The sequence below is a fragment of the Impatiens glandulifera genome, chromosome 3 (assembly GCF_907164915.1).
Source record: "Impatiens glandulifera chromosome 3, dImpGla2.1, whole genome shotgun sequence".
In the NCBI taxonomy this organism is placed as follows: Eukaryota; Viridiplantae; Streptophyta; class Magnoliopsida; order Ericales; family Balsaminaceae; genus Impatiens; species Impatiens glandulifera.
Genome location: NC_061864.1, coordinates 61123965 through 61196053, shown reverse-complemented (window position 1 = coordinate 61196053; position 72089 = coordinate 61123965). Strand labels below are relative to the sequence as shown.

The window sequence follows — 72089 nt, the reverse complement described above, 5'->3', positions numbered from 1 at the left end:
AAGCCCCCTAAAGAAATTTATGGAACTCAAACGAGTTCGTGTTTGAAGTCATCCTAAAAATATTTCAAAACTTTAAGATTTTCTCCAATGAAATTTTAATTTTTCAAATTTATTATACTATTTAATGTTTAAATTCTCATTAGATTGTTTTGATTTTGTAGATGTTATTTTTGTATTATTTATAAATTTTTTTTTATATATATAACTCCTCATTTGAATTAATTTATAATAAAAAAATAAAATATTTTATGAACTCCAAATCATCTCTCTAAATTTTATTTTATTTTAAAAAAAAATCATCCAATTCTATGACCAATTTTTTAAATATAATTGATAAAAAATTAACAAATATATATAAATATATATATATATATATATATAATAAACCAAATAAACATTCTTATAAATAAAATTTTAATAAGTTATGTAAATTTTTAACATTATGGTAAGTTTTTCTTAATAACTTACGAGCTCGATAAGAGTTTTTCCCATTTTAGGTTTAAGAAAATGGCTTTTATAATAAAAGTATATTTTTTTTTGCTTGTTTGCTATCTTCCGTTTCGGTCTAAACATCCAATTGATTTGGATGGGGTATAGCTCTGATGGTCAAAGCTAGTTGTCATAAGCGAACTGCCCGGGAAGGAGAAAAAACATGAGCGCGCCCTGTCAATCAAACTAAAGCAACAAGCGAGAAACTCGTTTTTTATTTTTCTTTATTTTTTATGTAATGTTTTATCGTTGTGTGATTAAATAATTTTTATCATTTTTAATATGCATGTACTTTAAAAAAAAGTTATGTAAATTATTTTTAAATCACTAAAATTTAAAACATCTATTTAACTTTTAAAATATAATAAATCAAAATATAAAAAAAAAAACATTAAATACATATCAATCAATTTTATTATCTAAACCTACCCAAAAACTTCTACTTTTGATTTGTTAAGCTATTAGACTCCAAATGAATCAAGTCGCTCGGTCTAAGCTTAACTTTGACTAAATTCGAATTGAGTTCGAACTCATATAATACTTGTTCGATGACTTGTCGACTTTTTTTTTTAACTCATAATATATAATATATATTTTTAATATTAAAATCTAAAATAAATATTTTTTCTTCACTCTATTTTTTCAAAATTCATATGGCCACCTATCTAATTCATCATTATTAGGGAATGTCAAAAGTCAAAACCCTAATTCCTAATGCATCACCATATCCTAAACTCTTCCTCTCCGGTCTTCACCATTTCTCTTATTTATTTACAAATGATCGCTTCATTTCTTTTTCTTCACCATTTTCTCACTTATTCACCAATGATATATTTATTTATTCATATATATTTTTTTTTTTAGAATCAGTAAACTCAAGTTACTCAACCATCTTTCATGTCGCAAGTGGAGTATTCTCTTGGAGTGGTTTCAAACAACCTATAGGTAAACTAAAATTCATTTTCACTCCTCTTATTGCTATTGTTTTTACTTTTAGATAACTATGATGATCTCATGAACCTAGATTTTTATAGGGTGTGGTTTCGTTTCACTATAGAAGGATCAAATGTTTAAATTCAATGTCTCTACATCACGATACATAATCTATTTTACTACGTTTACTCTTAGATAACTATTGTTAAGAAATTCAACGACGAAAAATGAAAGAAAATATTTTGTCGATTATATTTGTTAAATAATAATCAATATTCTCATGTCTCAACCCTCAATAAATAATTAAATATCTATATTTGTACATTAAACTTAAATTAATATGGGTGATAGCATATCACATTCTCACGATCCATTTTCCAAACTAACCTGGTTTATCGTTCAATTTTATAAACTAACTTACTTTTGTTCATTCATTCTCAAACTAACATAATTTACCGTTCAAATTCAATTTTTTTTAAAACTTTTTATTTATTTATTATATCTAAATTCATTATATATATATATATATATTTTTTTTTTTTTAAAAATTATTATTTTTATAAATTTGATATATTTAAATTATTATTTGTACAAACTAAATTATTTATATTTTTTTATATATTTTAAATTATTATTTTTATAAATTTGATTATTTATATTTTGATATATATTTAAATTATTATTTTTTATAATTTGATTATTTATATTTTAATATATATATATATATATATTTACATTTCAATTATTATTTATATGATGTAATAAATATTCTCTTAGCATTCTAATAAATAATTGAAAATACTAATAAATTTAAAATATCTAAACCATAACAATATAATAATTAATCATTCATAAAAACGATTACAATCATCATTTATATAAATTATTGACGATTTTGCTTAGGACATCGTTAGCTACGTCTCGTATGACCTTCTTGGCCACACCTCCCACAAATGATGGTCCTTCGTGAGTTATCTATTTCGGTTTGAATATGTGGGCTTTGACCTCGTTGGTTTTTCTTCTTTCTCAAATTTTTATTAGGAACAATATTACCATATTTCTCTTAAACACGTGCTATTGGGAACGTCCAATATGATTCGTTAGGTGTGGGTGAACATCATACTGTCACATCTTAGAAAGTGTTGTTAGATTGTGATATGTATCAATGTATTGAACCCAATCGAGATTGCACACTATATAATCAACAACTATATATGAACATAGAGAGTGATATCGACACCATTTTCCACAAGAACAAAAACTTTTACATAGGTCAACGATATGTTTGTTGTCACCTTTCCAAGAATCTTACATAGGTCAACGTTATTTGTTCTGTAACGTGTAATAGTCACCTCAAAGATTCCACTTTGCTCATTGTATGGAATAATTGTGTGTGTTGATGCCTTGCTTTCGATATTTTCAAATAATTTTCTTGATACTTTTCAATAAGTATGCCCATTTTGAAGATCATTCAAAGTTTGAGTACGCCTTTCTGAAACAAGTTTTACAAATCGATAATATATATATGAAATATATATATATATATATTCCACCATTGACGTGGTCGGAAGAAAACGAGCAGACCTCGAGATATCATAATTAAAATATTCGACCATATTTGTTGTTGCTTGACCGTAACGATATCCTCCATCTGTGAGACATAGTCCACATCTTTAATGGAATATTTCATAACCAATTTTTAGCATTGGGATTAAGCTCTTTTATTTGTCTCATCGCATCTTCAAATTTTCTCACTTGACTATTATTTTTGGCCACCCATCATAACATCTTCAAATGTGATCCAGGATAAGCTGAACTAAAATTACTACATACATGGTAGAGACAAAAACGATGTATACCCATGTCTTTAGTAAAGCCATTTTTTTCTTCATTACTTCAATGATTCTGGCATGATGGTCTAAAATTATGCACACTCTCATCCTACTTCGACATGACGTAGAAACCAGAACCAGTTGGTAGTTGTTTCTTCATTGACTAAAGCATAAACAAGTGAGTATTGATGGTTATTGGAATCAGATCCCATTGTAATTAATAACTTCCCGTTATACATTCCTTTCAAGAATGTACCATCAATATTGATAGTTGGTCGAGCATGTTGTCACCCATCAGATGTCGGTTTGAATGCTCGCCATACAAGCTTAAACACTAACGTGTGGAGTTTTTTGTAACATCAACCACAACTTCAATCGAAGCACGCGTGCCTGGATTAAAATGCATCAAAGAACTTAAAATTTTAGGAAGTTTAGAATAAGAGGTCGTCCAATCACCATACACCTCTAATATTGCCTTTTGTTTTGCTAACCAATTGCATTCTTGTAACTAACATAATATTTATACATTGTTAATATTTGATTCCTTATGTTATTCACTTTTAAGTATGGACACTCCATTACCTAAATATGTAAATTTAAAATAATAAATAACAACTCAAAAATATGTAAAAGATCAACAATATTCAATACTAAAAATATTCTTACTTGTTGCTTTATAACACTTTCAATCACTTTTGAACTAAATTTCTTGTGGTATCATTGGACTGTTCTCAAAAGACAATTATGTTGAGTAGGAAGTTTAGTGATTTGAAGGTATCCAGATCAATTACTTTTTATAGTTCGAATTTTCCACGGACATGCAACTACAGTACATTTTGCCTTATAAAGTACCGTAGTGCTCTTTAAAACATGATAATTTCTTGATTCTCTCATGTGGCTTGATCTTATTGCATCTATTGCACTTGGCTTATCTACAAAATATTGACCTTCAAACAGATCATTGTTAGGCGGATTAAAATTAGGAAAATTACCTGAATTATTCATGACATCGTTGTTGAGAATCTCCTTTGTTGTAAACCATAGTACATTAGAAATATGTCCATCCATATTTATTGGGTCATTTGTTTGAATATTCTCTTTTTCATCGTCACTATTACTTGTTGAATCTGAGTTATCTGCATTGTAATCACTATCATTTTCATTGCTTTTCATCTTCGATTTGAATTAAATACATCAGCTTCACTTAAATTATAAAGTGCATTAGATCTTGTCACTCCATCATTAACAATTTTTTCCATCTGAAATTGTTGTGACTCATGAAAACATGACGAGAAGTCAATTATTGTTTCATTAGTTTGACTAGGACCAGCATTAGTATACTGTGTTTGGAAAAGATTATAATCACCAATATTAAAGTAATTGTCTCCTTTGTTTGAATTTTCCACCTACAAAAATATAATAATAATCATTATTAGTAATAAGTATTAAATAAATTTAAAAACACCAAAACAACTAAAAATATATAAACGAACCTCTTTGTTTGTTTGCTTTCTTTCTTGCTTTCTCTTGCTCCATAATATATATATATATATATATATATATATATATATATATATATATATATATATATATATATATATATATATATATATATATATATATATATATATATATAATCTCACACATTATTTTCATTATTTATAAAAAAACACAATAAAAAGTTGTACAAAACTTTTCATTATTGTAAAAAGACAAAACATTGAATATTTTTTACTAAACTGTTCATGATAAAAATTATTATGAAAAGACAAAACAATGAAAAGGTTGACAAAATTACTCTATAATAAAAGACAATACATTACAAAGTTGATAAAAAAAATTGTTGTGAAAAGATATCACAATGAATAATAAAAGACAATACATTACAAAGTTGATAAAAAAAATTGTTGTGAAAAGATATCACAATGAAAAATTGACAAAACTAGTCATAATAAAAGACAACACATATCAAAGTGATAAAAAATTGTTGTGAAAAAATATAACAATAAAAAAGTTGACAAAACTACTCAATAAAAGACAACACATTAAAAGTTGATAAAAATTTGATGTGAAAAGATATCACAATAAAAAAGTTGACAAAACTACTCTAATAAAAGACAACACATTAAAATTCCGGTAGCAAATTCTCTCATCACGAATATACGATCGACACGAACGACATGATTTGTATGGTATCAAAGTCGCGGTTCACTTATTGTGATCACGTTGTTAGTTTCTTAGAGTCGCTTGTCAAACGTGCGCACGATCGGCACAATCGGTATAATCGGCATAATCGGCACAATCGACACAATCGACACAAATGACACGATATTAGCTCTAATTTCTAGGTCGGTCATTCATCTACAAAACTTGGTTGGAAGGTTAGGGTTTCTAGTTTACCCTATTTTGTATAACTAAGGTTTCTGGTGTACCCTATCATGTAATTGTTCTTCTTTGTTACTTTGTTGCTTTGTTCTGTTTTTTATTAAAATGGGAAGATTGATTGGAATAAGTATAACGAAGTTAAAGAATTTGTGATGGAAGGTTTAAGGGAGGTAGCTGAAAAGAAAATTGATTGGATTGCTGAAGAAATAATCCAAGAAAAACAGGAATATAGCAAAGGTAAGGAACCAATTGCTATTAAAATTTTTGAAAAAATGCTGTAGGAAAACAGGGGAAGAAAGAAGAAATTTGGAAGGTTGGTTATAATGAAAGAGCCAACCTATTTGGTCTTAAAAATTAGATTATCAAACTCCTAATGCATGCTAAAAAGGGATAAATCACAATCAATAAAGAGAAAGCTCAGCAAATAACAGTCCAACTCAATATTCATTATCTCCAGGACTGGAATTTACTAAAGAAAATAGAATATGAGAAGATAGTTAAATGGTTAGTTGATGCAATGAAGGAGTTGATGAAAGCTCTCAAAACCAAGACCTACACTATTAGGAGTAATTCAACATGAAAAGTCAATGAGGTATGGAAGAATAAAGCATAAAAGAAATATGAAGATCATGCCTACAAAGGAAATATCTACTTGGGGGATATCCAAATAAAGGTAGAGGTACTCAACTCTCCTTTTGAATTCAAACTACCTTCTAAAGTATATGAGAAATTTATTAAAAACTGGGAGTTTGTGGCGGTTAAAAACTTTATTGGGAAAAACAAAGTATATTCCTAACTACCAAAGATGCTCTAATTAAATAGTGGGGAAAAAAGGGCTTGAAAAAGTTTCTGCAAACATACATGACCTCCACTTCCTGCAGTTCAAAATGGGCTTAAATCTGAAAGAAATCTTAGAGAATGGGCATACTTACATAGGATCAAATTGCATGAAGCTGGAAAAGTGGTCAAAAGAGATAAATCTACAGAGCAGACCAAAGGAAATTGCACAGATTTGGTTCAGGCTCTAGAACATTCCAGTCCACATGTACAATGCTGAAGCGATTAGTCACTTTGCAAGTACAATTGGGAAACCATTATATATGGACCCAATAACTAAAGAAGAAGAGTACTTTTCCATTGCTACAATTAACATTGAAGTGCATCCTAGGAGTATCTTGCCGATGACAATGACATTTGTTGACTGAAAAGGAAAGCACAATGTCATGGAGATCTCTTATGAATGGAAATAAAAAAGGTGTGCTTTCTGTAACACTTTTCTGCACAATAAATGTGATAAAGCTAAAGAAGAAGAGCCAAAAAGCCAAGAAACAGAAAATAAAAAAAAAATAAAACAGAGGAGGCTAAACTCAAAGATCAAACATTTGTAGAAGAAAGCAAGAAGGATTCTGAGAAAAAGGAAAACAGCGAAAGAAATAAAATAAAATAAATTAAAGTGAAGAGGAAAAGAAAATTTTCTATAATGTAAAGGATTATGCCTAAAATGAAAGATGAACCTCAAGTTTTTGTTAAGGAAACTCAATATGAAAACACCAAGAATTTCAAAGTTGAAACAGAGAATTCTAAAGCTGATAAAGAAGATTCCAAAACTGATGTGGAGTCTGAAGCTGAAGATAAGGAAGACAAAAATACATAAGTTCAAGTTTAAGATAACAAAGGTAAAAGCCCTAAAATTCTCAGAAACAATTTTTTATCAAATCAGAACGGACTCGTACAAAAAGAGAATTCAAAATGAGAAACAACAATACTCATCATCATCTTCAATACAATCTATTTTTATCGTTAGAAGAAGGGGAATAAAGTCTCTCAATAAAGATAGATGGCATGCGAAAATCCCAGGTTGGGATGGTTATGTTTGAATGTAGTCTTTTTTGTTTGTAATCTCTGTTTTTTTAGAATGTATGAATGTTATTAATCAGTTTTTTTAAGGTTTTTTTATTGTCATCCTTAATTATAGCTAGAGTTTGTCTAGTTTTGATTTATGATCCTTCCACTTTTGGGATTTTAATGAATGGTTTTTAACCGTTTTCCAAAAAAAAAGACAACACATTAAAAGTTGATAAAAAATTGTTGTGAAAATATATCACAATGAAAAAGTTGACAAAACTACTATAATAAAAAACAACACATTAAAAATTGATAAAAATAATTATTGTGAAAAGATATCACATGATAAAGTTGAAAAAATTTCAATAATAATTAAAATGTAAATATATATATATATTAAAATATAAATAATTAAATTTATAAAAAAATAATAATTAAAATTATATATCAAAATATAAATAATTAAATTTATAAAAATAATAATTTAAAATATATATTAAAATATAAATAATTTAGTTTATAAAAATAATAATTTAAAAATATATATTTATATATATAATGAATTTAAATGTAATAAAAAAAATTAAAAAAAACTTAGTTTTAACCCTAAATTAGGTTAATTTTGGAATAAATAAACAAAGTACGTTAGATTGAGAAGTTGAACAACAAATCATGCTAGTTTGGGAAATAGTTCCATTTTCACCATTATTACTGAACCAATTCTCAATATAACATTGTAAATTACTTATATTCTGATATATATTTTAAATTATTATTTTTATAAATTTAATTATTTATATTTTAATATATATATCAATTATTAATTTATATAACTTTTTAATAAGAAAATTAATAAGTTCACACTTTCATCGATTTTTAAAAAATATATATTTTTTATTGCTATATCTAAGGATGAAAATTTGAAACCGCCCCACGATAATCAAACTGAATTATCCTGTTTGTGGCGGGTTTTCCTCGAAACCGAACGGGGATGGAGCGAGAATGATATTTGTGTCTCTCGCCCCGCCCCGATCTTACATCGATTCTACCCCGAACACTAGAAATACAATTAAATATATAAATACTATCATATTTATTTATTCATAATATTTTATAGGAGTGGTAAGTTTATTTCTTTATAATAATATAAAATTTTATTGTATAATTTTTTTAAAATATTTTATAAACACTGCTCTGCGAAGATTTCCAGAAAATTAAACGGGACGGGGATGATAATAAAAAAATCCCTAAAATAAAAACGAGGCGATGATAGTAAATGCATTTCCTGCCCCCGAACGTCATATTGTCATCCCTAGACATAACAATATATTTAAATTATTATTTTTCATAAATATTTATTAAATACCATTTTTTATTATGAGCAATCTAATTTAATTTTTTTATTGTGTTATTATCCATAATAAATTTAGTACGAGTATTCTAGTTAATTATTTTTTTTTGTTATATTTTATCTTTGCAACAAATTTTTATTAGTATTTATTCTAACTTTTTATAAAATAATAATTTAAAATATATATCTAAATATAAATAATTAAATTTATTAAAATAATAATTTAAAATATATATCAAAATATAAATAATTTAATTTATATAAATAATAATTTAAATATATCAAATTTATAAAAAATAATAATTTAAATATATATATAATAATAAGTTTAAATGTAAATTAATTAATTAATTAAAAAAAACAGAGTTTGAAGAATAATTTAAATTAATTTGGAAAAGAATAAACAAATAAATTAATTTAAAAAATTATGCGAGTAATGAGAATTGGTTCATTATTACTACTTAAATAGTACCTACCACCGTCATTACTTTGATTTTGACTTGTCTAATAATAAGTTAATAACAATCAAATATTCAATCACTTTTATATCTTTTTATTACGCTTAAACATTAAATATTAAATTTATTTTTAGTTTTAATTAGAGTTTGAGTTTGAAAATTTATTTTTAGTTAAGTTTTTTTAATCGAACCAAGTTTGTAGTTAATTAGTTAAGTCGAGCTCGAACTCAAATTTATAAACTCGTTTCGAACTATGCTAATAAACAATAAATCAAGTCGAGCTTAATCACTTGTCTTAACTCATCTGCGAGCTTAATCACTTGTCTTGACTGTATGTAGCAATAAGATATATGAATCCCAAAAACTTCATTTCTTTCCTTTTAATGTTACATTTTTTCACAGGAAAAAATTTAGTGAAAATGAAATATTTATTTTATAAGTAAAATTTTCTTTCACTTAAATTATTTTAATAAATTTTTTAATATCACTTACATTAATATTTAATTTAATTTTCTTATCTCAAACAAATATTCAATTATAAAAACAAAAACAAGTTTTGCTACTGTAATTGTCAACTCAATTATAAAAACAAAAACAAGTTTTGCTACTGTAATTTTCAAATAAGTCAATATTTATTATATGTCACTTCAATCATTTAAATAATACCTTATTCTATTTAAATTTAATATCAAATAACTATGGCCTTGGTCGATTTGGTTATTTAAATAACCTAACCCACTCAAACATCTTTTCACTCCCCTTTCATTAATTATATCACTCAATTCATTATTAAATATACTAAAATACATTTTATCTTAAATTATTATTTATTATTTTATTATTATATATCAATATCCTTTAAGTAATTTTATAAAAAATATTATCATTTTCTCAAAATTATCACCAATCATTACTCATTTTTCCTCTTTTAAGTTATTACAATAACCCCAGAACAAACCTATTATTCAATTATACATTCATTCATCAATTATATTATTCAAATAATTAATTAAAATATCATATAAATATATATTTTAAAAAATATATTATATAATTATATAGATTTGTTATCCAATAAATCCATTTGAATATAGGCATAAATTCAAAATTTTAAATTAAAAATAAGAAAAAAAAAACTAATTTTATTAAAACATTTTATTTTTATGATTTAAAATATATAATTTATTTATTTTTTTGAAAAATAAAAATATATCCTTAGGTTGTTGTTGTCTTTATAAGCATTTGCTAAAATGACAGCTAGTCAGTTAAACATATCCATGCCTAGCTCGAACTGTGTGCCTGTCATCTCATCCGTAATTTGGTTGACAATGACAATATATTTTTCTTAACAAAAATTACCTATTATCTAATAATTGCAAAAATAAAGTAATTCATTTAAAAATTATATAATCTATTTATATTAATATTTATATTAATGCATGTCAAAGTGCCAACATACTTTACATGTTTGAATTATATTCGGTTTTACTATATAATATCAAATAAAAAAATTGATTATATAAAAATTAACATTAGTGGTAGGACCTTCAATTAAGTACAATTAATAGTTTAAATGTTCTTTACTAATTATTTTTTCTTTACAAGAATTAGTTTACCAAATAAAATTATATATATATATATATATATATAAATTAATTAGTAAATATAATAGATTAAATTATTAAATTTGAACTATTTTATAAAAAAAAAATTATTATTATTATGTGGTTAAAATACCAAATTGAGACTTATTTTTTAAAATTACAAAGAACTAATATAACACTCAAATTGAATTAGTAATTTTTTGGTTTTATATCAAATTGAGACTATTTATTGAAAGCCGATTGACATATCAAATATTTTCCTTCTTCAAACCTAATAGTTTGAGATTCCTTATAATTAAAATAATAAAAACAAGATTTCGTTTTTACAATTTTAAATACCTTATAATTTGATACTCTTTATAACTAAAAAAATAAAATATATATACGAGTTTTTGTCAACGTTTCAAATTTTTGTTAACTTATTATATACGTTATATAAATAAATAAATAGAAGATTAATATCATTAATTTAATTATCAAATTTTAAAAAATTAATAATACAATTAAAATCCTTTGTTCCGGAAATTCAGTAATTAAATTATTAATATTAATTTTTTATTTATTTATAAATATTACATAAATAATAAATTAACCACGTTTGAAATCGTTAAACCAATTTTTACCTAATAAGTATTATAGATTTATTTTTAAATGAAGGAAATTACAAACTTTTAAACAAATAAAATAGATTTATTAATTTATGGGATGTCGGTCCATATGATATGAAGTTTCAGACACCTATCTATCAACTGTTTGTCATTCTAATCCCATACCTCCCCCTGTCATTTTAAACAAACTCTATCTCTCTATATATATTTAAAGAGACGACTACTGTGACGTTAACAGAAGCCCAACAAAAAAAAATAAAAAGTATACGGTGAGGAAACTGAAAACCGGGAACGGCGTAGTTTAGCGTTAAAATTATAAAAAGGCTACAATGCACCCACAGTTACCGTCATTCGACGCAGCCCATAGTTCCGCCATTGATCGGAGAATAAATTCTCTTCTCAAACATCTCGATCCTTCTTCATCTTCTCAATCTGCTGCTGCGGCTATGGACTCATTATCTGCTTCTCCAACTTCCTCATTTCAATCCAACTCTGTCTTTTCTCACGTCGATCAAGCTCCTGAAGATCCTATCCTTGGGGTATTTACGTTCAACTTTTCATTTTCATTGTTATTTCTTTCGTTTTTCTCATCTTGTTGATATTTCTAGCGGTTTACTCTGTTCGGTAGATCGAATTAGTTAACCTCTGACGTCGATCGACTATATTTTTACATTCGTTGAGTTTTAGCGGTTGTTTCTGTTCGGTGGAGTGAGTTTTTTCATGGATCTCGGTTTTTGAGGTTTTATCGCTTCAATTTATGGAGTTATGAGTTCGTGTATTGCTATTTCATGTATTATTTCTATATGATATGTTTTGATGATAGAAATAAATATTTTCTTGATCTAGTTTTGGTTAACTGAAAATAGGATTCTCTGAATGCAGAATTTGATCATATCTTTTTACATTCGTTAAGTTTTAGCGGTTTCTTCTGTTCGGTGGAGTGATTTTTTTATGGATCTTGATTTTTGAGGTTTTATAGCTTCAGTTTATAGAGTTATGAGTTCATGTATTGTTATTCCGTATAGTATTTTTATATGATATGTTTTGATCTGGTTTTGGTAAACTGGAGTTAGGATTCTCTTCAATGGAGAGAAATGAATGAAGAATTTGATTGTATCTTTGTACATTCGTTAAGTTTTAGAGGTTGTTTATGTTTGGTGGAGTGATTTCTTCATGGATCTCGGTTTTTGAGGTTTTATCGCTTCAATTTATAGAGTTATGAGTTCGTGTATTGTTATTCCGTATATTGTTTCGATATGATATGTTTTGATCTGGTTTTGGTGAACTGAAATTAGGATTCTCTTCAATGAAGAGAAATGGAATGCAGAATTTGATCATATCTTTTTACATTCGTTAAGTTTACAGGTTGTTTCTGTTCGGTGGAGTAATTATTTTATGGATCTTGATTTTTGAGATTTTATAGCTTCAATTTATAGTGTTATTAGTTCATGTATTGTTATTTCATATATTATTTCTATATGATATGTTTTGATGATAGAAATTGACATTAATTTGATCTGGTTTTGGTAAACTGAAGTTAGGATTCTCTTCAATGAAGAGAAATGAATGCAAAATTTGTTTTTGATTACTTCTTAGCTTACATATCATTATTTTGATCTAGTTTTGGTAAACTGGTGTTTGATTTTTGTTGTGTTTATCTTATCCTGAAAAACAGGTTACTGTTGCCTATAACAAAGATCCCAGTCCGGTTAAGCTGAACTTAGGTGTTGGTGCTTATAGAACAGAGGTAATCCATTGCTTGTGGTAAAATAATTCTGAAAAAAACTTTGTTTGAGTTGCGCCAAACAAATTGAAAATGTTTATGTGAAAACCCTCTTGGTTAATTGAAGTATATATGGGAAATATCTCAATTGCTACTATAGAGAGGGTCCAAGTCTATTTTTTCAATGGACTTAATCACACTGATTCTTAATATAAAGAGTTGATTGTTATTTGATGTTCTCAAGGGAAAAGAAAAGATTACTTTGTCTGATACATACAGTTTGATGGTAAAAAAGGTGTTTAAAGAATTTGAGTATTGTAAGGATCTAATTGTAATTGTTTAGGATGGTTTATCCTGAAATATAAGAACTATTTGACTTATCATGCATCTTGATATCAATAACCCATAGGCCTTATAAATAAATAACTCATGACAGTGCTTAATTCTGATTTTTTTAGTTGTAAATGGTGGGAATGGTTGCATGAATCAGCATGTTGAGCATTCTTTATTGCTGCACATAAATGGGTCAATTCCAAATCTTGTGTTTTCTTGATGACTTAAAAATGAGGAATTGAAATTGGAATTATAATTCCAATGGAATTGTGAGTTACATGATTTTTTTAAGCTTCAATTCCATCCTTCCTACTTTGAATTGCAATTTTATGATTTCTCAAACATGAGAATTGGAATCTAATTCAATTTTATTTTTTATAAAATTGGAATTCTAATTCTATTTACTATTATACACATCCAAACATAGTCTAAAAAGAAGTTTACATCAAAGACCATCAGGCTGAATGCCATTTTCCTAAGGTTCAACATGATTATTAATCTATTACTTTGATCATCACGGTTAAGTTTATTTTTATTTTTTTGGACTAACAGGAAGGAAAACCTTTAATCCTTAATGTTGTCCGAAAAGCAGAGCAGATACTTGTTAATGACAGGTTATGTAACACATCTTCTATGGCTGATCTATTTACTTACAAACCTATATTTGTATTTACTGACTAGTTGTTTGGTATACAGTACCCGGGTAAAGGAATATATTCCTATTGTTGGAATAGCTGATTTCAACAAATTGAGTGCAAAGCTCATTTTTGGTTCTGACAGGTATAACATCTTCATGTTTTGTGATAACCTTGGCCTGATTTGATGAAGGGTTAATTATCAATTACTTCATTAATCAAATTGTTTTTTTGTTGCAAAATAGCCCTGCTATCCAAGAGAGCAGAGTGACCACTGTTCAGTGCTTATCTGGAACTGGCTCATTGAGAGTTGGGGCTGAGTTCTTGGCTAGACACTATGCCCAGGTACATTGATTAGTCAAGTATTTTACTATCTTGTTTTCCAATGCTAGTGTGGAATACTCAATACCATTGAACTGCTTGTAGCGCACTATATATGTTCCTGTACCAACATGGGGAAACCACCTGAAAATTTTCGCACTGGGAGGCTTAGCTGTGAAAACTTATCGTTACTATGATCCCTCAACACGTGGATTGCATTTCCAAGGTGTGGACAGAAGAATTCTCTTCTTTACATCTTGTTTTTACATAATCGTGTGTGATCTTATAGTCAGTTTTTTTAGTTTTCTCCAAGAGAATTAAATCCCTTTGTTGCCTATAAGGAGGATTGACTAACTTATACAAATGTTGAAAGTTCTAGAACTACCAGCTTTGATAACAAAAAAAAAAAAAAATCATTTTCTATGTTTCATCGTTTTTTTCCTTTTGTGGGATTAGGTTTACTAGAAGACCTCGGTTCTGCTGAGATGGGATCCGTTGTGCTTCTTCATGCATGTGCTCATAATCCTACTGGAGTTGATCCAACATTGGAGCAGTGGGAGCAGATCAGGCAATTGATTAGGTCGAAGGGGCTGTTGCCATTTTTTGACAGTGCTTATCAGGTATGAATGTATGATGCTTAGGGCCTTGTTCGGATTGGGTTACAATCTTTTCATCCATCCTCTCATGAATCACATAATTCAAATCAACAATCAAACTACCATCTATTTCTTTTTTAAAAAAAATATTTTTTCATTATATATCAATACTCTTCAAGTCTTTTTACTCAAATAACCCATTATTTCATAATCTCAGTATGAACAATGAACAAGGCTATTTAAATAACCCTAATCCGAACAAGGCCTAGGTTGTTATATTTGAAAAATAAGTTATGTATGATCGGAAATGCTCAGCCTTCCAACATGACTAATGCTTTTTCGCAATAGGGTTTTGCTAGTGGAAGTTTGGATGCTGATGCCCAACCTGTTCGCATTTTTGTGGCTGATGGAGGCGAATGTCTTGTAGCTCAGAGTTATGCAAAGAACATGGGACTTTATGGAGAACGTGTTGGAGCCCTGAGCATTGTAAGGATTTCTAACATATTAAAGTTCTTAATAGGCATATGCTTTTTTTGTTTCCTTTTTAGGAAAATGACTTGTGTCATTACATAAATATTCCCACAAGGGAAAAAAGTGGTAGAAAGCAAAACAAACCATTGCTTCTACGAGAGTGAAACAAAGGAAGACAATAAAATATGCCAACAATTTTTCAAACAAGGGAGCAAGTGCAAAATAAAAAACACGAGAAGACTATCTCGCTTGTAGTATTGTAGCTTGGGTGATAAGATTGACATCAATGCCCCAATAATGGAAAATGATCCAATTGTTGAAGGTGCTGGGAACCCTTCTCCAATTGTCCTGCATTTCTTTCCCTCCATAGGCATATGCTTGTTGTGTTACATTTCTCTTTAATCTTGATGAGGGTTTTCCTTTTGTTATTGATGAGTCATTTGTGAGATCTTTGTTGCATTTTGATAGGTTTTATTATGTCTAAACATCAACTTCAACCTCAAAATTAAGTGTCATTTTTTTTGTTTTGGTTAGGTTTGCAAGAAGGCTGATGTTGCTAGCAGAGTGGAGAGTCAATTGAAACTTGTCATCAGGCCTATGTATTCAAGTCCTCCCATTCATGGCGCATCTATAGTGGCTACCATTCTCAAGGATAGGTATATATAACACAATCAGTTTCAAATTCAAATCTTTCGAAGATTAAAAATCTGAAAACCATAATCATTTGCAGTGAAATGTATCATGAATGGACTATTGAGTTGAAGGCAATGGCTGATCGTATTATCAGCATGCGTCAAGAACTCCACGAGGCCTTGCTAGCCAAAGGTAACTACTTTAAAGGGATTTTGGGGAATAATAATCTGAAATTAGATCTTGGCCTTGTTTGATCATAATTTATTTGAAATTAGATCTTGGCCTTGTTTGATCATAATTTATTTGAAAAATAAAAAAAATATTTGTTTGATTTTTGGATTCAGGTACACCTGGTGATTGGAGTCACATTATCAAGCAGATTGGAATGTTTACTTTTACTGGTCTCAACAAAGATCAAGTAGCTTTCATGACGAAAGAATTTCATATTTACATGACGTCTGATGGGTAATTTATTCTCTTTCCATTACTTTGCATTTCGGGTAAATTTAATAAGTAACTAAAATAAATTGAATTCGTTTTCAGGAGAATAAGTATGGCGGGTCTAAGCTCAAGGACAGTTCCACATCTTGCTGATGCTATAGATGCAGCTGTTAAACTAGCGGGTTAAGTAACATATTCAGTTTCTTCTTCTTCGTATACTAAGTAATGCTGGTAATTTCGCGAGGATGTTGTTTTGTTAGTAATAATTATTCACCTCGACGAAGGTGAAATATGAATGGTTGAAAATGTGGTATTCTTTTAGGATGCTGCTGAAACTGTGCTATTGAAAATGAGTTTTATTTATTTTTCTGTGTTCATCAATTTTTGTTTCAAGCTTTTTTTTATTAAACTAGTTGCTCATATTATTTGAGAACACATAAATAAATGGAAAAACTGATATATTAAGATTTGGTTTTAATATAATAAGAAAATTGGTTTGAAATTGATATTTTTGTAGTTAATTTTATTTGATCCATATTAAATATATATATAATTAATTAATTATGCTTAATATAACTTATGGAGTGCGATGATTTTGGAGTTCAATTAATCTGATTATCTTTCCTACTATAATTATTAATTTATTTTTTTGATATATAAAATATTATCGGTTTTAGTTTGTAAAAATTAAGTTTAGTTTTAAATTTAATATTAACATACATTTTATCTTTTTTTGGTATTCTATTTAACCCATTAATTGATTATCATTTTGTGACTTACATTTTTTCGTATGCATTTTTTATTCCCTCGACAAATTACTCATCAATCTTAGTGGACCTTAATTGATGACACATCTCTTATCAAACTTAACAAATAATCTCTAATTGACCATCATACTGTGACTCACACTTTTTTATTTCATGTCTCTCTATCCTTCAGCAAATTATCCACTAACCTTAATCTTGTGACTTACACTTTTTCATATGTCTCTTTATCCTTTGACAAATTACTCATTAATCTTAGTTGACCTCTCTTTTACTACAATTTTAACAAATCAACAATCAATCACAATTGATCATAGACCTCTTATTCAACGTCAAACTAATCACTAACCACTACCCGACATTCATTTCGTGACCTCACACTTTCAAATACTGGTCAAACTAGTCATTAATTTCGACTTTACACTCGATAAAACACCTACCACCCGATCTCAATCTCGTGACATCACACTTTCAAATTTCAAATGTTTGCTAAACTAAATATTAATTCTGACATCACACTCGACAAACCACCCACCCGACTTCCATCTCGTGACCTCACATTTTCAAATATTCTCCAAACCCAACCAACTAATTCCGACATCATACTCGACAAACCACCCACCATCCGACCTCCATCTCGCGACCTTACACTTTCAAATCCTCGCTAAACCAACCACTAATTTCAACCTCACACTCGATAAACCACCCACCACCCGACCTTCATTTCGTGACTTTATACTTTCAAATACTCGTCAAACCAACAGCTAATTCCAACCTCATGCTTTCAAATGCCTCGTATCCTTTGTTTAAAAGTTGCATCACCATATATTATAGTCAAGAATTGAAAATCTAAATTTGCATGTTTTGAGATTCAAACTCTAGTCTTAAACATTAAATGTAAAAATTGTAACCGTTAAATCACTTTGAGATTGATGAAATAATTTTATTATTTTGTGTATTTATATATATTTTGTATTTAATATATATTACTAATTAGTTAATTTTTATATTAATTAAAAAATTATTTATACTAATAAAAAAATATTATATATATAAATTATTGATAAAAAAATATATTTTATATGATTAGTGAGAATATATATATATATATATATATATATATATATATATATATATATATATATATATATATTAATAACAGAGAAATAATTAGGAAAGAAAAAAAAGATAAAATATATTTAAATTTTAAATTTGCATGTTTTTAAATTAGAACTCGTCTTAAATATGAGATGTGAACACTTTAATTTAATCGTTAAACCACTTAAAATTTTAAAATAATTTTATTATTTTGTATATATATATATATTAAGAGAGAAAATAATTATTAGAAAATAAAATCGATAACGTAGATTAGTGTGGTGGTTTATTAACTTTAAATATCATTATATATAAACTAGCATGTATCCCGTGCATTTGCACGAGTAATAATATAAAAAACCGTGAAAAAAATATTACGGTAAAATTTTTATGGGCGGGTCAACCCATAATCCGACCCAAGTATCCATTTACTCTCACATATATCCAAATTAACCACAGCTCTCAACCCGACAATCCGGACACTTTAAAAATTAAGCATCATTATATATATATATAGATTAATTAGTTAAAAAGTGGAACTTATATTGTTAAAATGTCACACGTTTATCAAATTTTGGGTTGAATTTAAATATAAAATGTTATTAGCCTAGTTGGTTAAAAGGTTTTATTTGTGTTGTTAGGTTGTAAGTTCGAACCATACCTATAGCATTTTTAATTTTATTTTTAATCGTTTTAAGTTTATGGGCGGGTCAACCCACAATCCGACCCAAGTATCCATTTACTCTCACATATATCCAAATTAACCACAGCTCTCGACCCGGCAATCCGGACACTTTAAAAATTAAGCATCATTATATATATATTAGTTAGTTAAAAAGTTGAACTTATATTGTTAAAATGTCACGCGTTTATCAAATTTTAGGTTGAATTTAAAATATAAAGTGTTAATAGCCTAGTTGGTTAAAAGGTTGTAATTGTGTTGTTAGGTTGCAAGTTTGAATCATACCTATAACATTTTTTATTTTATTTTTAACCATTTTAAGTTTATGGGTGGGTCAACCTACAATCCGACCCAAGTATCCATTTACTTTCACATATATCCAAATTAACCATAGTTCTCGACCCGGCAATCCGGACACTTTAAAAATTAAGCATCATTATATATATATATAGATTACTTAGTTAAAAAGTTGTACTTATATTGTTAAAATGTCAAGCGTTTATCAAATTTTGGGTTGAATTTAAAATATAAAGTGTTATTAGCCTAGTTGTTTAAAATGTTGTATTTATGTTGTTAGGTTGCATGTTCGAACCATACCTATAGCATTTTTAATTTTATTTTTAACCGTTTTAAGTTTATGGGCGGGTCAACCCATAATCCGACCCAAGTATCCATTTACTCTCACATATATCCAAATTAACCACAGCTCTCGACCCGGCAATCCGGACACTTTAAAAATTAAGCATCATTATATATATATAGATTAGTTAGTTAAAAAGTGGAACTTATATTGTTAAAATATCACGCGTTTATCAAATTTTGGGTTGAATTTACAATATAAATTATTATTAGTCTAGTTGGTTAAAAGGTTGTGCTTGTTTTGTTAGGTTGCAAGTTCGAACCAAACCTATAACATTTTTAATTTTATTTTTAACCGTTTTAAGTTTATGGGCAGGTCAACTCACAATCCAACCCAAGTATCCATTTACTCTCACATATATCCAAATTAACCACAGCTCTCGACCCGGCAATTCAGATACTTTAAAAATTAAGCATCATTATATATATATATATATATATAGATTAGTTAGTTAAAAAGTTGAACTTATATTGTTAAAATGTCACGCGTTTATCAAAGTTTAGGTTGAATATAAAATATAAAGTGTTATTAGCTTAGTTGGTTAAAAGATTGTATTTGTGTTGTTAGGTTGCAAGTTTGAACCATATCTATAGCATTTTTAATTTTATTTTTAACCGTTTTAAGATTATGGGCGGGTCAACCCACAATCCGACCCAAGTATCCATTACTTTCACATATATCCAAATTAACCATAGCTCTCGACCCGGCAATCCGGACACTTTAAAAATTAAGCATCATTATATATATATATATATAGATTAGTTAGTTAAAAAGTTGTACTTATATTGTTAAAATGTCACGCGTTTATCAAATTTTGGGTTGAATTTAAAATATAAAGTGTTATTAGCCTAGTTGGTTAAAAGGTTGTATTTGTGTTGTTAGGTTGAATGTTTGAACCATACCTATAACATTTTTAATTTTATTTTTAACCGTTTTAAGTTTATGGGCGGGTCAACCCATAATCCGACCCAAGTATCCATTTACTCTCACATATATCCAAATTAACCACAGCTTTCGACCCGACAATCCGAACACTTTAAAAATTAAGCATCATTATATATATATATATTATTAAATTATTTCTCCTATTATAATTATTAATTTTTTATTTTTAATTAAATTTTATTTTATTTTATTTTATTAATCAACTTTTGTTTTTGTTGGTGTATTATAGATATTCTTTTTTTTTACATTTATATAAAATATATATTATCGTATTAATAATTTTATATTTAAAATATTTATTTATTTTTATATATAAATATTATAATATACATAATAATAAAATCTAAAAATTTTATTGACAATAAAATTAATTTCTTTTTCTTAATTAATTTTATTTATTTTCTATTTATTTAACATTTTTCTTTCACTCTTCAAATTTATTTCAAAAGTAGTCCTTTGTCATTACTACTCAGGAATTCCTAGTCTCAGTCCTTCCTCAATTGCTTAAGCTAGGGACCAAATGGCCTTAAAGATTAGGCTATTTAATTTTTTTTGTTGACTCCGCAAAAAGTGTTAGTGACACTTTTATACTTTTTTTTACGAAATTTTCCTTGTCGCGAGACGCAACCGGCATTTGCGAGACGATTTTTTTTAAAAAAATTTTTCGTCTCGCGATTGTCGGGTGCGTCTCGTGAATACCGGTTGCGTCTCGCGAATGCTGGGTGCATCTCGCGAATGTCGGGTGCGTCTCGCGGGTGCGTCTCGCGAATGCCGGTTGCGTCTTGCAACAAAGGAATTTTCGTCCAAAAAAAATAAAAGTGTCACCAGCGGTTTTTTTTAAGCGCCGACACTTTTTACAATTAAGGGTATCTTCAGTGTCATCTCATCAAATTTCCCGGGCTGAGGTGGGGTTAAGTCCACCCCTAATCTTTTTTACAGGTGATTGGTAACTTACCGAGGTTGTAAACGTGGTGTCACTTCCCATTGGGTTACATATGTCTTACTTAATGTCAAAACCCACATTTGACTTGTTTTTTAAAAGACACTTTATTAATAATGTATATTTTTTTAATATTAAATATTTGTAATAAACACTAGAATTAAAGCATTAATTTAATTAAATTATAAGAAATTGTTTTTAAACAACTAATAATGTTCCATCTAAATTATTTTTAACTCATATCTTTAAAAAAAAATTAATAGTTAAAATATTAAAATAACTTATTTTTTACAATATCCATTTAAAATATTAATAAAATATGTGAATGAATTCCCTAGAAAAAAAAAATTTTACGTTAAAATTGGAATATGACATGTAACATTTTTATTAATTTTTAATTTAATTTATTATTTTTTTATTTAATTATTAAAAATTGGGTCAAATTTACGTTTATTCTCGCTTATTTTATCCATAAATTTCTCGCTATTTTTTTATACACAACTTAAATATTTTTCAAGCCTATCCCAACTCAAATTTTTGAGTCATTCTGTATATTTTCAATATTTACAACTTCGAAGATGACTGCAATTTCTAGATTAGAGACCAACCAAAGGGAGCAAAACAAATATGGCGAAGAGATTCTCAATCCTCAACAGTCTCTCACGGTATCATCCCCTTCCTTTATTGTCTGTTGTTACAGTATTTCGTTATTTGCTGCGTTAATTGATTGAATTTTGAGTTGAAAATATTCTGTATTGAAGGAAATTGTTCACTACAAGCGCTACCTTGATTATTCTAAAGGTTCATAGCTTTTTGCAATGTTACTAATTTTTATGTTTTTGTGATGCACTTCATTTAAAGGTACAAGATTTTCAATCATCAGTAGTCTCTCACGGTACCATCCTCTCACTCAATTACCTGTTACAGTATTTCGTTGTTTGCAAGAATATGAATCAGATGTAATCCTCAACAATCTCTCATGCATGGTACCATCCCCTCTCTCTATTATTTGTTACATTTTTTCGTTGTTCACTACGTTATTTGTTGTATTATGGGTTGAAAATATTCTAGATATAAGGAAGTTCTACTTCATTTGTTCGCACACGTCTGAAGAAAGGAGCAGCAACCAAGAATCTCATTCTCCTCATTACTTTTCTACAATGTTAAAGCTGAGATGCCGAAACCAGACATTATGGTTGATATTCAATCACTTATTTGTATATGTGTTGTGGTTTTGTTTGTGTGATTCATTATATGGATGAAGATAGATTTTGTTTCATTTGTTAGACTCACCACGAAGAAAGGAAAAGGTGAAGCTAGCTAGAACTGAGAAGGCGAAGTCTTTCGCCACACGTCTGAGGACATCAAAGGATCTCATTTCTTCTTTACCGTGTTACAGACGAGATGTCGAAGCCATACATCAGGTTAGATATTTGATCTCTTATTTGTGTATGTGTTGTGGTTTCATTTGATCAATTATGCTTAATTTGTTAGGCTCGATGTGAAGAAAGGAAAGTGTGACCCTTTAACTGATGCTGGAATTGGGAAGCCTCTAGAAGTCACGAAGATAAAGATCAAATTAATGAAGTGTGGTAGAATTCAAATAGTCACTTTTGGAGATCGACCGTCATAATATTTAATTATCTAGTAATAAAGTTTATTTACTTCTTTTTGGAGAGTTGTTCTTCTTAGTTTTGCCTATTTGTAGGCCTTTTTGTAATCGTGAAAGACAACTCACTTTTGATATAATAATTACTTTGAGCTTTAAGCTTGTTTAGAAATTTATCTTCTATTTATCTTGCTCTAAACTATTTTGGTGGATTCCTAGAGTGAAGAGTGTCGATTGATTTCTTGTGTTACTTCATATCTCTCTAATTTCTCGGTGTCAAAGTGGTATCAGAGCTTTGGTTTACAATGGTTGGTCGGAGAAGAAGAGGACCAAACGATGATGAACCTAAACCTCGTCAAAGAGACCTTCGTGATATTGAGTTAGAAGATTTAAGGAGACAAGTGCAGCAACTCGAACAACGCCTTGCGTGTGGCGAATATCGTGAACATGATGTTGATGGTCATAATTCAGATGATGATTCAAGAATTAATGATGAGGATTTCAATCCATTTCATGATGATAATGACGCAAGTGACCGTGCATCTCGTGGTCAACGGTTCCAAAGAAACAATGTCCGCCATAGGTTTTTGGATTTTAAAGTTGATATTCCAGATTTTGAAGGAAGAAATAATCCTGATGAATTCATTGACTGGCTCAATACCGTTGAGAGAATTTTTGAGTTCAAAGATGTTCAAAAAGATAACAATGTGAAGTTAATGGTTATCAAATTAAAAAAATATGCGTCCATTTGGTGGGAACACCTTAAGAAGCAACGTGTGCGTGATGGAAAGAAAAAGATCAAAACATGGGACAAAATGAAGGAGTTAAGGAGGAAATTTTTGCCAAATAATTATCGCCAAGATACTTTTCTCAAATATCACAACTTCAGGTAGAAGGATCTATCTGTGGAAGACTACGTGGCTGAATTTGAAAATCTTATGATGCGATGCGATGTTTTAGAGCCGGAAGAACAAACTATTGCTCGTTTTCTTGGAGGGCTACGATATGAAATTGGAAATGTGGTCCAATTGCAGAAATATTTGACATATAATGATGTATGTCAATTGGCTCTCAAAGTTGAAAAACAACAAAAAAAATCGAGTCATTTTGGGGGACGTTTCTCATCGGGTGGTGGTGCCTATAACCGAGGAAGTGCTTCTACTTCCAAGAACAGTCCAGCTATAAAAGACGTAAAACATAAATATTTTACAAGTAAGGATGGTGGTGCTGCTAGTTTTGAAAAATTAAGTGGTACAACTAATCAAAAAACTTGTTTCAAGTGCAAAGGGTTCAGACATTTTGCCGTTGATTGTCCAAATCGAAGAATCATTACTCTCGTTGAGGAAGAATATGAAGAAGAGAATGAAGAGACAACACCAATTTACGATGAATGTAACGAGGAGGGAGATATCACTTATGAAGATTATGGGGAAGCTTTAGTAATACGGCGTATCCTCAACACCACTTATGTTCCAGATGATTCATGGCTTCGTAATAATATTTTTCACACTAGATGCACGTCAAATGGCAAGGTGTGTGACATCATTGTCGATGGAGGAAGCTGCGAAAATGTTGTGGCTACAGCTATGGTGGAGAAGCTGCAATTAAAAACCGAAAATCATCATCGACCTTACAAATTATCATGGCTTCGGAAAGGTAATGAAGTAAAGGTAAATAATCGATGTCTCGTTCAATTTTCTATTGGAGAAAAGTACAAAGATGAAGTTTGGTGTGATGTTATCCCTATGGATGTTTGTCATTTGCTTCTTGGAAGAACTTGGCAATTTGATAGGAAAACGCAACATGATGGATTCAAAAATACCTATACTTTTATAAAAGATGGCGAGAAAATAATTTTGGGACCTTCAAGAATGAAGGACATTGTTAAACCATCAAAGGAAGAAGGAAATAATTTGCTCGCCAAATCACAATTTGAGGATGTAATGAATGAATCATTAGGGGCGTTTGCATTGGTGGTTTTGGGAGAAAACAAGGAAGATAATATTATTCCTCTACAAGTGCGACCTTTTTTACAAGAATTTGTTGATGTCGTACCTGAAGAGATTCCTACGGGTCTTCCTCCCATGCGAAATATTCAACATTGTGTTGATCTAATCCCTGGTGCGTCAATCCCAAATAAAGCTGCTCATAGAATGAATCCTAAGAAATATGAAGAGTTGCAGCGACAAGTTGAAGACTTGCTGGCAAGAGGTCTTATACAAGAAAGTAAGAGTCCTTGTGCTGTGTCAGCACTTCTTGTGCCAAAAAAAGATGGTTCGTGGCGTATGTGTGTTGATAGTAGGGCGGTGAATAAAATCACGATCAAATACCGTTTTCCTATTCCTTGCCTCGATGATCTCTTTGATCAACTTCACGGCTTCAAAATTGGTTTCAAGATTGATTTACGGAGTGGCTATCATCAAATTCGAATGCGGCATGGAGATGAGTGGAAAACCGCTTTCAAGACCAGAGATGGTCTTTACGAGTGGCTGGTTATGCCATTTGGACTTTCTAATGCACCATCTACATTTATGCGACTTATGAATCACATGTTTAAACCATTTATTGGGAAATTTGTTGTTGTCTATTTTGACGATATTCTTGTGTACAGCTCTAGTCCAGAAGAGCATTTAAATCATCTTCGACAAGTTTTTAGGGTGCTAAGAGAATAGAAGTTATATGCCAATTTGAAGAAATGTCACTTCTTCACTGACAGCCTCGTCTTTTTGGGCTACAATATTTCTTCCGACGGTATCAAGATGGATCGAGACAAGATTGAAGCTATCTTAAGTTGGCCAATCCCTAAGACTATTCATGATATTCGGAGTTTTCATGGGTTGGCTTCATTTTACCGCAGGTTTATCAAAAATTTTAGCACTATCATTGCTCCTATAACTGAATGTTTGAAAGGTGGTAGTTTCAAGTGGACGGAGGAAGCATTAAAAAGCTTTGAACTTCTCAAGAAAAAAATCACGGAAGCTCCAATTTTGCAACTTCCAGATTTCGGAAGGGTATTTGAAGTAGATTGTGATGCTTCTAACGTGAAGATCGGAGGAGTTCTTAGCCAAGAAGGCAGACCCATTGCTTTCTTTAGTGAGATGATGAATAACTCTCGACGCAATTATTCAACATACGACAAGGAGTTCTTTGCCCTTGTTCGTACCTTGGATCATTGGCAACATTATCTCCTACACAAGGAGTTTGTTCTCTTCTCGGATCATGAAGCATTGAAGTAATTGAACTCACAACAAAAGTTGAACCCGCGACATGGAAAATGGGCCGAGTTTCTGCAAGCATTCAATTTTGTGATCAAGCACAAGTCTGGCGTGCTAAATCGAGGGGCAGATGCTCTTAGTCGAAGACATTCTTTGTTGTCTACATTGCTGTTACAAGTGCTTGAATTTGAGGTGATAAAAGATCTCTACAAAGATGATTTGTACTTCGGCAGAATTTGGGAGGAATTTTCAAAAGCTCCATTCAAGTTTTTCTTGATTGATGATGATTATCTCTTTAAAGGTACATTATTATGTATTCCAGATTGTTCATTAAGGCTAACAATTATCGATGAGACACACAACGGAGGTCTTGCGGGACACTTTGGAAGAGAAAAGACTCTTACACTCGTACAAGAAAATTTTTATTGGCCACGTATGGATTGAGATGTCAAGAAGTACATAGAGAGGTGCAGAGTGTGTCATATTGCTAAAAGTCATGGGCAAAATACGGGTTTGTACACACCTTTACCGGTACCATTATGTCCATGGGAAGATGTGAGTATGGACTTTGTTGTTGGGCTGCCACGCACTCAAAGGAACAAAGATTCGATTATGGTGGTCGTTGATCGGTTTTCAAAAATGATGCACTTTATTCCTTGCATCAAAACAATGGATGCCACTCATGTAGCTATTCTTTATTTTAAAGAGATTGTGAGGCTTCATGGCATTCCAAAGACAATAACCTCTGATCGGGATTCGAAATTTATGAGTCATTTCTGGCGAACGCTTTGGAAGAAACTTGGAACTAAACTTCAATTTAGTTCTTCTCACCATCCACAAACTGATGGACAGACAGAGGTTGTAAATCGGAGCTTGGGAAACCTTTTGAGAAGTTTGATTGGAAAGAATCCTCGCCAATGGGATGAGGTTTTGGCTCAAGCAGAGTTTGCTTACAATCGATCATCGAGTCAAACTACCGGGTCGAGTCCGTTCGAGGTTGTTTATGGTAAGAATCTCATCACTCCCATAGATCTAGCTCCAATACCTATTACTCATCATATAAGCAAGGATGGAGAAGATCGTGCTAAGGATATTAAGCAATTGCATGAGAAAGTTCGTCAAGAAATTATCAAGCACAATGAGAAATATCAAAGGGTGGCGAACAAGCATAGAAAGCGTTATGTTTTCAATGAAGGAGACTTGGTCTGGATTCACTTAAGAAATGAGCGTTTTCCTCGAGGTCGACATGGAAAATTACAGCCTAGAGCTGATGGTCCTTTTAGAATTTTGAAGAAGATTGGTGATAATGCTTACAAGGTAGAGTTACCAGGAAACTATGATGTCTCAACCACGTTCAATGTTTCTGATCTTTCACCATACATTGATGACGAACAAGTTCCAGATTCGATGTTGAATCTTCTCCAACCGGGGGAGAATGATGCTGGAATTGGGAAGCCTCTAGAAGTCAAGAAGATAAGATCAAATTAATGAAGTGTGGTAGAATTCAAATAGTCACTTTTGGAGATCGACCGTCATAATATTTAATTATCTAGTAATAAAGTTTATTTACTTCTTTTTGGAGAGTTGTTCTTCTTAGTTTTGCCTATTTGTAGGCCTTTTTGTAATCCTGAAAGACAACTCACTTTTGATATAATAATTACTTTGAGCTTTAATCTTGTTTAGAAGTTTATCTTCTATTTATCTTGCTCTAAACTCTTTTGGTGGATTCCTAGAGTGAAGAGTGTCGATTGATTTCTTGTGTTACTTCATATCTCTCTAATTTCTCGGTGTCAGTAACTGAGAAGGAGAAGGCTATCGCCTCACATCTGAAAAAGGGAACAGCAACTAAGGATCCTAACAAGCCTAAGAGTCATCCCTTCTTTGTCTTCATGTACCTTTTTTCTTTCATATTATTTTTAGTATTATTCTCTTTAAATCATCCTTACCCTTATTCAGTACAAGCTATAGCAGAATCTTGAAAAATGATCACAATTATTTGTTTGTTGATCAAACTTGTAAGTGAAGACTTTGATTAGAAGATCATGGAGTATTTCATTAAGTTGATCAAGAAAAAACATGAAAATGACATTAACAAGGACATCAAAGTACTTGGAAATCATATAAATGACATTAACAAGTAAAATCATGTAAAGAGAAGTTGAACGTGCAAAAAAAAAAAACACCAAGTAGCCAACACCATATCTGTGTTGAAATTAATACCTCTTCAACAAGGACAACAAAACACTTGGAAAACTGAGAAGAGTAGTTGAACATGTAAAAAAACACTAAATAGCCAACACCATATGTGTTGAGATTGAATCTCTCTTTGATGAGGTTGATTTTTCAGAGCATTAAATATAGCCATGTTTGAGAAGTTGAACAATTGCTTGTTTAAAAAGACCATGGGGCCAGTAAAGAAGGCAATGAAGGTTGATGCTGGTTTGCAGAAGATTTAAATAGACTAGAGCCATGTTTGAGGAGTTGGAAAGACCACGAGGCATGTGAAGAAGGCTATAGATGCTGATGGTTTGTAGAAGAGTCAAATAGACTAGAGCCAAATTTGAGGAGTTGAACAATGATTTGTTTAGAAAGACTATGAGGTTAGTGAAGAAGGATATGGATGATGTTGGCTTGCAAAAAAGCCAAATGGACAAAATTGTTCTTGCTAGTGGTAGTGCAAGGATTCCCAAGGTTCAACAACTCTTGAATGATTACTTTAATGGGGAGGTACCCAACAAGATTATTTCGTCAATCCAGATGAATAGTTGCTTATGGTACTATTGTACAAGGAGGCATTTTGAGTGGAGATGGTGGTGAAGAAACCAAATGTATAACTTTTAGTTTATATATCTATTAATGAAAAATGGTTGGACGGAGAGGAGAAAGAATAAAATGTTAAGAATTGAATTATAAATATCCTTCGTTTGCATGTTACCCTTCTTATCCTTGAAATTGAGATTGTTGGAGGAGTAATTATAAAATTAATTCTAAGAAATATTGTCATTACAACCAATGTTAGGTATTGGTTGGCCCAACATTGTGACATAATCTCTAGTAACCCACTTACTGGACTTGACCTAATAATATAAATAGATATTACTCTTTTGGTGGGAGGCAAATGTCAAACTCCTTTGTGGTGTTTAGATGCTAGTGAAAGGGTTGTCTCCTTGGTGTGAGGTAGTGGTGCAATGGAATCGATAAACAAGAGGACTGGGCCAAACTCCAATCACATTCACACCCAACAGTGGTATCAGAGTTAGAGTTTAGGATTTGTAAATGGAGTTTGAGATTGAGTTGAAGAATATGAGTTATCTTCACCAATAAGCGCATATATGTTTCTTCTTTCATCTTGCTGCTTTTATTTTCTGCTTCTGCTGCTACTGGAGGAAGAAGAAAGTCGTCGCCTCTAGAAAAGAAGCTGTTGCTGTCTTGTTCAACCGTTATCGGTGTCGCGTTTATCGCGACCGCTAAGAATCAAAGCCTCTGTCGTGCCGCTGCTGAGAAGACGAAGCAGCAAATCCCCGAGCGAGGTGGGTAAGTCGAAACTTTATTTGAGTTTTGCAAGGTATCATAGCTTGAACCCTCCTATTAATTTCTGTCAATTAATTATTGATTGCTTTTAATTTGTTTGATAGCATGTCTGGTGTTAATCAATATAGTATAGTTATGTTTGATGGAAAAACTAATTTTAGCATTTGGAAACAAAAAATGGAATGTGTTTTGATTCAGAAAAAATGCTTTAAAGCTATTAGTCAGGTTTATGCTGCTACTGATACCGTTGAAAAAAATAATAAAATGAATGAAAATGCATGTGCCTCTATATACTTGAACTTATCTGATTCTGTGATGAGAAAAATTGGTAATTTAGAGTGTGCAAAACCTTGTGGGATAAATTGTCTGAACTTTATACTAAAACTTCTCTACCTAATAAAATGTTCTTACTTGAAAAGTTTTTTAAATTTAGATTGGATATGTCCAAAGACATTGAAGATAATTTAGATATTTTCACTAAACTTATTTCTGATATTAAGTTGTGTGGTGATAAGAACATTGATGAGTATGCCCCCATTGTCTTGTTGAATGTTATTTCTGATTCTTTTAATGATATGAAGTCTATCATTAAGTATGGTAGAGACAGTGTCACTATTGATATTATTGTCAATGGTCTTAAGAGTAAGAAGATAGATTTGAGACACTCTAAGAGGATTAAAACAGTCTAGTGGGGAAGTCATGCATGTGAGAGATAGATCTCAGGGTAGGTCGAATGCCCAAAAGAATGTTAGTAATGAGAGTTCTGGTAAGAAATCTCATCCTACTAGTAAAAGCAGATCTAAGTATAGGTCTAGTGCTAGAAATTGTTATAATTGTCATGAGTCTGGTCATTTTATCAAGTACTTTCATAAGCCTAAGAGAAATCAGAATGTTGAAAATGTTAATGTGGCTGTTTGTGAGGGCAATATGGGTGATATTTTTATGATTAATAATTTATGTGATTATGCTATCTTGAACTCTGCGTTATCTGATTCTTTGTACAAATCTGATTGTCTAGTTGACTCTGGTTGTACCTTTCATGTGACTCAATTTAGAGATTTGTTTTCTAACTATAAAGAGATTGAACATAGTTTTGTATCTATGGCAAATTCGAAAAATTGCAATGTGTTAAGAATAGGTAATGTACACTTAAGGTTCTCTTGTGGTTCTGTGTTTATTTTGAAGAATGTGAGGCATGTTCCTGATTTGCGTTATAATTGGTTGTCTTGTGCATCTCTTGAGAATGATGGTTTGGAGGGAAAGTGTAGGAAATGTGTTATGAAAATTTTGTGTGGGTCTCTTGTTATCTTTACTACTAAAAAGATGAACAATCTGTATGTGTGTCATGTTGAGACTTCTTGTGACTCTGTGAACTCTATGATTGGTGATAAATATGTTCTTTGGCATAATAGATTAGGTCACATGAGTAACAAAGGTCTAGAAATTTTGCATAAAGGTGGTCACTTTGGTAGTGATAAATTGTCCCTCATCCCTTCAGTGAATCATGTGTGCTAGGAAAACATCATAAGGTGAGTTTTCCCATCTCTTCCTACCCAAACGTGTCTAAATGTACTGATATTCTTGAATATTTGCATGCTGATGTGTGGTGTCCCTCTAGTGTTGTTACACATGGAGGAACCAATATTTTATGTCCATCATTGATGATTATTTTAGGAAAGTTTAGGTGTTATTTTTGAAACATAAGTATGATTCTTTTGAAAAGTTTAAGGAGTGGAAAATTTTGATTGAGAATCAAACAGGTAAGAGAATCAAAACTCTTAGGACATATAATGGTCTTGAGTTCTGTAATAAACAGATGAATAATTTATGTGTTACTTGGGGTATTAAAAGACATAGGTTTGTGCCGTACACACCACAACAAAATGATGTTGATGAGATGATGAATATGACACTTTTAGAGAGGGTGAGAGCTATGTTAGCGTCATTTGGGTTGTCTAAGAAGTTTTGGGGAATACTTTGCACACTTTTTCTTATTTAATAAATAGGTCCCCTAGTGTTCCCTTAGGGGAGAAATGTCCTAAGTCTGTGTTTTTAGATAAACCTCTTGATTTGAGCAACTTGAAATTTTTTGGCTGTGTTGGCTATGTGCATTAGAAGGTTGACAAGTTGGGACCTAGGTTCAAGAAATGTGTGTTCTTAGACTACCCTGAAGGAGTAAAAGGTTATAGGCTTTGGGATATGAGTGAACCTAGGCTTAGGATTATGATAAGTAGAGATGTTGTCTTTAATGAGAATGATTTTCCTTGATTGCCTATGTCCCTCACTCCTATTAATGATGCTCCTAATAAGGTGGAGCATGTGCATGTAGTTTTTGATCAACCTGATGAACATGATGTGAATGTTCTCAATGAGGTAGAGCATGATATTGATGATTTGCATGATTCAAATATTTTGTCTAATTCACATGATTTTCTTGATGATTTGAATGATTCAAATGTGTTGTCTGATTCACATGATTTGTTTGATGATTTGCATGACTATCAACATGCTAAGAATATAAGTAGAAGAACTGTTAGAGTGTCTGCTAGATTTAGGGATGATAATTTAAATAATTGCAATATGTCTAAATTTGCTTTTAACATGTTTAAATCCCTAAACTATAATGAGCCTAGCTCTTACAAAGAAGTTTTGAGGTCTAAGTTTTCTACTAAATGGATTGTTGCTATGAATAATGAGATGAATTCCATGAGAATCAATGATACCTTATAATTGCTCTTTAGTGGATTGCAAGTGGTTGTATAAGGTTAAGTAAGAGTCTGAAAAAGTTAGAATCAAGGCTAGATTAGTAGCCAAGGGATTTACTCAAAAAAAGGGAATATATTATGTTGAAATTTTCGTTCATGTTGTCAAATTCACTACTGTTAGAATTATGTTTGCTTTAGTTGCTCACTTTAAGCAAATGGATGTTACTACTACTTTCTTACATGGTGAACTTGATAAAAATATTTATATGCATCAACCTGAGGGGTTTGTTGACTCCAAGTTGCTTGATAATGTTTGTTTGTTAAAAAAAAACCTTGTATGGTTTAAAACAATCTCCTAGGCAATGGAATATCAAGTTCGATAAGTGCATGCAATCTTTGATGTTTAAAAAGAGTTCTTCTGATCATTGTCTTTACTTCAAGAATATAGATTGTGCCTGTATTTCTTTTATTGTATGTGGATTACATGTTGATTGTTAGCTCATTTTGAAGTCTGTTATGCATGTGCAAAAATTGCTTTGTGAAAATTTTGACATGAAAGACTTAAGTGATGCTAAGAAGATTTTGGACATTAATATCATTAGAGATAGAACAAAATTTTCTCTTGTGTTGAATTAAAGTGCATATATTGCTAAAATTTTGAGTAAAATTTATATGTCTGATGCTAAATCTGTGAATGTGTCTCTTGCTTCCCATTTTGTGTGTAAGGATCAGTCTCCTAAGACTAAAACTGAAATAACTAAAATGAAGAATGTGCCTTATTCTAATGCCATAGGATCTATTATGTATCTCATGATTAGTACTAGTCCTAATATTGCATATATAATTAGTTGTTTGAGTAGATTTATGTCTAACCCTGGTATGCCTCATTGGAATGCTTTGAAATGACTTTTGAGATATTTGAAAACCACCATTCACGTTGGCTTGACTTTCTCTAAGTGTTCTGTAGGTACTAAGATAGTTAGTTATGTGGATTCAAATTATGCTAATGATATGGATAATAAAAGTCTACTACTTCCTATGTGTTTACTTTGTATGCCTCTTTCATAAGTTGAAAGTCTCAACTTCAACCTATTGTTGCTTTATCTACTACAGAATCTAAATATGTAGTTGTCACTGAAGCTTTTAAGGAAGCAATTTGGCTTAGGGCTGTTTTGTTTGAAATTGGTTTTCTTGACAAAAATGTGGTTGTGTTTTCTGATAGTCAATTTGTTATTCAATTGTGTAAAAATCCTATTTTTCATGATAGAACTAAGCACATTGATGTTAGGTTTCATTACATTCGGGATATTATTGAAAAGGGTATTGTTAAGTTAGAGAAAATTCCTTCGGAATTTAATCCTGCTGATATGAGTACTAAGTGTTTACCTGCTGAAATTTTTTTTCATGTCAACGGATTTTAAACTTTGACTTAGGGAAAGCTCTTTGAGGTTCGTCCTTTGTGGACATGGCATTCTTTGTGATCTTGCCTTCAATCTTTGTGATTTTCACATACTTTGTGCTCTTGCGTTTGATCTTTGTGATTTTCGCATGTTTTGTGCTATTGCGTTTGATCTTTGTGATTTCCGCATGCTTTGTACTTTTGTATTTGATCTTTGTGATTTTCACATTCTTTGTGCTCTTGCCCCTAGTCTTTGTGACACGAGTTTACCTTGAGTATTCTCTTTGTTGCCTCGGTGGTAATAAATTGGTGATGATGTGTATTGTGATTCCATGATTGTGTTTTGCACTACTTTGGGCCAAATGTGGAGATTGTTGGGTATTGGTTGACCCAATATTGTGGCCCAATCTATAGTAACTCACTTACTGGACTTGACCTAATAATATAAATAAATATTAATCTCTTTGTGGGAGGCAGACGTCAAGCTCTTTTGTGGTGTTTGGATGCTAGTGAAAGGGTTGTCACGGTGTGAGATAGTGGTGTAACAGAATCGATAAATAAGAGGACTGAGCCAAACTCCAATCACATTCACACCTAACAACCAATAAATCTTAAAATTTTACCACCTACCAAAATCAACATATCATTTATTTTGATAGGGGTTAGAATGTGGAAAGAGTATGCGAAAAGATTGCAAAAATCTTGGAAATTTTGATTTAAATAAAATTCCTCTTGCCCCTAGGTATATTTAACGTCACTCTTAATAATGACGGATATACTGTAAATATTGATTTGATAAAAAAAAAAATAGGGGAACTCCTCATTTGAAGTGGATGCAAATGGTATCTTAAATGTGAAAGATGAGGATAAGACTTTTGGGAAATCAAAAAAATTGCCATCACGACAAGGGTTAGTTGAGCCAGACTGATGGTGGTTAGGGAAGCGAAGAAATTTGCAAATGAAGACAAGAAGGGGAAAGAAAGGATCGTTACTCGTAACAATTTGAAAACGTATATACAAGTTTAAAAGCGATGAGAAATAGAATATGAAGCAGTGGTTAATGAGGCTCTTGTGTTTGCTAGATAATAACCAATCGGTAGAGAATGAAGATTATGATGAGAAGCTTAAAGAAGTGGAGGCGGTTTATCAAAGATCTAGCGGTGCTCTTGGAGTAGTCAGAGCTGGACCGGAGGAGGTTCTTGATGATAATTCCCGCGATGAACTTTAAATTGAATAATTTTGTTGTAGAGAAAGAACAAATGTGTATGATATAATAGTAAGAAAGAGCTTCTTATATATGTCATTGTAATTCTTTTCCTTATTATTATTGTCTTTTTTCAAACTATGAGCAAGAAATTTACTAAAGAGATTTATGACTACAATTTGCATAAACACATCTTCTATTAATACGTTATAACTCAAAAATTCTTATCTTATATTTCCTAATATAACATATAAATGCAATCGATGTAGAAAATCATTCACCTTATCAAAACAAATAAACATAATGAAAAGAAACATTTTGTTAATGTATGTTTTCAAATGTATAATCTTGGTTTAAAGTTAACTATCCTCATTCAGGCTATGTTGTGATATTGATAAAAAAAAAATTAATGCCTTGACAAAAGGTCTAGCTTTGACAAATAAGACTATGAAAAATAAGACTAATGGACCATCTAAATGGTGGTTGAGAAGAATGATCTAAAACATGGTTTTTTTTCAAAAAAGTAAATGATAAATACAAGAAGACCTATAGAGTATATATCCAGATATTCTCTTTTTTTAGGGGTGAAGTCATTTTCAATGTCAAACATTTGACTTCCTCTACATTGTCAAATATCTCATTTCTTTTACAATTTTATCCTTCATTATGTTGATTACTATAAACAAATTTAAAAGCATAAAAATATTTAATTAAGATATACTATAATAAAATAGACAAATCTTATATTTGAGTTTTAATGTTTAACAATTAGTTATAGTTTAATTATTATTCCATCAATTTTATATATTTACAAATACAATTGAAAAACTCTTTTAAATCTAATAAGCCTTATATTTTTTTATACATTCATTTTATTTTTATTTTGTTCAATCATGATTATTTGCTAGTTAGTTTAATGTTGCATATGATCTGAGATATTAAAAAATTGACTTAATATCTTCTATGTATGACCGGATATAGCACTCATATTTTTGTAGTTAATTTTTTATAATTATTATTTATGACATTTTTTTTAAAGATTAGGTTTAAGTTTGATTCAAATTATTAGTTTCTTATTCACTAATTACTCTCGTATATTTTGATAATATAGAATTTATTAGTATGCTATTGTTGTGTGTGTGATATTAATTACTCAATTTATTTAAAACAATTTCACCTCATACTTTAAAACTAATAATCTATTCAACTTATTTACAATAATTTATGTATCATATCTATTGACAAACACTTTTTGAATTTATTTAAACATACAATTTTGTTTTATAAAATAAAAAATATATATATGAAGAAGTAATTTTATCAAATTTTATTTTTTAGCTTAAATTAAGATGTGTGTGCCTTTTCTATTTTTTAACAATAATTTATATTATTGATATCTATGGTAGACAAACACTATGTGAATTTATTTAAAGATGCAATTTTGATATATAAAATTAAAACAAAATATGAAAAAGTATTTTTTATTAAAACTTTATTATTTAGCTTAAATTAAGTTGTGTGTGCCTTTTCAAATTTTCAACTAATAATTTTATGGGCACGTCTATATGGACCTATATACACACCGTGCACAAAACACACATTACCAGACGATTTATAACCAAAATTAAATTTTTTTTTTTAATATTTGAACATAAAATATTCAAACAAGTTTTCAAAAAAAAATATATACATTGTCCTGGCGGGACTCGAACCCGCGACAATATTCAAACAAGTTTTCAAAAAATATATATATAAATTGTCCCAGCGGGGCTCGAACCCGCGACCTTCGGCTCATAAGACCAACGCTCTAACCAACTGAGCTACGGGACAAGTATTCTTTAATTTTTAATAATAATTCTTCGTTTTTTATTATTTTTATATTATATTTGTTTATTTGTATATCATTTTAACCAAGTAACAATTCCAATTATAAACGCCAATCCAATTTTTTTTTTTCACTCCTTACTCCATGAATTATAAAAACATTTAAATGGATCTGTTAATGATAGTTTCAGGTGAAGGATAATAATATTTGTTTGTAGAGATTACAACAGTTTCTTTTAAAATAATAAAATTTGACAAGATATTTGATGAAATGGATTCTCATATTCAATTCTCCACGATTTGAAACATAGTTATTTTCCAAACAGATTACACCACTTCTAAAATAAAATTAGAATATGAGATAGAGTTAAGAATGAAAAATACTGAAAATTAAATATCACTTTATAACGGGATTGTAGCTCAATATATTATCTACATTATTGGTTTTATTTTTTCATTAGTGAACTCATATATTAGTCGTCCCTAGTAAGGTCAAACACAGACACACATGTCGACGAGAATGTTCGTGTGACCGTGTCTACCCTTGACCATAAAATATAATAAAAATTACATTTTGATTTTAATATGATTCCTTTTTTAGATATAAAATGTATATTTTACCTAATGCTTGTTTGACATTTTTTTTTTCAAGAAAATAAACTTGTTTGATTAGAAAATGAATTATTTAAGTTAACTAAAATATTTTAAAATGATATAAAATAAAGTAAGAAATTGAATAATCAAACCAAATTTATTATTAAGCCCTAATCAAGTTTCAATAACTTGTTTAAATATAAATCTATTTGAATGGCTGTTTTTTTTTCTTTCTAACAGCATTGGGCAATGATTAATTTTATTTTATTTCTTCAGTTGCAGGAGAAGAAATGGAGAAACGGACTAAGGTATCATTAGAGAAGATTCAATACGTCATAATTTATTTTTCTCGCATTCTCGTAATCCATTCTTGTTTTCAAGAGATTCCGAACTCAATATTTAAATCTCACAAAAAAAAATAATAATTCGAATTCATATATGTTGTATATATAGAATATTCTCTCAAGATATTAAATCTGAAGAATTATAACTATATTATTATATTTTAAGATTTAAAAAATTAATATTATTTTAAGTTTTCTCAATTTAAAATTAGATGTATGAATTTTAAAAATTTTACAAAAAAAAATATATTTAATATTAAATTCGAATATTAGAAAAAATTAAAAATATATATTTATATATATCTAAAAATTTGAAAATGACATATTAAAAATATTTTATTTTAAATTATTTTATAAATTTAAATATATTAAAGAAATTACTTGAAAATTTAAATTATAAAAAATAAATACAATTATGATGAAAGTATTTTATTTTAAATAAAATCATATGCACTGGTTTTGAAGTTTAACTTAGTTGAGTAGGTTTTGAGACTAAACCTCCCCAAACTACAACTTTTTTTAATATAAAAAAACCAACCAAAATCTATGTATTATATTATATTTATTCTTATGAATAAATATAGAATATTATTCTTTTTTAACAAATATCTTTTTAATATAAATGATTTATTATTTTAAAATATAATTTAATTTGACAAGTTAAATGTGTTGATTTTTGACTATGTTTAAAACATGAGCTTATGAGTCATAACTATCATATTCCACAATCCTATTCACTAATTACTCTTATATAATTTATTAGTATGATATTTTTTGTGTGATTAATATTAATTACTCAATTTATTTAATAGATTTCAGTTCATACTTTAAAATTAATAATTTATTTAACTCATTTAAAGTAATTTATATATCATATCTATTGTAGACTAATAATATTGTATTTATTTTAAAATTTAATTCTTTTTTATAAAATAAAAACTATGAAATAGTAATTTTTATTCAAGTTTATTATTAAGCTTAAATTAAGTTGTGCATTTCTTATTTTTCAACTAATAATTTGATTATGAGAAGTATAGTTTCAGACTTCAAACAACACAAGCACTATTTATAACTACTTCACAAAATTAATTTTTTATTTATAAGTTTTCATGTTTGAAAATACAAATATTCAATCTACTTTTTGAAATAAAAATAATATGAGTTATGACATAGTTAATATAATCAATTAAAATTTTAGTTAATTATTATTTTATTTTTAATAAATATTCAATTACTTTAATTGATTAAAAAATATATAATTAATTATTCATTTTTATAATGCTTTTATATAATATTTGTTTATTGTATATCACTTGATTTCTCATCACTTTAACCATTGCTCATGGCTCTTCCTATTTTCAATGCGAATTCAATAATTTTATTTTTACTTTATTATATTAATTATTAAATATATTCCAATTGAAGAATAAAAACATTTAAATGGGTGTCTTAATTTTGGGTGAAAAGAATAATAATATATTTTGAAACAATCAAATTTGGATTATAATATTTTTTTCTTTTAAAAGAATAAAATTTGACAAGTAAAACATATTTTTTGATTCAACATTCATGTTTGGTTACTTATATGAGAAAGCGCCCTTAATAACTTAATAAATGCTAACTTATATGTTTTATGAACTAAAATTACATTATAGAATGATATCTTTCTTTACAAATTTTATTTTTTGGATTCATGTATTAATCGGGTTTAAAGTTATGCAAACTTGTATATAATGTTATTGAGTCATAAAATTATAATAAACACGTCGTGTTAAAGTAGAGCTTACACGCGATACACACGCAATACACACGCGATACGTTTGTCTCGGGTCTGATTTTGACCATAAAATATCCTTAAAGATAAATTTTGATTTTAAGATAATTTATTCTTTATATCTAAAATGTAAATATTATCTAGCATTTGTTTTTATATTTTGTTTTTCAATTAATAGAAGAAAATAAACTTGTTTTATTATAAAATGAATGATTTAAGTTGACTAAAATATTATAAAAATAAAGTAAGAAAATGAATAATCAAAATACCCATTTTTAAGCCCTAATCAAGTTTCTAAAATCTTGTTTAAATATAAATTTATTTGCATTTATTGATTTTTTTTATTTTTATTTTTTATCATATCAGGACAATTTAAAACTAGCTTAGTCAATTCATCTTGTAATGATAAATTTGGGCAATGATGAAATTTTGATAATTAATTAATAAATTTGAAATAAATATTCACTTACTTTTATTAATTACAAACTATATAATATATATTTTTTATTTTTAATAAATTAATTAGTAAAATTATGGAGAACTCATTTACTTTAATAAATTATTCATTTTTAATGCTTTTATATAATCTTTGTTTCTTGTACATCTTTAACCAATCAATGACGCATGATAGGCTATTCCAATTATCAACACCAATTCAATATTTTTATTCTTCACTTCTTATTAGAACAATTTTTTTAATATATTCTAATAAAAGAATAAAAATATTTGAATGAATCCATTAGTGTTAATGTAGTTTTAGGTTAAGGAGAATGTTTTTTTGGAAGTTTCTTTTAAGAGAATAAAATTTGACAAATTAGATTAATGAATTCTTATATTGATTTTCTTAATAACATATGTAATAGATATATTTTCTAAATCAGCATGTATGTCTGGTTCCTTTATATGAGAAAAATAAAAATGGAATGTGGGAATAAATTCAAGTGGACTTATTATCTTTGTCTAATATTCTTTATTTTTATATTTTTTTGATGAATTCATGTCAAACTTGTATATAATGTTGTTGAACCATACAAATAATAATAGGCACGACGTGTCGAATCGAGCTTATACAATATCGTGTGATAGTGTCTCGTATTGAACATAAAATATTATAAAAATACATTTTGATTTAAGACAATTTCTTCTGTGTATCTAAAATGTAAGTATTATATCATATTTGTTTGATATAATGATTTTTACAATTATTTCAATTATTTCAATTACTAGAAGAAAATAAACTTGTTTTAAAAAAAAAATTAATTATTCAAGTTAACTAAAATATTTTAAAATGTTATAAAAATAAAGAAAAATAATAAATCATTCAAAAAATCCTTAATCCAGTTTCTAAAATCTTGTTAAAATATAAATTTATTTAAATTTGCTGATTTATAATTTATTTTCCTTTTTTTTTTCATATCAGGGCCATTTGGAATTAGCTAAAATGGTCCTAGCTTAGTCAATGCATCTTAAAGTCGATTATATTTTTAATATTTTGTTTTCAGTTTTTAATATATTTTAAATAAAATAATTTTTTTATTCAATATTTAATTTAATAATATATTTTTAAAATATAATGTGAACTCTTTTTTTTTGTTATATAATAATATTATAAATTAAAATAATAAATATTTATAAAGTATTTAATTGTTAAATACATTAATCTTATATTTTAATATTTGAAAATTTATTAATGAATTAGTGTAAAATATTATTTAACATACTGAAATTTTATTATAAAACATCTTATAATGTTAAAAAATATACATATATAATAATTAAATTATTATTTAAAAACACTTATAATAATATAAAATAATTTTTAAAAATAATTAATTATATTTTAAATAGTTAATTAAATTTATTATTTTAATTATAATATTATTATATAATAAATAAACAGTTTATATTATTTAAAAAATATATTATTATACTAATATTGAATAAAAAAAAGTTGATTTAAATTATATTAAAACTTTAAAAACAAAATATTAAAAAAATAAATTAAATAAAACCTTATCAAGTACAAGAATTGAGTTAAAATTTAAAAGGAGAAATATAAATTATCCAAATATAAGTCTTAAGTTATGAGACTTGCTTTATAAAAATTCCACACCAAATACAAATGTCCCGATATATAAATACATATATACTCATAACAATCCCACGAGACAAGAAACGATTCAGGTCAAGGACTAGTGCAGGCCGAATTCGGACAAAGAAGATTGAAAGTGATTAGAGAAGGCGTGGGATGCAGTTTGATCGTCGGCTTTGATTTTAAACTGAGATTTACATGTGGAGGAATTTATTATACACTCTACAAGAAAAGTAGACGACCGTTCTTCAGCTTTCTGAGCAAAGAAAAAGAACTTTAAGTTTGGCGCTTGACCTCCCGAAGCAATACAATTTATAGATTTCCCCTGCATATATCGTAGAAGGTCTTCAGGTTTTGTCAATGCCGCAGCTCCTTGTGGACTTATTACTCCGTCCTGTCCAAAATACATATGTACATTCAATTCATTAATAATAATATTTCGTTGGGTCCTCAACTAAACATGAAATTGGGTTTCCAAATATGAGAAAAATAATAGTGATTCCAATTGAAGCTATTTTGGGCTGTTTTGTTATCAATATTTTTAATGTTGATATAGTCTAAGATAATCTATAGATATGATTCAAAAAGAAAATCTCTAAACCAAAATGAAACAAAAAATTATACTTTAATTTGGATCATAATCTAAAAAAGAATTGAATTATCTTCGGCAGAAGATTGACTTCTTGCCAAATAAAAAATGAACCGTAAATATATCAAGCTCATAAGTCTTAGATCCTATCCCATGCTACTCACTAAACAAATAGATTTGACATTGAATTGGTACTTAAGACTTCAGTGTTGAGTTTTCTTGTTAGGAAGATTCAAAGGGCGAAATCAAACACTTTAGGCCTTTTACGAGATTCTATAAAATTCTGACAAAAAGTCGGGATAATAGGCTAAAAACCCTTTTGTCAGTCAGACCTTATTTCTTTTAATTAAATGACTTTTTTCTAATCAAATTAGGAAGGGGACATGATGCATTTGCAAGCTTGATGTTGAGAAAGCCTTTGCAAGAGATGGATTTTGGGGGAGAAGTGAATGTCTTTGCAAGAGATGGATTTTGGGGGAGAAGATGAATCAAAACTTGTGTTACAAAATCTAAATTCTCCATTATGATCACCGATGAAGTGTCAATATGTTTTCAAGAGCTTGAGGGGCTTAGACAAGGAGACCCCAATCATCGCTCCTTTTCACGGTGGTTATGGAATGATTATGTAAGTTATTCCAGAGTTCCTCGGAATGACAAGAAGGCCCAACTACATATCTCCTTTACTCTTTGCAGACGACACTTTGTGTTTTGCTAGACCCACAACAGATAACCTTCACTCACACTAGAAGATCTTTATCATTTTCGAGGTGTGCTCTGGGCTGAAGATTAGTAAAGACAAATTTAAGCTATTTTTCATCGGGAATGTTCCCAACGCCCAGTCGTTGACCAACTATTGGGATTTAGAATCGGCTTTCACCCATCGAAGTACCTCAGCATCCCTTTCAGAGCCAAGATAGTTGCAAAGAAATATGAAACCCTATCATTGAGAAAATGAGGATCAGGCTGGCCCTTTGGAAGAACAAACTTCTCTCTAAAGACGACATGTTGGTCCTTGTCAAGAACTCTCTTGTCACAGTCCCTACCATTACCATGTCCATCTTCCCTATTCCAGCTTCGGTGGAAAACAAAATGAAATCAATCATGATAAATTTTCCTTGGGGCAGATCCAGCTCAACTAGAGTCTCACACTTGGTGAGGTAGGACATTACGAAATTTAGGTATTGCTGTCGGAAGGCTCGGGATCAAGGACTTCTCTCTCAACACCACTCCTTTGCAAGTGGTGGTGAAGGTTTCTCAATGACAACAACAACTTCTGGAAGAACACCGTCAACGCCAAGTACAGACTCCATGACAGCGAATGGATGTCACTCTCAGGGAGAAACATTCGGGGTAGAAGCCTTTGGGGTCGTATCACTAGAACCTAGGAGACCCACCAGGCCACCACCCTCTTTTCTCGGATGCTTGGAAAAAAAATTATGTTTTACCATTGAGTTTTGAAAGTGTGTTTTCACGATTCTATCATTTCTTAGGCATTGTTTGATGTGGGTTATCTGAGTCTATTTTCAAACCTAACATTCTACTCATCAAAATACCAAAATACACTCTATTCATTTTAATATATATATATATATATATATATATATATATATATATATATATATATATATATATATATATATATATATATATATAATTGAAGGACAAAGAGAGAGTACCTGGGAGACAGATAATGGAAGTTGACGCCATTTTTGCTGAAAAGTGCTCGGATCAAGGGAGGGTCTGGGATTAAGTTTCATTGTGGGAACAGGATCTGGTGCAACAACTGTCAATCCAAGATCAAGAAGATCATTTATGGCAAAGTTTGCTTGGCCATTGGTGTAAGAGCTATTATTATACAGAGGAGGAGCACTGTAAGCTGAACCGTTGCTGCTGGGAACTCCACTCTCTTCCTTCTCTGAAACACCGAGAAGCAGATCGTTGTCATTAGCTTCCACTATTATCTGGGCAGGTACAACACTATTTGCAGATTCTGTTGAAAAATTCCCAAGATCTTCTGAAAACTCAGATGGGCCTCTCTGTTCCTTATCCATGAACACGTAAGATGGCTGCAAACATAAAAATATAAATAATCAATCAAATATCAATTCTAGTGGTCACTTCTGCATATCACTAATGTTTTTAGAGACATTTTGTTTCTGGATTTGGATCTGATAGAGAAACTGTCAATAAGTCTAACTTAAAAAGAGTATGGAAAAATTACACAAACGTTAATCTAAGAAAATAGAGAATAGGGTAAAATAATGAATACAAGATTTAAAGAGGTTAGACCAACAATGTTCACATTCATTCTATTAACTAAAATATTGCCTTGTCCCACTAATATAAACCGCAATTCTATTTGTATATGATCTAACACTAAGGGTGTGTTTCGTAAACTGATATTTAAGTGCCGAGTTATTGGAAAAATAAATGTTAAATAAACTAAATAAAAGTATTTAAATATTAAGTATTTGGTATATGAATTGATTAGATAACATGTGGAACTATTTTCGAAAAAGTATTTAAATAATGTTTTACCCTTACAAAAACGTAATATGATTAGTTTTCAGGATTTAAAGTTGTTTTAGTCTTTACCATATTACCTAGTTAATTATTTCATAGCTTATCGAAGGAAATTATATTTTTTTTATCTTAATTTCAGTTGAATCAAAATTCTTATGATTAAATAAAGATAATTGAACTTAATTCAAATAAACATTTAATTATTTAGATTAAGTGATAAGGTGTGTTATCAAACGCCACCGAAGTTTAGATAGTTTCTAAATGTGATCCCATTTGAATCTATACAGGATGAAAAATCTAAGAAAAATGATGTTTACAAATGAAGCCATTATAATCAAGTACACTTTAAGGACTTGGACCTCAAAGCTAATCTATCATTATTAGGCTTGTAAGGATTAGGTGGTTTTTAAAGGTAAGGGGAAAGGGTAAAATTTGGAAAGGTAAGATTTCAAAATTTTGTATCCCTTATAATGAAAATTGTTAGCCTAATGTTCATGGGATGGATGTAGGATCTGGGTGGTTTTGTGGATTTCTTTTGATGGCCCAGGATTCAGTTATCTGAGATTGCGAGTTGACGTGCTTTATATGGAAGGATGACAATAAGCAAAGTGGACTTGACACAACTATGCTGTGTACCTTTTATTTTCAATCTACTTCAATAAACAAAAACATGAACAGGCTTGTGATCAAATGATGGAGCAAAAGCTGTGATGTACCTTCTGATAGAGAACAGATAGGCTGTTAAATTCGTCAAATATCCGATCCTTGATTTCGTTGCTCTGCGTATCGGCAAAGACAGAAACAGCTTGCTTTGGAGGATTCACAACCCGTTCTGCCAAAGAAGCGTCTTTTTTCAAGATCCTGTAGTAGAATAAAGCTCTATCATGAACATCCTGCAATCAAATCCAACCATATATTGTTACATCATCCAGGTTAATCTCAGCATATTGCAAAAATAACATATAATTTCGACCTGATGAAAATCAGCAAGGCCTGCAGCCAAAGCAGCGCCCAGAGCTTTCTGAGTCTCGGGTGGCCTTACCAAGAAACACTTCAAAACTGCTGTAAGGAGATGCAAACGGACCTAAAAAGAACCAAATTTCGTTGACTGAGAGAACAGTAATAGTATGTGCCTAAAAACATGGACTTGACAAAGAATAGAAAGATGTATGTGCCTAAATTAAACTGTGTTCAGATGGTGCAGGTATCTTACTTCAGCGGAATGTTCCTCTTCCCAACTGTCAACTAGACTTTCGAGAACATAAGGAGCATCTTGCATTTCTTGTGCATACTCACCCAGAATCCAAACAAGAGCTGCCTTAGCTTTGGGCTCTTGTATGCTTTTGCTGCTGATGTTTCCAACTACTGCAATACAGCCATTGCTCCACTGTGGATATTTCCTAAGAAGGTCTTTTACCAGAACCTGCACATAATAACTTGGTTAAGCTAAGCTGCCGATTCACCTTTCTCAGTTGCAAAACCATTTCATCAACAACATGATCGCGAAGTTCATGACGCCGCGAGAGAAAGTACATAAGAGAAGACCCAAAGAGGACGCCTCAAAACATGGAGGAGCTAAGGTCAATTTGAACCTTACTCTCATCTGCAATACTTGATGCTCAATTACATCATAAAATGTAGATCTCTAATACCATTTTAAGTTCAAATAAAGTTTCATTTCATTTAGGGATAATAGCAGGTAGATTCGGTTTTGAGCTAAATATCTAGCTACCAGCTCTAATTCATCGCTTTATACAATACAATATCTGGCCGTAAATCTATTGGATCGGTTGAATAAGTTATAAGGTAGGTTGACCAGTTTATTGGATATCTGACCCTATATTTACATTAAAAAAAACAGTTGTTTTTAATATAGTTAAGGGCAATATAAAGTGATCATACAATTCTCCTACATAATTATGACATATAGGAGGATGGTAAACTAATAATAATATACCTACAAAATAGTTCACTACCCATACAATAGTAACAAAATATTACTAAAATGATTTATAAACTAATAATAATACTGTAGATACATTGACATAATGATTAATTTTCAAGCATTAAAGTTTTCTTTTTGGACGCTCTTACTAGATTACCAAGTTAAGAGATTTATAGTTTACCAAATTTTTTAGCTTAATTTGAATTGAATCTAATTAAATAAGTGATTTTAATTAATAGTTATCAAATGAACTTAATTCAAATAAACACTTAATTATTTAAATAAATTAATAAGCTAATACGCTATGTTATCAAATACAACCTTCGATTCCTACATTATACTAAGTTCATATTAGTCACACCATTATAACAAGATTACAGAGCTCAGTGTCTTACCAGAGTTTCAGCTGTTACATAGTCCTTTTCCATTTCCAAGAACTGAAGCAGCCTATCCACAATAGCATTGACATCGTACTGCTGCAAAGCTATTTTACCCACAGCACGAATCGACTCTCTTGCAATGGGAATATCGACATTTGCAACATATTCACATAATTCCGTCACTGGAAAAGGATCAACAAGATAAAATCGACTTATTAGTTCAAAAATGAGGTAAATTAGACGTGAGGTAGTTAACATTGCAACAACAGTGACATACCAATTTCATAAGTATTACTCTCATTGGCTACTGCAGTTAACATTTCAAGCTTCAATTTCTTCACATAGAATGGATCGACATATTGACAGTAAAAGTGTTTATAATCAGAAGAGAACAGCATCGGTGCTCGCATCACCAATAGATGCAGGTGTCCCATGACTGCATAAGACTGTTCTGGACTTCCTGAGCTCACCAGGGTAAGCAGAGGTGCTTTAATACGCTCATAAACCTAAAGCAGACCAAATATTATAATAGATAAATGAATCTCCCGAAAAACAGCAGATGATAAAGGCAGAATCCAGCAAACTAAATTAATTCAATTGCTCAAAACAAATTTATAAACTGAATCCACACCCACAAGAAACCACACAAAATGGAAGGGCATCCCTCTTATCTAGTAGTGCACACTTTGGAAGGACGCAACAACAGATGCATGCTCGAAAGAAAAAAGTTTAGGAGCGAAAAGATTTAAGGGATTTCTGCAACATGTATAGAACTAAAGAGAGAGGGGAGAGGAGAGGAGACCAAAGTGATGATGAGACTTAGATTGATAAGGGAACTAGACATTCAATGCATCTAACTAACTTTGCTTACTATGTATAAGGACTTGGCCTAACTTTTGTCAATTCAGTTCCGTTGGTTACAATTGGCCAACTGGCCTTACGACAGTTATTTAGTCAGTTTCTAGGGTTCTCCCTATATTCTACCCCATATTATGTACCCTCATGATTTGGAATGAATTTTTTTTTCTTTCACACTTTCACTTCACTTAAGAAAGGAGACTTGCACACGATGAGTTTTCTATGAGATATTAGGGATCGATTTTTTCCGGCACTACTATTGTTTTTTAAACACTTCATGTTCACGCTTCTTTTGAAAAAGAAAAAAATTGAAATTTTCCAGAAGAAAATGAAAAAATTATACACTGACTGCATAATAATAAAATTTCTCAAACTAAAAATAAGAAATTTCTAACGTCTTGGAACTCTGAACAGAGATAGATCATAGATCTAAGCAATTTTCTTCATTACTGGAAGAGGAAATGAACAGCCAAAATTTGCAAGTTCAGTACCTGTTGATGGACATCAGTCATGGATAGTGTTAACTGCAGAAACAGTTTAACTGTTGCTAAGACAACAGCACCATTAGCATGTTGAAGTCTATCTTCCAGAAGATTCATGATGTCAAATATCTCATTACTGTCAGAGGGTACATATTTAGATACTAACTCAAGAACAAAGCATTGTGCCCATTCACTGAATTCTCTGATGCTGCAAAAAAAATAATATAACAAGTCAGTTTCACATCTGCTTTGCATGTCATTTACAATCCGCAAGACAATTTAGTTACAGTAAGGAGCACATGAAAAGTCTTGCCGGTTTAAAAAGTAATATATTGTTGGCTTGCTGAGCAAAGCTTCTAGCTCCCTTGATGCCTCCTCAGACTTGCTTGCTTCCAAACCCCAGATTTCTTGTAGGGAAGATAAACAATTAGCTACAACCTGATAAAGGAACAAAGTGAGATTATAGAGATTAGAAAAATATTTATTTAGTAAAAAACAAAATTCAGGTAATAAAATGAAGCAATGAAGAAATATGAAAATAGGTAAAAGAATGAGCTATTGCTCAAAGCAGAACCTGGAGCAAAGAAGCAAACTCGTTAAAAATGAGTTACTATGCAAGGAATGTAATATTGATCCTTAAAAAATGATGATGAGCTAGTTGATTTAATGAATGAAGAAGAACAGTACTAAATACAAAGTTTTTTAGGATGTAACGTAAAGTAATATTTTTGAATTCATGTGTATCAGAAACGTTTATTAGAACAAATTTTAATAAAAGGAATTTGTTTTCTCAAAAAAGAAATGAAGCATTTTATGAACTTCCCTTATTATGTTGGATTACCATCAATTTCTCACATCCATATTTTACCATACAAGTCGAGACTTAAAGACAAATTATTATGGGAAACCAAACAAAAATGGGATTGTTAACAACCAAAACATAAGAACAATGGTCAGTTGCAATTGTCTATGAAATCTGGACCAAAAACAAATGCACGAGTGTTCTGAAGGGAAAGAAAACCAAAAGAACAAATTTGGAAATTGATCATAACATGCGGCGATTTACAGAGTAAAGCTTGAGAAAATACACAAATAATCATACTAACTGGCTTCAATGCAAAGAATGAGGTATGGCTAGTAATTCAGTACTATTATCGCTACAAAATCTCAATTCTCATGTGATGTCGAGGAAATTTGTATATAATAGCTTGATGATGCCTTTCTAAATTTGTTTTCCTCGACTTATTCCAGTCGTATAGGTTAAGCATATTGATTTCCTTTACAACACTCAGCAAGTTGGGTATTTTTTATTTATGCTACAAGTAACTTTGTCTTTTATTTATCAAAATAAGGTTCCTGACTTTTCAAATAAAAAAAAAGATCATACCACACTACTGCATGCAATGATAAATAATAAATGTGCCTATGAATACAAAATGGAAGAGAAGAAAATGAACCTGGGGATCAGAGTCGGTAAGCATCAAGTGCTTGAGAGTTGCAGGAAAATCCGAGTCAAGACATGTTGCAGCTGATATATGGTACAGTTTCAAAACACCAATTGTTGTGACCGTCCTCACATAACCATTCTTATCTATTAATCCCGATGCCAAAGGTCCAACCAAGTATTCCACCAAATTAGCAACTCTTAATGAGCATAGACTCCTCAATGCAAGCCCCCTTATCATAGGATCTTGATCTTTGCAATCCCGTTGAAGAAAATTAATTGTAAGAAGGGCCAAATCTGGATTGTGTTTAGCATAGTTTCCCACATACAGATAACACATTTTCTTTAAAACAATGTCAGAAGTAGCCGAACACATTACCATCTCACTAAAGAGAGATGAAACATCGATCCCGATTGTCATGTAAGAGATCACCTTCTTGAAAAGCTCCCTCTTGGAGTCATCAATGCCTGCAACTCGGCTCCCAGCCAGCTTCCGAAGCTGTCCTTTCAGATCCGCCACCTCTCCTTTTCTGCCAGAATCAAGTTTACAGTCAGAATTCTTAACAGAATCGATGTTCGATCCTACAACAGCTCTAACTGGTAGTTGTAAAGGAAATTTGAAAGAGGAGGAAGCGTGAAACATTCTCATGATTACGATTCGATAACCTATCTCTTCGCATATAGTACAATGCTAACACATTGATAAATTTTGAAGTCTCTTGAATATAGTAAGCAGTTGACGACTAGAGACAAAACCGTGAGTCATTTTCGAGCTCCTTGACGGAGATATCTAGAAACTAGGAAACACATACGCATGCATACAGAAAGAGATTTATATATAGAGAGAGTACCCGGACGGTTGAGAAGGCGATGAAGATCGCTGTGAATGAGCAGGAGGAGCCATTTGCCTCTGACCTTTGCAGTCTTCCGACGAAACCTCGACCTTCCAATTGACGGAATTCAATGCCGGAGTAGGAATTTCTGTCTAAGAAAGAGAAAGATTAGTCAAATTTTGGGAGATTGAACACCAGGATCTTCAATGGCCGATCGTTGTAGGTGGCGCTGCCAGGAAGCTACCGGTAGTTCTTCTTCCTTACTCTTGAATTAGCCATGTGTACTATACTAATATACTACACCCTAAACTTACTATAAAGTTTAATTAAAATTCTAAACTTTTGAAGTGGTTTATGCTAGGTTTTTTTAAATTTTTATTGGTTTTGTTTATTGAAAAAATATATTTGATTCAATCAATTATTTGAGTTTTTATAATCTCTTATAAAATAATCTTAAGTAACATATAATTTGAAAAATAAAAATGGCACAACAAATAAAACAAAAATCGAGGAAGTGTCGCCAAAAGTTCATCTTTATTTGAACATACACATAAATCCTTTTAAATAATACACTTAACTTCTTTTAAAAAAAAATTATAGACCCAATTCCTATTTAAACCATCATATTAGGTTAATAGGAAATAATTAAAATATGACAATCGAGATCTTATTTCCTTTTAATAAGGTTTTTTTTTTTTTTTATCAAAATAGTGTTATAAATTTGCCACGAAATCGAATAATCTTTAGACATCAATGATTAAATGTAAGTATGGTTACGATTAGTCTAGTTAGTTCACAAAAATGTCTAATTATCCAACGAGGTGTAATATTTGGAGGAGAATTTATTCTATGTAGAAAAGTTTTTGTGAGCAATCTAGTTTCATTGTAGAATGATTTTTTTATCAGTTTTTGGGACTATAGTTGGTGTAGTGTCAAAAGTTTAGCTACGACGTATCCTGAGCTTATTTTCATTGTTATATATAGAAATGTCACAGTTAAAGACATATTTGGTTCTCAATTTAGTGGTTTCGCTAATCAAATTAGATATAGAAAGAGATTAAACATTGTGAAGAATTCATCTCATAATAGAATTTACTTTTGGTAGAACGTAAACAAGTGTTCCCCTCTGAACAAGACGTTATGCGTTGACATTACATGATTATTTTCATGTGAGGCATTGTTACAAATTGTTTGCTAAGATGAGTTTATATAATTTTTGTTGAGAGAAACTTTGGGAGTAAAAAATTCCATCCAAGATCTCGTTTTTTGGATGAAACGTTATTCACAATGAAATTCTTACGGATGATATGTGCATGAAAAAATGTTGTATTTTGGTTAGTCGTTTTTGTATGTGTCACGAAAATGTTGAATCGGTAACTCACTTACTTTTGTATTGTCGAGCGGTGACTAACTAGTATTTGGAGTATTTTGTGGAATATTGTTGGAATTTATTAGGTGATGCCCCAGTATTTAAGTAGTTGTTGAGAAAATTGGATTGATGCGGCTAATATGAAAGACTTACATAATTGGGTTACCATCCCAATTATTTTTTGGTGGACTTTCTAGTTGGAGAGAAATCGTCGAACTTTCACTGATCATAGTCGTCTGATTCGTATCATTCATAATATTATTATTATAATGCTTTTTGAGATTTATTCCGAAAAATCGGTAGAGCCCGTTGTAGAGTTAATCGTTCTTCTCGAAGACTTACAAACTCAATAACCGAGTAACGTTTTTTTTTTCATGTCATGTTTTTGTCGTTTTGTTCAAACAACTTATATATTTTTTTAATATACATTTACTTAAAAAAAACATAATTAAAAAATTCACCTACTTTTACCATTCTAAATTGAGACAAAAGACTGGAACTAAGAACACTTATTAGTGAAAGATGTGATGATTTTTTTTTAAATCTGTAAATATTTTAAATTCTAATATTAATTAAAAAAAATATTATTAATATTTATTTTCAATTATTTAAATAATTAAATAATTATTTAAAAATAATAAATTATATTAAATATATATATATATATATATATATAATTTGAAAGTGTATATTTTAAATAATTATTATTTAATGAATATAATCCCACCCTTATAGAAGTTTTAAATTCAATCATATAAATATTTTATTATATATATATGACATTAAAATAAGAATTATAAATATTAAAATTCAAAAATATAACAAAATTAAAAATTTGATAATTGTTTTTTTTACCATAATAACTAATTAAGGTGTTTTAATATTTTGGATTCTATATAAAATATTTAAAATAATAAATATAAATTTATTTAAATTTTAAAAATAATATATTTTAAATTTTTTTTTCTCAATTTTAAGATATAACCTAAACTTCTTATAAAGATTACATTTTTCAAAAACAATGCATATTGCCTTCCACGGACAATTAGGTTGCTTCAATACAGTATCCATGGCGTCTTAGAACGTGAGTGTGTGTATGAATCTGTGTGAGAGTGATATAGGGAGATGTTGATTAATCAGCTTTCAAAGCTCTCAACTCGTCTCACCATCTTCATTTCACAACCTTCTTCCTGTTCCCGATTTTTCAAACTCAGACAACCCTTAATCGCCGCCATCCTATCTACAGCTCAAGATAACCCAATCTCTCATTTCTATTCAACCCTCAACACTCTTCCGATCTATACCCATCAAAATCTCCCTATTTCAGAAGAAACCCAAATCGAGATTCCATTAGAAAAACTCTTTGTGCCGCCGGAAACGGATGCTTCGTCTGTAAACGTGAGAATCTTGAAAGACTCTAACATAGTACTTAGCAAGTTCGCTAGAGATCCCTTGATTACTGAGGCTAATTTTGTGAAAAGTAGCGTTAGAACAGAGGATTGCCCTGCCGATGGACTTCCTGAATTTGCTCTTGTTGGGCGGTCAAATGTGGGTAAATCTTCCCTCCTCAATTCACTTGTCCGCCGGAAAAAGTTAGCTCTCACCTCCAAGAAACCCGGTAAGGAAAAAGTTTCACCTTGAATTGATGAAGTTACTTATAAGCTTGCTTTAGTAGCTAATAGAAGAATGAGTTCATTTGATTATATTCTTATTAGTAAAACTGTTAATGCAAGATGATAGATTTTACTAGTGTTTGATGCCAAACATCTTAGTAATCATTGTTATGATATATGGACAAAGTTACAAAGCCAAGAACACCAAAATCGAGTTTTTTCTCAAACAAAAAACTCAAACCTAGCTAGCAATGCTAGTATTCAAAAACTAACTAAGACAATGATAGATTTCACTAGTGTTTGATGCCAAACATTTTAGTAATCATAGTTTTGATATATGGATAAAGTTACAAAGCTAAGAACACCAAAATCGAGGCTCAAACCTAGCTAGCAATGCTAAGACCATCTAAGACCATTTTTTTGTGTTGAAAAAACAGATTTATTTGTTTGCAATCTAAGAACAATGACAAAAACATGTACATTCATAAAGCCAACCCTTACAAGTTTCCCCCAAAATTCAACTAACCCATACTCCCAAAACCTATTAAATGTCCGATACAGATTCAGTCTCCTACATGACTTCGCACATAGATCTTTCGTTTCTTGGATTCTTGAATGTATATAGACCTTTTTCACCTGTTCTTTCCATGATGATTATATGATCATCTAGAGATCCTTAAACTGCAGAAGATAAATGTACTTTATATGTCACTTAATCTTCCAACAAAGATGTTAACTTAGTTTGGGTTAATTGCATTGTTATATGTGGGAAGAATAATCTGGGTTATTCTTGCAGGAAAAACACAATGTATTAACCATTTCCGCATTAATGATAGCTGGTACCTAGTGGATCTGCCGGGTTATGGGTATGTCTCACATGTCAATTGAAAGATGTTTATTATAATTGTGAACCGGTAGCTGTTATTAACATATGATATATCTTGCAAAAAAGATTAGGGCTACTAAAATCTCATCTTCCATTGTTTTTTAAGTCTCATTGTAATATCTGAGATATTTGCTTTCTTTGGTGTATTCATTCATGTGGAGGATGCAATCTTTGTGTTTTCTGCAGGTTTTAATAAAATATTATTGGTTTCGACTTTTTTGATGCTGTTGTCCCTACTGGGCTTTTTATGACTACACATGTCATAACTTGTACTACTATGTCTTGTTAGGGCATTATTTGATGCAATTTGACTATTATTATGCTTTAACTAAAGGATCAAAGAAACCAATTATGGTAGTCAAGTGACAAGAGTTGTGCCTAAGAGATGAAATGTCACGGGTTCGATTTCCCACTACGAACGCCATAAGTTGAAGTGGGGTCCTGTTAGCATTCTAAAATAAAAACTAAATGATCAAGGAAACTTTTGCATTCCAATGTGTTATGTGAGATCAACATCCTAGCTAATGTGATGTTATAGGTTTTACTTGAAAACCCTATTTCAATTAGTTTTCTCAATCCAAGGTGTGGATTCAGTTTTCTCAATCAGGGTTTGATCTGGTGTGGAAACAGGGCATAGATGAACATAGACTGCCCAGATCTTGATAGGCCCCACAATAGAAACTCTTGTTTGGAAACATCTAGAGCTGGAGCTGGGTTTGCTTGAAAAAATGTCAACAAATTTATGAATATATATAACTAAGTTATGTTCCAAATCATGATCTCATCTATATCAGCATCTAGATGGATATTTGACAAAAAAAAAGTATTTCCAAGAAGATTTATGGACATTTTCTCATTCAAACCCAACTCCAGTTCTTGTTGTTTCCAAACAGGGCTTAATTTGAAAACACTTTTGTAATTACAAATGAATTTGATGCATATCCAGATACATTTGGTATGAAGGATGTGGATGGTTTGGATACATTGGAAATGGTGCCACATTCAAACTCCTCATTTCACGAACCAACCATTTTGTATGAAGTCGAATATTTTGAGGCATCACCGAGCTCAATTAGACAATATATAACATTAGAATTCCATTTAATCATCTAACAAATAATAAACCCACAATAATATTTCTTATTTTGTCATTTGCAATTTAGCTTTTGCAATCAAAACCACAATGTCTTTACTTCTGTGTATTAAACAGATTTGCAGCTGCCCCGGGAGAATTAAAGAAAGATTGGAACAGGTTCACAAAGGACTATTTCCTAAATCGTTCTACTTTGGTTTCGGTATTCCTTCTTATAGATGCTAGTATTCCAGCAAAAAAGATTGATCTTGAATATGCAAGTTGGTTGGGTAAAAATAAGGTATTTATCATTTCATATAATCTTCTGAAAAAATTCATCTATTGCAATGACACTGTCTGTCTTTCATTATGCAGATTCCAATGACACTGGTCTTTACCAAGTGCGATAAAAGGAAGAGGAAAAAGAATGGAGATAAAAGACCCGATGAAAATGTGAAAGATTTCGAGGAGCTTATAAGTGGTTTCTTTGAATCCATACCTCCATGGATCATGACCAGCAGTGTCACCAATCAAGGTCGAGACGAGATTTTACTGCATATGGCCCAGCTAAGAAACTATTGGCTCAAACATTAAATTGAATCTCATGAATTAACTTATTCTCTTTTTATGCAATTGGTATTTTCTTCTAAGGTTGTAGTTACAACTCAAAAGTGACTGAGTTATTTATTGAACAAGAACCAAGGAATTTACTTCTTTAGGCCAAATTTCAAGATTATAGATCATTTCTTATCTTTATACCTTCTTAAATGTAGGGCTGGTTTATATAGGTTATTGAGATAATATGTAGATTATTTTAATAATCTTGGTATAAATTTTGAAAAAAGTATTTTTTTTTGTAAAAAAAAGAAGAAGTTAAATGATAGTAATATTATAATAATAAATAGTATTTTAATATTTTAATTAATAAATTAAGTGATATAAGTTAAAAGAGTAAAAACATATTTAATTAGGTTATGATTATTTATAAATATTAACTGAATAATGGTTTTAGTTATAGATTTTTTTTATCAATAACTTTCTTAAGGAACATTGTAATTATTAATATCAATATTTGTTTTACATATTTAATTTAAATATAAACATATTAATATATCAAGCTTCATTTTGTTGAACTTTTTACAAAAGGCTTAAACTACTTCTAATTGTTTTAATTTTTTTTATTAACTTTGTGTTAATTTATCCATCTATATTTTAGAAAAAAAGAAGAGACTAGTTAAGAATTGAAATTTAGGAGCATGGATTTTTTTGTGTAGATCATTTACAAACTAAAGTGAGTTGATATGTAGATTTTTAAGTTTACTAAGAAAAAATAGTTTTATTATATTCAAACTGAGAAAACAAATGAATTTTTAGTTGTTTTTAAGTAAAATATGAATTCAAAAGTCATTTGCTAATTTGAGTTCCTTGATTAATTTTACATAATAGTAAATAGAAACAACGCTAGAAAGGAGTTTACCAAAACAAAAAAAAATAGATAATTGCTTGCAATTAAATCGCAAATTAAGGTATTGTTACTTAATAAATGTTTCAATGAAAATATATATTTATAGTCAATTATTGAAAGTTTCAAATGATACTTAAAAGAATAGCTTAAAAAATTCAAAGCAACTCCATCACCATCATTTATGAAAATGATCAAAAACTTGACCAATTCTCAACAATTTAATTATACTTGAGATTTATTTCTAAATGGATTTTTTTATGGTATCTATTTATCTTTAGATTTTGATTTTGTAGTACACAACTTTAAAACATCGATGTGACAATCGATCACACTCTTAGTCTTAGACATTAACTTTCTCAAGAAAATCGAAATTTTAACATCAAAATTTGCATATCATGTCTATCTAAATCCAAATATTATCCCCCCACAAATATTTTTACTCTATGACCATTGAAGGTAATTGTGTAATACATATCTTAAGCACATCAAAATATTTATGAGATGATTAATCTGAAATCCAAAAACAAATTGACAAATTTATTATGAATTATTTAAGAAAGAACAATAAATAAACCCAATGATTGCCTTATAATATTGCAATGATCATAGTCATATGTCATATGTGCCTAATTGATCTAGAACATGTGGGTATGCCTAACGGATAAATTCCCACAAAATAAAAGTACTAAAAAAATAAAAATTAGAAAGTTCCCATTCAAAATGGTAAATTAGGCTTTATGTCTTTTCCTCTAACTCCATTAATACCTACATTATATTTATGTCAAAAAAACATCCTCTTGTGAGTTGTGACTAGTCATCTCTTTCAAAACATTTTTTTTTATTGTGGATTGTCCTATGGATTGACATTGTAGGGTCACAATCCCCATCGTTTGATTACGACGCTTACTTACACCCCCACCTGATTTATTACGGGGATGTTCATAAGCTACGTGGTCGACCAATCACGACCGTTAAGGGCAGCCATTAGGGCATTCAATTCTTTTTTTTTCATGTTATGGTTATGGACCACAAATAGTTAAAGTGAAAGCCTTCATTATTTTTCGCGTTAAATATAGCCATGCGATTGATGGTCCATGATTGGTTAGCATGTGCGCCATGTGTCCGTACAAGAGAGGGCAAAAGTTTTCCTTTGGCGGGGAAGAATGTCTATCATGAGCTTGTGGTGGATTTTATTAGGTAGACTAAGCTATTGGAAGGACCACTCTTAATGTGTTTAGTTAATCACTAACTATTAAATAAGATGTAATACAAAAATCATTTTGAGTGCCGTGCATAAAATGGTCAGCGATAACTATTGCGGATGATGACAATATATCCTTATTAAAACATTATTCGGATTTAAACGGATGTTCATTAATAGATCAACGTTGACTCGATAACAAAACATTTTAGAAATACACATCTTTCCTTACTTTGAAGTTCATCGCTATCTAGATTAGAAAATAATATTTCTTATATTTTTTTTATTTTTATTATTTTGTTTTATTTGCATGTAGTAGTCAAATAAATTAAGTCATGTTTGATATATATTTTTTTAAAAAAATATTTATTAGACTAACTTGAGTACTATTTAAATGGATAGTAATGAAATTAGTTGTGTTAAATCAATGAATTTTAAGCAAATTACTATATGTTGTGATTGTGATACAATACACAATAATAATGTAAGAAATTCAATTATTATATAAGTTAAATATACCAACAAATATTTGGAATTTTACTCCACAGATTTGTGCACACACATATATATAGACCTATTTTCTTATATACAAAAAAAAAAAAATATATGCTTATTTGATTAATTTAATAAGTTAATTGTAAAACAAATTCAAAATTTTCCATCAAATATAAAAAATAATTTGTATTTCTAATCAAAATTTATAATTTTTTCTAATCCTACAAACTCTTTCATCTAAGATGATATTTAGTTATCTTCATTTTCATTTTAATGAGTCCATAATATTTTAATATATTTTATTTTGAATTTATATATATTTTATTTATTGATATTAGTTTGGATAAAAAAATATTGTCTATAAATTTAGATAAACCTTTTTTTAACCTAATCACAACTTCAAATTAAAAAGCTTTTCCAAATAATTTATATAACAATCTCAAATCAATTTATAATAGACTTTCACTTAAAAACCAAATAGGGAAAATAAAATATAAAATTGAGTCCTTCAACTTTTCACTAAATTAATATTCATAAACTTGTAAATTATTAAAAGGCATAACATAACCCCAAAAGTTTATAAAATGATGTTACTTTCCAAATCTATAGGCATCCACTCCAAATTGTCACCTTTAATTGCACAAAAACTAATTGCAATTGTCACAACGTGTCTAGGTTGAGACAATCCCTTTTACTTAACATTGTCACATCAATACTTATTTTTTCTTTATATTAATCAAATTATGAACTAAAATATAAAAAAATACTCAAATTATGAGAAAAATAACCATTACAATTTTATAAGGTCTTGTCTAGTTTGATTCAACAAATAATCGTGTATTCAATAAAGTAATACAAGACCTGATTCATTCACATAATTCTTCTATTTATTATAAGTTTATAAAGTGTTTACTATCCTCCATATAAAAAAGAAAAATGATAAACTTAACGAAAAAATCAACGAAAGTAAGTCTACGAATCAACGTGACATTACATGTGGGTAAAAAAAATAAAATTTTTCAAAATATCCCGAAATGGCTTCATAATGTTCCGAAACGGCCATTTCTGGATAATTTTTTTTTCCTTCCGAAATAGCCGTTTCGGGACCCAAAATGTGTGGTTTGAAACCTGAAATGAACGCTTTCGGGACGTAGAGACAACCTGGCAGGCCACGTTTGATTCGTGAACTTACTTTCGTTGAATTTATCATTGTTCATAAAAAAATATAAATATCTCGTATGCTCTCACTTTATTAAAAAAATACATACGACAAATATCAAAATATTACCTATAGAAATAAGTTGTGACCGGGTCACTGCAACAGGAAACGGACAATAATGTGTTCAATGACAAATATGTGTATTTTTGAACTATATTCTAAAATAAGAACACATGTCACAAATTATTACAATAATACTAATAAAAAATAAAATTTATGATGTTTCAAAGAATTTCATGTTTATAAAATGTCTTAGCTAGCTAATTTTGAAAGAAAATTTATGTTATACTCTTTGTGTTTAAATAATATAATTAATTGATCTATATATCCACAATTTTGCAAGAGTATAAAAATATAATAAAATAATTCAACAAAATGTAAAAATACAATAAAATAATTTAACAAAATAAATTATTACAAGTTAACACAAATAAAATAAATAAAAGACATCAAAATAATAAAAATCAAGTGAATCAAGATTAATGCAAATCTTGAAACCCTTCAATGTATCCCTATTATTATCTTATCATGGTTTAAGTCGCAATAAAATTTGTAATATTTTTTTTATGTCAAAAATTTCGACTTATTTATCATTGTATTTGTGATCAATATTTTTATTCCGCCTCGTCACCAATATTTTACATCCCAACCTTTAGGGTATCAAAAGTGACTTTATTTTAAATCTTGTAAAATATATTTTGTCTTTTTCAATGAAAATTTAAAATAATATTATATCGTTGAAAATTATAAAAACTTATTTCAGTCGTGATTATATTTTAATCTTCTTTCTTGTGGGTACGCATTTTTTTTTTTATTTCCTTGATTTATGTATTGAGACATGTATAAAAAAAAATATTATTTTTGAAAATGAAAACTATAAAAGATCTAATTGAAAGTGGAACCAAGAGCCCCCTATAGTACAAGGAAACTACCGCTTATGTACAAAATTTGATGGGCCATTGAGATCTCAAATGGCCACTTTAATAGGGGACCCCAAATTTCTCTTCACTTGATCATCACCTTCTTTGCTTCTTTCTGTATTTAAGATATTGATGTATGCCTAACTACCTACACATCTATGAACACATAAATAAGGTATGAATTTGTGGATTTTTTTTGCAAGAGCTTGTTTGAGTATATATTATACCCCACCAATTGGTCCGGTGTAAAGATTTGACCTAAAATATCGAAAAATCACGGGTTCAATTCTCACCGAAAACGTTTTAAATGAATAAAAGCGGATGATCAATACCGTGGTGAGAGTGTTATGCTAATTCTTATTATTTTAATATATATATATATTTATAATATATATATATATATATAATATATATATATATATATATATAATATATATATATATATAATATATATATAATATATATATATAATATATATATATATATATTGCATCTTCTCATTTTTTTTATTCTCACTAAAAACGGTAGAGTTGTAATTAAAAAAACCCTAAAAATGAAAGTTTTTTAATAACCATAGTATATAATCAAATCTCGACAAAATTTTGACCTAAACTGTTAGGATACCTTGAGCAATTTTGTTTTCTAATTATTCGTACTACTCCAAATAAAATGTTGTTCAAATTAGTTTGGTTTAAACTAATGATTTTAGCCCATAAAAAAATATTACATGTATATAATCAAATGAAATCATCAAAAGAAATAAAATACTAAAAATTTCAATGGGTAAGAGTTAAGTTTATATTATATCTTACAGATATATTATTTTTATATTATATTTATTAGTTCCTCGTTAGCCTCTCTTCCCTTCACAGAGAAGAGAAGGATAAAATTTTAAAAAAATTAATTTTACTATTTTGTTTTGTCCTCTCCGGGAAGGGAACATGAGTGGATTGGAATAGGTGATCTAAATTGAGGCAAATACCATATCTTTATATATTGATCTTTTTAAATATTTAACACTTTTTTTTTTCTATGCCTTAGATTTTGTTATTTGCATAGTTAAATTTGAGTGGAAATCATTGAGCACCTTCTCAAGATATGAAAGGTTGGCTATATAATAGCTTCTCATATGCCTATATTTTTCTCTACAAATTTAACTACTTTTACCTTTCAAGACTGACTTATTTACTCAAAAAGGTTATCTCCAAATGATCATTACAACATATTTTACCCAACCCCTTTCAAAATAAAAAATAAAAACTTTACCCAACTATAATATATAAGTATATATATCATGATATCATGGGTAGGTAGGTCATGTTAGATCACCATGATCTTAAAGATTGGGAAATTAAAAGAGGTGATGATGATTTTAGTGGTCCAAAGAATTAAGTTGATGCTATAGAAAAATGATTTCAAATATATACATAAATATAAAGATAATAGTAAAACTAAGTTTTTATCTTTTTGCATGTGTTGAGCTTGGTTTACTTCAGTTTGGAGGTTTTTCTTTTCACTTAATTAATTAAGTTTAAGTTAGCTAAATAAAAATAATCTCAACTAAAATATCAAATGTTTTAAATTTAATTTTCACAAAAAAAAAATCTCTAAATTAGAGTGGATGTCATATTAGAACATGTTCACTTCTTCTTAATTCCCACTAAAAATAAAGATCATAACTGAAGGGGTCATGAATTAGTTTTCTCATCGAATAAACTCATGTTTAAAAAGAAAAAGAAAAAAGGAGCAAAATTGTAACCTTTTATATACATTTTTAATGTTTTGAGTTTTGTGACGATAACTATCTTTTCAATTTAACCCATTAGAGTAAAACTTAAAAATAAATAGAGTCTATAATAGACATCTTAGTTGAATTCGGGGAGTCGTGTTAGATTTCTTAGAAAATAAATTATTATTTTATATTTTAAAAATTATTAAAATTGTAATATGTTATCGATTTTTATTTTATGAAGCTAGTTGACTTACCGTAAGGTCTGATATAATTTATTAAATTTGTAGTGAGAATTAAAATTAATGAATTAAGACACGGACTACTCAATTATTGATTACTATGTTATCATTTTAATTTTTTTCTTAAAGTTATTGTAATTTGTGACCACTAATTAATGCAGAAGAGAGGCCTGAAATCATAAAAAAAAATAATTTATAAATGCTCCAGCAATCATATAGAGAGATGTAGCATGCAAATTAAAGTATCATTGTCAAATCTTAAATTTCATTTCTGTCAATCATCACTATCCTTGAAAGTCACCTTGATCCATACAAACCCTAAAAGCTAATTAATAACCCCTCTTCATATTCAATAGGAGCCATACAAATTTAAAATCTCCTCTAACAAATTAATCTAAGAGGAAACAAATTAATTAAACAAAACCCATGTAACTATTCTTTTGTTAAATCATGTTTTAATCTCAAGCCAATCCCCAGCAAGCTGCAACAACTTGCTTCTTCCACTCTCTTTTTTTTCTCTAGCAAAAATCAGAGAGAAAACATGCAATTTAATTACAGTATGTACAGATAGTAGTTGAGGTCCCCCACAAAGAAGAAATGATGTTCTTTCTTGGCCATCATTCTTCTTTCATTCTCAGCCTTTAGTGTCAAAATGGAATATTTAAATGGAGTTAGTGAAAGATGAGAGGTGTTTGGATTCGATTCTCCAACACCTCTCGATATCTTGGGCAATCCTATTTGCATCCATCGAAGCGCCAAGCAATCCGCGTTTTGTAAAACCTACTGCGTATAAACCATTCTCGCCTTTCCATCCATTGGGGAAAGGTTTTTTTGGCAATCCATCTTTTTTTGAAAACATCTCTTTTTCCTGTAATACAATACAATTGAGGTTGTTTACTACAAAATATTTCATTTTGTAAAAATCAAAATCTAAAAATTGATAAAAAAAAAGTCAATATTTTCAATTACCTAAAAAAAGTTTAATCTAATTCAATCACGTGTTTCATACAAAATAAAACAATACGGATCTCACTTTTTATTTTAAAAAATAATTGTGATGATGATAATGCCAAAATACTAGCTTTCACAATTCAATCTCACATTTTTTTCAATGCTAGAATGCAAAATTTATAATAACCCGATGATTTAAATGTACCTTTAGCCAAGAGGGTACGTTGCTTTTGTAGCCTGTTGCCAATATAATCGCATCGAAAATTTCCTTTCGACCGTCAATAAATTCCACACAATGAGAACTCAATCGTTGAATGGCTGGAGAAATCTGATTCAAGAGGTGTCATTAGTTATAAACAAGTTTCACATCATTTCTAAAGTAAGGTATTCCAATTTTTTTTTGAATTTTTAAAATATCTCTTCTTCTTTGTATCAATATCATTCCAACCAAATACTTAATTCATCAAAATTAATACTAATATATCCTTATTTTAATTTTAATAAATTAAATTTTAAATGCAAAAACATATCTTAATAATTTATGTTAAAAACTCCCAAATAACCCACACATTTTTTAAATCATAAAAATCCAAAGATTAAACAAACCTCAAATCACCTTGTTTTGTTTTGGAAAAGAAAACTATCCAAATTATTAAAAAAGACAAAATAATTAGAAAAAAACACCCAAATTAAGAAGAAAAGCATTGAGAAGGTAATTAGTTAATGATTAATGTAATTAAAAAGTACCATAATTTCTCCAGTTTTGATCTTGGCAAGGGTGCCTACATCCAAGACTGGGGTCTTTCCTGACAAGTTCTTTAGTTCTAAGGGACCCGCAGAAGGGCGGTTGAGTCCAAATCGGGCAGTGTCCCCTAAAATGAACCTGGAAACTACTAGCAAGAGCCTGTCCACAAGGCGCACGGGCAGCCATTTTAGTAGTAACATAGACAGCCCGAAAGTGGACGTACCCAACATCTTTCGTGGTAAGACATGTACCTTAAAAAAAGAATAAAACATCTATCATTACCACCTTAGTAAAAGATTTTTAATAAAGGAAATCCAATTCAATCAAAGGAGGTGTCCCTAAAATATGTTTTTTAAGACAGGGTCCAGCTAGCTAACTAATGCCAACTTCACATTCTGGTTTGCAAGTGATTTGCTTTCATGGCCATTACCAGAAACCTTAATTAGTCTACTTTACAGGTACCATTACCAAAAGCTCAACCTTTTCCACTTCTTTTTAATATTTTTTTTTTAAAAAAATAAACAATATACCAAAAACAAAGAATACCCATTTTTGCAATGAAATGTTTTTACCCATTTAAAAAACAATCAATAAAAAGTTAACTTTGAGTTAACTCATAGTGAAGACTCTATTTCACTGTGATAGAGCGCAAAAATTTATGTCTTCAAAATCATGGGTCGAGTCTTCATACCCGGACCATTTATAAAAAAATTTAATTCATGAGTCATGGCAACCCATTCTTAACACTATCACGACGAGTTATTTGATTATTTTCGATTAGTTCCCTTTAACCCTTTTGTTGACTTGATATTTTCTACTATGAATCAACTACAAGATTCATTTTTTTTAATATTCAAAATGTTGTGAATGTCTTGTGAATATCATGTTATCAAAGACATTAAACATACAAAAACAAGTAAAATCGCACAAACTAAAATAAAAATAAAAATATTGATCAATCATTTTGAAAAATAAGAATAGAAAAAGAAACCAATAATCAAAAGATTTGATCACAATAGTTACAAACTAAAAAAAACAAAAAAAAAACATTGAAAATTATGTTTTAATTTCTTAGAAATGAGTTAGTTATACATAGATAGATCTCAAATTATGTATATATAACAAGGTAATTGAACAATGAAACCATTAGAGTGAAAAAAAATTAACCTAAGATTTGTAAGTTTAACCTAGGATTGACAAAAAAAAAAAAAAAAAAACAACCTAATTAAGTAATTATTTCGTACCTTGTTTCTAACCACAAGCGAAGGTCTTGCATTATAACTACAAAGATCCAAACAAACTTCCATACCCGAATTCCCACATCCAACAACCAAAACCTTTTTATCTCTAAACAAATCTCCATTCTTATACAAACTAGTATGCATAATCTCCCCTCCAAATTCCCCCATCCCATCAATAACCGGCACCACCGCCTCCCCATTTTCTCCGGTCGCCGCCACCAACCACCTACAAACATACTCCTTCTCCCTAGTCCTAACCCGCCAAAACCCAACGCTCCGATCAAACTCCGCCTTCACCACCGACTGACCAAACTCCGGCCTAATCCCAAACCGATCCGCATAACCCACAAGATAATTTACAAATTGACCCTTCGAAGGATACATAGGAAAATCATTCGGAAAGGACATTAAGGGTAATTCACAAAAGTGTTTAGGTAAATGAAGACATAACCTATCGTATGACTTTAGTTGCCATAACGAAGCTATGCATTCGGATCTCTCTAGAACAACGCTGGGTATTCCTCTTTCTTTTAGACAGGCGGCGGTGGCGAGACCGGAAGGACCGGCGCCGACGATCACCGGACCGGGAACGAATACGGTGGGTGTGTTCTTTCTTAAATGATCATAATCCATTGAATTGAATTGAATATTTGATGGATAATGGTAATTATATATATTGATGTATGATGTGAAGGAAAGAGTTGGTCAAGTTGATGTGAAAAAAAGAGCGAAAAGTGAGGAGGTGTTAGTGAAATTAGTAAGTAGGGAAACGTGTGTTTTATAATAGGAATAAGATTCAAGAAGAGTCCTGAATAAGAGGAATGGATAAAATGTATTTTGTGACTGTGTGAGAGAGAAAATTCTTACTTATCCACTCTCTCTCTCTTCGTGAGTTTGAATCTGTTTGTTGAATGAGAGAGATGAGCGGAGAGATGAGCGGAATGCTGCGCGCGGGTCTGTCTATTATCAGCATGAATGAAAGAGAGAGACTGATATGTATGTATATATAAATAAGCTTATAATTAGATACACATAGTAATAAGTGAGAGAGAAGGACTTTCTTGTATATTGTTAGAGATAGAGAGAGAGTATATGTTATTGTCTTGACTTTCTATCTAAATATATATGGTGTGGAGTGGAAGTGGCAAAGTGGTAAAATTCATGAGCAACGGTAGGGTTATCAAAATATATGATCATTAGAAAAAAATTAGGTTTGGGTAATGTATTTCGGTTTTGCGTCGAAATCAGGTCTACATGTTTCGTTCGATTAATAAATAACTTAACATTAAGTCGACTTAAAATGACTTAAAGTAGACTCGTCAATATATTTATAAATTTGTTAGAATAGTATGTTTATCTTTTTCTACTCAATCATTTATTTACTTTTATAGAGTTTTGTGTAGACGGATGTGAAATTTATAAGTTTCGTTATTCTTTTGTGTTGATATTATTTTAATATGAAATAGAGATATAATAATAATTACATCAGATTAAATCGAGTTGGGTTTGAACTGAGTCGAGTCGGGTGAGATTAGGTTCAATTACAAATAAACATATCAGATTCAGGTTTGAGATTTTGGCAAAAATTACTAAACATATTAGATTCAAATTAGTATCGTTCGACCTAAAATCCTATCGACAAGAACCCAATATGAAGTGTGACCCTAAGTAATTGTGCATAAACATTTGTAGGTAACATAGTTGATTATTGTTATTATTTATAAAAAAAAATTGAGTTTAAGGTAATTTTCACTACCATTATAAGGATCAATTGTACCTTGAAATTCTTAAATTAAAGAATGTTCAAATAAAATTGTATGTGATTATATACTTAGTGGTCTAGTAAGTGCATTTTTGTTTAACCTATTAAGATAGTTTAAATGACAAGAGTAGATACTTAAGAGACTAAATATTACTTTTTCAATTCTTAATTAAAACACCTTAAAATAGCCTTCTACATTTAAAAAAAAATAAAACAACATTTTAACTTAAAACAAAAGTTAGGTAAAAATTTCTTATCATATTCTATTGCTTGGATAGTGAGATGAGTTTTTTCCTCACATTTTCCACTCTCATGAGTCATCTTTAGTAATATATAACTAAATTAGTGTTCATATTCATCACTTGTTGCTTGAATAACATCATGTTATTCCACATTTCCAAACATATACACAATTCTTGACAAATGGGATGTCTTAATCTTGTTTTTTGTATTCAATAAGTTTCTAGGTCAGCTTTATGAGGTTAAACATCTTTCTCACGTGTTTAGCTTTGTTTATGTGTGGTTAACTTAGAATATTTTATTGACGAAAGACTTAAAGTTCTATTTTCATTAAAAATATCATAATAAAAATATCATAAGTTGAAGTGGAGATCATACTAGTATCCAACATTCAAATATATATTAACTAGATTTATGTGCACCCTAGTAAATCTGATCAAACTGTAAAAACATGAGTTAAAATAATTAAAATGTGAGAAAACTTAAAAATTAAGAAGACTTAGTTTTCTCTTTTTGACAAAGAATCAATTGATAATGTTGTTTATTTTGATAACAAGAGATAAATAAGAAATACCTACACATTAGGAATATTGAGGAATTATCCACATTTAATGAAATGGTTTATCTTTTCAAATAAAAGAGACAATTATCCATATATGATTTGGAATTATCTTGTTATAAATTAGGAATTATCTGCATTCTTTAAATGTTGTGGTGAAAATTATCTCATTCTTCTTGAGATTTATTTTCTCCTTTATTCTTGGAATATCGTTAAAATAATTGTGTAACGTCCCTAAACAATATAGGAAGACAGTTAAAACAAAGTGTGAGGATAAGTATTTGATAAGAATGCTAACAATAAACTTTTATTCAATGGAAAAATTATCCCATAGATAAAGTTTTATTGAATGGAAAAATTATCCTTGTTGACACACCAAATATTAAAATACTTCTTAAAAAAAATAAAGTTTACTTAGATAGTTGACTAATTATAAATTCTAAAATTAAATATTTATTTGAAATTGTAAAAGTTTACTTTAAATATTAGTTTTTATTATTATTTTTTAATCACTAAAAATTGACACCCCTAATTTATAATATTAAAATAATTATTTTAAATTATTTTTAAATAAATATAATTAATCAATGATAAAAATCTATTTAAAATAATTAATTAGGATTAATTATTGTACTAATTAATAAATTAATTAGGATTTAAGGCCAAAATAAAAAATAAAATTATTTGAAATGATAAATGTTGTACCCATTCTATTTTAAAATAATTTTAGAAAAAAATAAAGGACAAAATAAGTAATTTTGATGAATTGTTATATCCATTTAATCTAAAAAAAAATTATTTATTTAAATCTTAAAAATATAAAAAAGTAAAAATAAAATAAATTAATAAAATATTTGACATATTTATTTTAATACTTTGTTTATTTGAAAAGATCAAAATTAAAGTCAAAAGAATGAAACAAAAATAATTTTAAATAAATTATTAAGAATTTAATAAAAAAATATATATTTGTGATCATGGCCGAAACTAGAAAAATTAGTTGCAACGCATGTTAGGATCATCGGATGAGCGCTAAATTTTCATCTAGCGCCCAAGAAGCCTCCGCGTAGTTGGTTGTAGCTAGAGCAACGCGCGCCCGGGCCACATCGGATCAACAAACGGCCTATTAACTGGAACGCTAACGGAGTGGCCAAACGACAATAACGTTGGACGGACCGTTAATGGAGAGCATCTCAACATCAAAATGACATCGTTTTTGAATCCAGTCTTCGTCTTCATCGTTTTTGACTAATCTGATCCACTAGGCTGGATCAACTAACTTAGGAATGCTATAAATAGCTTCCCTAAGTAATTCTGAAGCTAAGAAACTAACTCATATCCTTCAAATCGAAGAAAATCAAAATCCGCCATTAAAGCTTGAAGCTTACAAATTTTTTGAATTTTTGAATTTTCTATTTGAGCCCTTAAAGCTTGGATTTGAACATCTAGAAAGCTTACATAAGGATCAAGGGTTGTTCTCCAATCATTGGTAAGGTTTGAATCACCCTCTAATTCATATTTATAGTTTGAATTTGAAATGATATTTCAAATTGTATAAGCTTGTATGATTGTTGTTTATGATGTTTTATGGTTGAAAATTCATCCCTAGATGATTTATAAACTATCTGGATATGATAGAACCGATCAATCAATCTAAATAACAAAAACCCAAATTTGAATATTCAAAATAAAAAAACAGGTTTGTTGTTATTGGGTTAATTTTGTTGAATCATAACTCAAAAAGCTTCCCAACATGATTGTAATGATATTGAGAAACTGTTTGGATCATGTTTGATCCATCCCAATCATGTTTGATCAAAATAAAAAACTTCAAAATAAATTGAAAATTTTAAGTTATTGAATTGGTTAAAATAAACATCCAGTTTTCTTTTTTAGTACCAATCAAGTATATGTAATATAAGGAAGCTATTGGATAACTCCTTACACTTCAAAACAACTTTAAAATTAAAAACTCGATTGATCACAAACAATTTTGAACAAATTAATCATCATCCATGTCGATTGATATATTGAGATGATGATCAACATGTTCCTAGGAGTTTTGTGAAGCTACCCAAGTTGTTACATCAAAGAATCAGAGCTAAAAAAACGAATTTAAAAACCTATACTATGGTGTTGTTGAGGATCAAGGTTTTTTAGCCTAAGACCGAGGATCCTCGATCCGAACCCAACATTAGGACCGAGAAAATTGACCTAGGACCGAGAGATCCGACCAATGTTCTTGAGCTAGGACCGAGAGGTCTGACCTATGACCGAGAAGTTTAACATTGAGACCGATAATCCCAAACCTTAGGACCGAGACTCCTTAACCTTAGAGCCAAGATGTCTAATCTTGGGATCGAGAATCCCAATCTTGGGACTGAAAGCTCCTAATCCCATGACCGAGTGGTTTATACACCTCGACCGAATAACTTATCCCTATGCTAACCTAGGACCAATAGATTTATACACTTAGACCGGTAAGATCAGTCAAGGACCGAGAGTCCTTAACACCTAAACCGAGGGACTTCGACACTCCGACCGAAGATCCCGAGTCTCGAGCGAGAGGCCCCTCGACTCAGAATGGGAGTCTTTTGACCTCGACCGATAAAAGCGAACCATTGCCTTAGGACTCCGGTCCTAAGGCCTGTTTGGTCTCCCTTTTAAAAATCCAAAATTATTTTTGTAATTATGGGACTCCAAATCATTTTCTAAAAATCCCGAAAATTAGAAAAAATGCATTTTAAATATTTTGGGATATTTCCACCAAAATATTTCAACAAAGGCTTGTTTGGTGTTTATTTTTAAACCCTAATGCCTTTAAAAATGACTGATATTCTTCAGGTATTTCCACCATAGTTATCATCCGCAACAGGTACCAACATTTTAAATATTATTGTTTAAATATTTTAATTAACGCTAAAACATAAAAGCTTCACTAGGACCGGAAGAATAAACGGTTAAAACTCAAACGTTATATAACTGATTTTCAAAAGCTAACTTTATAAGTAGAGACCATTTTTTAAATAAGTACGGAGGACAAAGTGCGAAAGCTTTTTTCCGAGTATCACCAAACTGTGAACTAAAAGAAAACTATGGTCAATAAATTTGTTTATGAATGTCAACTTTTATTGATTTTAAAAATTCAATAGGCGACTTTGTTTCAAATAAATAATATTTTAAATTAATTATGTTTAATTAATTTAAACTAAAGGATTTTTTAAAAATCAAACTGTGATTTGATTACCATAAATCCCCGGATTATTTAAAATTAAACCCTAAAATTAATTATTTTTAATTAGTTTAAA

The 72089-nt window shown here is 29.8% G+C and overlaps 6 protein-coding genes and 1 non-coding gene across 7 annotated transcripts; 4 read left to right on the top strand and 3 right to left on the bottom strand.

Annotated features, from left to right (window-relative positions):
• The first annotated feature begins 11739 nt into the window (after positions 1-11739).
• LOC124931534 (aspartate aminotransferase, cytoplasmic-like) lies at positions 11740-17024 on the top strand. The gene is made up of 12 exons (XM_047472020.1): positions 11740-12044; positions 13181-13252; positions 14114-14175; positions 14258-14341; positions 14442-14541; positions 14623-14743; positions 14974-15137; positions 15462-15599; positions 16119-16240; positions 16315-16409; positions 16562-16682; positions 16761-17024. Exons 1-12 carry the CDS (start codon positions 11835-11837, stop codon positions 16843-16845), a joined length of 1374 nt encoding a protein of 457 aa, XP_047327976.1. The 5' UTR covers positions 11740-11834; the 3' UTR covers positions 16846-17024.
• Positions 17025-24277: 7253 nt separating this feature from the next.
• Positions 24278-26008, top strand: LOC124930564. The gene has a single exon (XM_047470897.1). The coding sequence runs from the start codon at positions 24278-24280 to the stop codon at positions 26006-26008; it is 1731 nt and encodes a 576-aa protein (XP_047326853.1).
• A 3138-nt stretch (positions 26009-29146) lies between these two features.
• On the top strand, positions 29147-35414 carry LOC124930563 (chaperone protein DnaK-like). The gene is made up of 4 exons (XM_047470896.1): positions 29147-29278; positions 29877-30081; positions 33901-34158; positions 35269-35414. The coding sequence occupies exons 1-4, from the start codon at positions 29147-29149 to the stop codon at positions 35412-35414; spliced, it is 741 nt and encodes a 246-aa protein (XP_047326852.1).
• Positions 35415-37146: 1732 nt separating this feature from the next.
• Positions 37147-37220, bottom strand: TRNAI-UAU. Its single transcript has one exon. It is a non-coding gene; the product is annotated as a tRNA-Ile (tRNA).
• Positions 37221-42046: 4826 nt separating this feature from the next.
• LOC124931466 (beta-adaptin-like protein A) lies at positions 42047-51322 on the bottom strand. The gene is made up of 11 exons (XM_047471932.1): positions 51091-51322; positions 50253-50769; positions 49109-49233; positions 48805-49003; positions 47733-47961; positions 47471-47637; positions 46344-46553; positions 46104-46214; positions 45847-46023; positions 44284-44673; positions 42047-42412 (listed from the first exon to the last, which is right to left on the bottom strand). Exons 1-11 carry the CDS (start codon positions 51141-51143, stop codon positions 42119-42121), a joined length of 2472 nt encoding a protein of 823 aa, XP_047327888.1. The 5' UTR covers positions 51144-51322; the 3' UTR covers positions 42047-42118.
• Positions 51323-53473: 2151 nt separating this feature from the next.
• Positions 53474-56795, top strand: LOC124930737 (GTP-binding protein At2g22870-like). Its single transcript, XM_047471084.1, has 4 exons — positions 53474-54059; positions 54851-54920; positions 56151-56313; positions 56388-56795. The coding sequence occupies exons 1-4, from the start codon at positions 53567-53569 to the stop codon at positions 56604-56606; spliced, it is 945 nt and encodes a 314-aa protein (XP_047327040.1). The 5' UTR covers positions 53474-53566; the 3' UTR covers positions 56607-56795.
• Positions 56796-63492: 6697 nt separating this feature from the next.
• LOC124930562 (indole-3-pyruvate monooxygenase YUCCA6-like) lies at positions 63493-66853 on the bottom strand. Its single transcript, XM_047470895.1, has 4 exons — positions 66224-66853; positions 64982-65230; positions 64440-64562; positions 63493-64151 (listed from the first exon to the last, which is right to left on the bottom strand). Exons 1-4 carry the CDS (start codon positions 66851-66853, stop codon positions 63945-63947), a joined length of 1209 nt encoding a protein of 402 aa, XP_047326851.1. The 3' UTR covers positions 63493-63944.
• Between the last annotated feature and the right edge of the window lie 5236 nt (positions 66854-72089).

What these genes read in the sequence shown, in the direction of transcription:
- LOC124931534 (XM_047472020.1), top strand. Translation starts at nt 11,835, where the DNA reads ATGCACCCACAGTTACCGTCATTCGACGCAGCCCATAGTTCCGCCATT. An exon ending in TTGGTGCTTATAGAACAGAG is followed by an intron (nt 13,253 to 14,113) that starts GTAATCCATTGC and finishes TTGGACTAACAG; the next exon opens with GAAGGAAAACCTTTAATCCT. An exon ending in CGAGGCCTTGCTAGCCAAAG is followed by an intron (nt 16,410 to 16,561) that starts GTAACTACTTTA and finishes TTTTGGATTCAG; the next exon opens with GTACACCTGGTGATTGGAGT.
- LOC124930564 (XM_047470897.1), top strand. Translation starts at nt 24,278, where the DNA reads ATGCGATGCGATGTTTTAGAGCCGGAAGAACAAACTATTGCTCGTTTT.
- LOC124930563 (XM_047470896.1), top strand. Translation starts at nt 29,147, where the DNA reads ATGAGGTTAGTGAAGAAGGATATGGATGATGTTGGCTTGCAAAAAAGC. An exon ending in ATGATTACTTTAATGGGGAG is followed by an intron (nt 29,279 to 29,876) that starts GTACCCAACAAG and finishes TTCACCAATAAG; the next exon opens with CGCATATATGTTTCTTCTTT. An exon ending in ATTTAATCCTGCTGATATGA is followed by an intron (nt 34,159 to 35,268) that starts GTACTAAGTGTT and finishes TGTGTTTGCTAG; the next exon opens with ATAATAACCAATCGGTAGAG.
- LOC124931466 (XM_047471932.1), bottom strand. Translation starts at nt 51,143, where the DNA reads ATGGCTCCTCCTGCTCATTCACAGCGATCTTCATCGCCTTCTCAACCG. An exon ending in GAGTAATACTTATGAAATTG is followed by an intron (nt 47,638 to 47,732) that starts GTATGTCACTGT and finishes ATCCTTTTCCAG; the next exon opens with TGACGGAATTATGTGAATAT. An exon ending in GCCTTGCTGATTTTCATCAG is followed by an intron (nt 46,024 to 46,103) that starts GTCGAAATTATA and finishes ATTTGATTGCAG; the next exon opens with GATGTTCATGATAGAGCTTT.
- LOC124930737 (XM_047471084.1), top strand. Translation starts at nt 53,567, where the DNA reads ATGTTGATTAATCAGCTTTCAAAGCTCTCAACTCGTCTCACCATCTTC. An exon ending in TCTCACCTCCAAGAAACCCG is followed by an intron (nt 54,060 to 54,850) that starts GTAAGGAAAAAG and finishes TTATTCTTGCAG; the next exon opens with GAAAAACACAATGTATTAAC. An exon ending in GTTGGTTGGGTAAAAATAAG is followed by an intron (nt 56,314 to 56,387) that starts GTATTTATCATT and finishes TTCATTATGCAG; the next exon opens with ATTCCAATGACACTGGTCTT.
- LOC124930562 (XM_047470895.1), bottom strand. Translation starts at nt 66,853, where the DNA reads ATGGATTATGATCATTTAAGAAAGAACACACCCACCGTATTCGTTCCC. An exon ending in CGCTTGTGGTTAGAAACAAG is followed by an intron (nt 65,231 to 66,223) that starts GTACGAAATAAT and finishes TCTTTTTTTAAG; the next exon opens with GTACATGTCTTACCACGAAA. An exon ending in ACGTACCCTCTTGGCTAAAG is followed by an intron (nt 64,152 to 64,439) that starts GTACATTTAAAT and finishes ATTGTATTACAG; the next exon opens with GAAAAAGAGATGTTTTCAAA.